This window comes from Coregonus lavaretus (assembly GCF_964263955.1).
Source record: "Coregonus lavaretus genome assembly, chromosome: 22".
Lineage (NCBI taxonomy): Eukaryota > Metazoa > Chordata > Actinopteri > Salmoniformes > Salmonidae > Coregonus > Coregonus lavaretus.
The window spans coordinates 32,158,440-32,230,528 of record NC_140009.1 but is presented as its reverse complement, the minus strand read 5'-3'; the positions used below and the strand labels follow the sequence as shown (position 1 = coordinate 32,230,528).

General features: G+C 42.2%; 1 protein-coding gene across 2 annotated transcripts; it reads right to left on the bottom strand.

The window, feature by feature from the left end:
- Positions 1–54,295: 54,295 nt before the first annotated feature.
- On the bottom strand, positions 54,296–61,854 carry LOC311149989 (zinc finger protein 217-like). Of its 2 annotated transcripts, XM_084187221.1 has the most exons (6): positions 61,661–61,854; positions 58,928–60,370; positions 58,623–58,748; positions 56,945–58,396; positions 56,642–56,753; positions 54,296–56,539 (listed from the first exon to the last, which is right to left on the bottom strand). In XM_084187221.1, the coding sequence occupies exons 2-5, from the start codon at positions 60,228–60,230 to the stop codon at positions 56,653–56,655; spliced, it is 2,982 nt and encodes a 993-aa protein (XP_084043347.1). In that variant the 5' UTR covers positions 60,231–60,370; positions 61,661–61,854; the 3' UTR covers positions 54,296–56,539; positions 56,642–56,652. The 2 variants fall into 2 exon arrangements, with proteins under 2 accessions (XP_084043347.1, XP_084043346.1); XM_084187220.1 differs by lacking the exons at positions 56,642–56,753; positions 61,661–61,854 and having other exon boundaries at positions 58,928–60,323.
- Positions 61,855–72,089: the final 10,235 nt, after the last annotated feature.

Genomic DNA, 72,089 nt, shown 5'->3' with positions numbered 1-72,089 from the left:
GGATGCTCTTCAACCTCTCTTCTGTCTATTAGGCCTAGATAAATAAAAGGGAGGATGGGAGGATGAATGCGGGCCCAGGGTTGCCTCTCCACCTCTTGCCCTCCTCTCCTGTCATCTGTTGCCCCACAGCAGGCCAGAGGTTGTTGCCGTTTTGCTCACTTGTAATCCGTCTCACTGTCAGACCAGCGGCTCCTGGGTCACCCTTCACTCACAGTGACATGAATCAGGGTTGACGCCAGCAGATTTAAGCCACTCTGAGTCTGTAAACACAGGCAGAGTTCACACAGCAGGCCTAAAGCCAAAGAACAACCTGCCCTGCACTCCCCGTGCCCTGAAACCCTTTGGCCTCAGGACAGGTACATGACCCACAAGAGCAGGAATACGTTCAGAAAATTTACATTATTGCTTTCAATTTTTTCACAAAACCAAATTCAAATACCATCCAATACCATCGCCACCTGTTATTTGAACACAATAGAAAGTGTAATTGTAATGCCCTGAAAGGTGATATGCATACTAAGCATTATATTCAACATTTACAATATAATAATAGTGTGTGAAACAAAATGAAAATGGTTATTGAATGAATATAGGAATTCATAGAAAATCGGTAAAACATTAGCCGTAAAAGCATTAAAATAAAAATAAAAATTGCAATAGCAGTCGTGTTGTCATTATGCCCAGCATTCAGACATGGACATGATGTGCTTGTGCTCTCTTAAAAAGCCTAGCCAGTCTGCAGACAGGGAAATCAATACAGCGTTTTGTTATCTATCTCTATTTTACAGTTTAAAAGAGAAGGATTATATGTCATAGAATGAGCCTGAGCAGACTGAGGCGGAGATCTATCATTGTAGAGGGTCAGTGGCCTTTCGTGTGTAAATCATGTGTCACATGGCCTGCCAAGTTCATTCTCCGGCCACGGAATACATTTAGGACTCGGGACGTGAGCTTCCATTTCTCTCATTTGATTGAGTGCTTCCTGCAGTTGGTGGTGTTATAAGTAGAGTTGTTCTTATTTTTTAACGTTTCATTATTTGTTGTGGTGTAACAATCCTTATGAAATCAAACAAGAAGAAGTAGTAGGTGTATGAGCTAAAAACGTCATTGTTTTTTAATTGTATTTTAATAATCATGCCTCTCTAAGTGGAGTAACTGTCAGAACTGTTTACGTTTTTAATGTGACAAAGGTTTGACAGCAGGGCAAGAAAAGCAAATGACACAACTGTAGTATGGAAAAAAAATGTATGCACTCACTAACTGTAAGTCGCTCTGGATAAGAGCGTCTGCTAAATGACTAAAATGTAAAATGTAAACTGTAGCAAACGTAAGAGTTTGAATGTCTCCCATCAGAGTTCTCTGTCCTATACACGTCAATGCATTGAGGGCTACCATGGGACCTTCAGAACCCAAAACACAGATGAAGCTGAAACAGTGAATGATCCGACTTTATTTTCAGGCCCTTCAGCCTTATGGAGTTTGAGACCATTTACCACATGGAACATAATCCTGACCACACCAACCAGTGGAGAAAAAGTTCATAGGACAGTAGGCACATAGAATATGGAATTGTCACATAGTTGCATGGTGTAATACATTTTCTCAGAATGGTTCATGAAGTCCCTTACATAATTGGGTGGTATAAGTAAACTTGTACCATGGTGGAAAAAATATTTATGAAAACAAGTACAAACCAATCATCATACAGATATAGGATCTTAATTTGATCACTCTTTTGTTGCTGAGAATAAGCGTCGTGATTTACATAAATTCACTGAAAACCCACACTAACACACGGTTATATTAATAGTATTGTACTTTTTATGTCGCCTACTTTTGTCCAACAACCGATCAAACAACATTATGGACAAAACATTAAAATCCTGTTGCTGCAGGATTATTTTGCTGTGACAATATACATGTAGGTGAAATTAAGATCTGTAAGAGATGATAAAATAAAAATGTTGTTGTGGCTTTGAGTGACACTGGTCACACCATATTCCAACATCTTCTTATGTCATCATATGAGGTTAAATGTTATTTGAGTTTTCAATCATGCTCTTCAGGACAAATAACACAGCACTTGTGAACATTTCAGCTCTCCTCAGGCAGTGCATACAGGTACTGTATATTTCTGATCTCCATCATGGCTACATAGCCTGACCTGCAGGTAGTCACTCATTCAAGACATCTATATTACATCTGCGGGATGCAGTCCTCCAAAGATAATAATTTATTTGCTTAACTTTCGGCACAAAGAATCATCTTATGTCATGAAAGAATGTGAACACTGAAATTGTCAGACAGCTCCCACTCTGAGCTCTCATCATCCCTCTCCTAAGCATTTCTATTTAGTGTGCTGGCAAGTACTTTCATTTTGTTTTAATGACATTTCTCAAGTTGACTGATCTGTAAGCTGTTCCGGTCCAAGTTTTTCTTTTCTTTCATTCGACCTTTCATGCATTCTCTGTATGACTGTGTGGTGATTTTCAACCATTACATTGTTTGGAATATTCCACACTTCTTTCATTTAAAGCAACAATGCATCATCATACAGACATCAACAACAACATAATTTAAATGTGACTGCCCCATAACATCTTAAAAAATACTTACCTATAACATCCCCATAATGTCCCTATAATGTTCCCAGAACATTACCAGAACATCCCCATAATTTCCTCATAACAATCAACATAACCATTCCATAACGGTCCCATAGCATCGCTATAACATCCCCATAATCTATCCATAACATCACCATAATATTCCCATAACATCATCATAACATCCCCATAATGTTCCCACAATGTCCACATAATGTTCACACAACTTACCCATAATGTCCCCATAACATCACTATAACATCACCATAATGTTCTCATAACAACACCATAACATCCCCATAATGTTCCCACAACATCCATATAATGATTCCACAACGTACCCATTATGTTCCCATAACATCACCATAATATTCCCATAACATACCAATAATATTCCCATAACATCACCATAACATCCCCATAATGTTCCCACAACATCCTCATAATGTTCCCATAACATCACCACAACATCTGTATAACAACCCCAAAACGTCCCAATAATGTTCCCATAACATCACCATAACGTCCCTGTGATGTTCCCATAACATCACCATAACGTTCACATAATATCCCCATAACATTCACATAATGTTCCCATAATGTCCCCATACCGTAACATCACCATTATGTTCCCATAATACTCCCAGAACATCCCCATAACATTGCCATAATATCGCCATAACAAACACATTTCCAAAGCTGCTCAGAAAAAACATTGAAAGGAAAAAACAAAGCATGACAACCCAACCTCCTTGGCATTATCATGAGCTCATACTAACAAACATGATACCACTGCATGTATGGAATAACCACTCATAAATTATTAGGCTACCGTATACCACATGTTACTTACTGAAATATTGAAATCAGTTAAATTGACCCAAAATACTAATGAAACAACTCAAAATCAAGGAGATGTTACATCCAGTGTCATTGCATTATGTTCACGAATGTTTCAACAAAGAATCAAACCAATAGACAATATCTGCAAGAAAACAGAGAAGGCTTTTTACAGGCTGCCACATCATAATGAGGAAAAAAGCCAGAGCATTTGAAAGCCTAAAGGCTTAAATTAATACAAAAAGTCTAATCAGACTAGCAATCCCGATGTTAATGAAGGTGTCACACACTGCACAAAGAAAGTTGTGCCTGGCAATCTTCCATTTTTCGGCTGCCTACACCAGTGACATTTCATCTCACATTCAAAGAGCGCCTAGGCCCTTAATGAAATGCATAATTAACATATTCTAATTGTGCTGAGCACAGTGATGGTTTTGACAGAGCTCACTTTCCATGTCTAATTCAATGCTAATTTAATCTGTTCTTTTCCCGCAGACATGACCTTTCTTGATTGAGTTTCACCACAAATAATTTTTTGATGGATTGATTTATCAACCTCTTGGAATGCAACAAAAGCGCAGAAAAAAAAGAAGGTGAAGACGATGGAGACAACCAGACATGAAATCAGGTGACAGGAGAGAAGAAAAAAACACGTGAATTGAATAAAGTCAGGCAACCTCAAACAGTGTCCATCGGTTTATATATTACGTTATAAAACCATTTCTCTGTGGCATATTTTCCTTCATCTTTGAATTCTGGCACACTTGCTGAACATTGCTTAAGCCATTTAGCTGGCTTACCTTTAACACAAGGATTAGTGGAAATCTTAAAGCTTCACTTTACAAGAAAAAGGAAGACCAACTCTATTCATGAATCTCCTTAATCTGACTATTTACTAAAGGTTGATGCTGAACAGGCAGCTCAGAGCACTTCATCCCTCTCAGGTAAATAGACATCCCCTCCTTGAGACTGAAAGAGGGGTTTGAAAGGTATGTCAATGTCTTGCAATCCACCACCTCCATCTTTATTGGGCGGAATACACTTAGATATTCAGTGAAAATGTGAAAGTCTCAGAAAGTATTACAACATGTTTTCTCTCATGTCAGAATATTGTGAATAATTTAAGTAAATATACATATTTTTCAGACTACAGGACACAATGCAATACATTTTAAGAACCTTTGGATAAGTGTGAGATTTCATACAACAATAATTGCCAAATGTATACGCTGTTCCAAGGTACTTCAAATGGCTGTTCTAATCATAGTCTAAGTAAAAATGTTGGAATTGAAATTGGGGGAGGAAAACTAGGAATCAGAGGAAATGTGCAGCTGTCTGTCTGTCAGTCAGTCAGTCAGTAGCAGGGATGGGAGGATTATGCAGGGCTCAGAGCAGTAATTGAACATCGTCGGGCCCGCCCTCATTTACATCTTTCCCTTCTCCTGCGTCTTTGATTGGCAGCTGTACATGAAATGCCACATCAGTTGAAAGTATGTTGTGAGCTGGCACTAACAATCCCGTGGCTCCGGGGAGACCTGCCATATTGTAATTTGGTTATCAGGCATGAAGGAAATAATTCTAAGTGCAAGGAAATGTGAGGCAGAATAAATGCTTCATTGCTGCAAGTTGCCCAGGGTGACAGTTCTTATTTAATGTACAAGAGCATCCTGTTGCCTGCAGGATTTGGGGAAGAGAAGGGAAAGGAAGGGAATTGGTAGGTACTGTAGAGGTGGTGGGGAATTCTTTAAAGAATTTCAGTTTTGCCACAGGGATAGGTACAGTAGGGATGGAAACCTATTCCTACATCGACACAAAACATATTCATATTACATTTTTTATATTCATATACAAACAATAATATTCCAAATGCAAATGTCAAAATGTTTATCCCAAATTCGGTGCAAATGGAATATACAGCTATACAGTTTTTTCATATTTTTTTACAATCCATATTATAAGGTCATGCACAGGACTGCAAACCCAGACAAATGGGGTAAGACCCTATATGAATAGAATTGGTGCACTTCCATGTGTTCTCTTGCATCATTCGGTTGACATGTTGTGAAAATGGGAACTGATCGCAGCCACGTCTCTTAAGTGGCTTGGGCCTTATTTGTTTTGATGCACTATTTTTGCATTGGGGGAGTCTTTTCTCTTGAGATGGAGCTGTCAGGTTGCAAAAAGAAGCCCCTGATGCTGGCAGCAGCCCCCGGGCAAAACGAAAACAAGTAAGTGGCATAGATAAATCATGCCAACCAACGTCGTCCTGATGAATCAAATCAGACCAGAACGTCTCCGGGAACACTGAGTTTAATGGAAGTCCCAATGGCAGCTGTGGGATGATGCGTCTATAATGAATCTACTCTATAGTATTGTTCAGTTATTGTATATTCTCATGTTGTAATATAACAGATAGATAGATAGATAGATAGATAGATAGATAGATAGATAGATAGATAGATAGATAGATAGATAGATAGATAGATAGATAGATAGATAGATAGATAGATAGATAGATAGATAGATAGATAGATAGATAGATAGATAGATAGATAGATAGATAGATAGATAGATAGATAGATAGATAGATAGATAGATAGATAGATAGACAGACATACAGATATATTGATGGATAGACAGACAGACAGACAGACAGACAGACAGACAGACAGACAGACAGACAGACAGACAGACAGACAGACAGACAGACAGACAGACAGACAGACAGACAGACAGACAGACAGACAGACAGACAGACAGACAGACAGATTGATACAGTTGAAGTCGGAAGTTTACATACACCTTAGCCAAATACATTTAAACCCAGTTTTTCACAATTCCCAGTGGGTCAGAAGTTTACATGCACTCAATTAGTATTTGGTAGCGTTGCCTTTAAATTGTTTAACTTGGGTCAAACATTTCGGATAGCCTTCCACAAGCTTCCCACAATAAGTTGGGTGAATTTTGGCCCATTCCACCTGACAGAGCTGGTGTAACTGAGTCAGGTTTGTAGGCCTCCTTGCTCGCACACGCTTTTTCAGTTCTGCCCACAAATGTTCTATAGGATTGAGGTCAGGGCTTTGTGATGGCCACTCCAATACCTTGACTTTGTTGTCCTTAAGCCATTTTGCCACAACTTTGGAAGTATGCTTGGTGTCATTGTCCATTTGGAAGACCCATTTGCGACCAAGCTTTAACTTCCTGAATGATGTCTTGAGATGTTGCTTCAATATATCCACATAATTTTCCTTCCTCATGATGCCATCTATTTTGTGAAGTGCACCAGTCCCTCCTGCAGCAAAGCACCCCCACAGCATGATGCTGCCACCCCTGTGCTTCATGGTTGGGAATGTGTTCTTCGGCTTGCAAGCAACCCCCTTTTTCCTCCAAACATAACGATGATCATTATGACCAAACTGTTCTATTTTTGTTTCATCAGACCAGAGGACATTTCTCAAAAAGGTACGATCTTTGTCCCCATGTGCAGTTGCAAACCGTAGTCTGGCTTTTTTATGGCGGTTTTGGAGCAGTGGCTTCTTCCTTGCTGAGCGGCCTTTCAGGTTATGTCTGAGGTCTTGGCTGATTTCTTTTGATTTTCCCATGATGTCAAGCAAAGAGGCACTGAGTTTGAAGGTAGGCCTTGAAATACATCCACAGGTACACCTCCAATTGATTCAAATGATGTCAATTAGCCTATCAGAAGCTTCTAAAGCCATGACATCATTTTCTGGAATTTTCCTAGCTGTTTAAAGGCACAGTCAACTTAGTGTATGTAAACTTCTGACCCACTGGAATTGTGATACAGTGAATTATAAGTGAAATAATCTGTCTGTAAACAATTGTTGGAAAAATTACTTGTGTCATGCACAAAGTAGATGTCCTAACCAACTTGCCAAAACTATAGCTTGTTAACAAGAAAGTGGTTGAAAAACAAGTTTTAATGACTCCATCCTAAGTGTATGTAAACTTCCGACTTCAACTGTATAGTGCCTTCAGAAAGTATTCACACCCCTTGACTTGTTCCACATTTTGTTGGTTTACAGCCTGAATTTAAAATGGATTAAATTGAGATTTTGTGTCACTGGCCTACACACAATAACCCATAATGTCAAAGTGGAGTTGTGTTTTTAGAAATCTTTACAAATTAATAACAAATGAAAAGCTGAATTGTCTTGAGTCAATAAGTACTCAACCCCTTTGTTATGGCAAGCCTAAATAAGTTCAAGAGTAAAAATGTGCTTAACAAGTCACATAATAAGTTGCATGGGGGACAGAAAATGTGTGTGTGGGGGGGGGATTTTTGATTGACTACCTCATCTCTGTGCCCCATACATACAATTATCTGTAAGGTCCCTCAGTCGCACAGTGAATTTCAAACGCAGATTCAACCAGAAAAATCGTGGATGTTTTCCAATGAAGGGCACCTATTGGTAGATTGGTAAAAATTAAAAAAAGCAGACATTGAATATCCCTTTGAGCATGGTGAAGTTATTAATTACACTTTGGATGATGTGTTATTACACCCAGTCACTACAAAGATACATGCGTCCTTCCTAACTCAGTTCCCGGAGAGGAAGGAAACCACTCAGGGATTTCACCATTATGCCAATGGTGACTTTAAAACAGTTACAGAGTTTAATGGCTGTGATAGGAGAAAACTGAGGATGGATCAACAACATTGTAGTTACTCCACAATACTAACCTAAATGACAGAGTGAAAAGAAGGAAGCCTGTACAGAATCAAATATTTTTGGCAAAGAATGAACTTCATGTCCTAAATGCAAAGAATTATGTTTGGGGCCAATCCAACACAACACATCACTGAGTACCACTTTTCATATTTTCAAGCATGGTTGTGGCTGCATCAAGTTGTGGGTATGCTTGTCATCGGCAAGGACGAGGGAGTTTTTTTAGGATATAAAGAAACGGAATAGAGCTAAGCACAGGCAAAATAGTAGAGGAAAACCTGGTTCAGTCTGCTTTCCATCAGACACTGGGAGATTAATTCACCTTTCAGCAGGACAATAACCTAAAACACAAGGCCAAATCTACACTGGAGTTGCTTACCAAGAAGACAGTGAATGTTCCTGAGTGGCCGAGTTACAGTTTTGACTTAAATCTCCTCAACAATTTAATAGTTTGACAAATTTACTTGATATTTAACAACGTTTTGCTTGTTTGTGAATGGGCCGGAATGAGGAAAACAATCGTAACAAATTGGATGTGCCCTTGTTCCAAGGCCGTCATAAGGTGAATATTTAAGCAATAAGGTCAGAGTAGGTGTGGTATATGGCCAATATACCAAGGCTAAGGGTTGTTCTTATTCACAATGCAACACGGAGTGCCCGGATACAGCCATTAGTCTTGGTATATTGGCCATATACCACAAACCTCCAAAGTGCCTTATTGCTATTATAAACTGGTTACCAACGTCATACCCATGGTATACTGATATACCACGGCTTTCAGCCAATCAGCATTCAAGGCTCAAACAAACCAGTTTATAAAAAGGCTTAGACTACTGTTTTCAGAATGTTCTCCCATGCAATAAGAATAAATGCAGTATGATTCAATGAAATACAACCACACATGGAATGCAATTTGACTAGAATGTATTAATCTGTCAGTCACACAACACAATCACAATGTACAAAAATAAACCCTGGTTATAGAGTGCACTCTTATAAACTCTGTCACTGACACTGTTGGCGCGCGTTGGAGCTCAATGAAGACGAATGATTCTACAAAATGTATGGAAACCCAATGTTACTCAAAGTACTGAAGCAAACCCCCCGAAACAATAATTCCAAGGCTGATGCCTATCTATAGGGAACAGTAGTTATATTCATAACTGTAAGTTCCCTTTCAGTCAGTCACTCTGTATAACATACTATGGGGACATATAATCACGCCCCAAGCTGGCTCACAGGGTACTAAACAAGGAGGCCCACGGCAGCCCAAGCACACACAGGTTCCACTGGCTCCAAAAAGGGGTTACAGATGTCAGAGCCCCATATAGGGAACCAGAACCTGCTGCAACTTGGCTATGCGCATTGACACGCTGCCACTGCAGCCCGAGTCCATAGAACCCATTGTTCCAAGAACAATACGTACCTATAATCTTCGTAAATTATATTATCGGTAGGAATGATGGAGTTATGTCGCACATGCAGCTAACAAAAACATATGGAAATGTCTGCTCTACCCAAAATTACAACCAAATAATTGCAGCATTACCGCAAAAATGGAAGAGGAAAGTGGAAGGAGGAAAAAGTAAGGAACTTGTCTGTCGGCCTTGCATTAAAGAACATAATTGGTTGAAGAAAATTGTGATAAATAAAAAAGTTTACCAGTTTCATCTAAGGACCAAAAGATTGACAGCCGTCCCATATAGATTGCAAAATAGTTGGGAAGAGATTTTTTACGTACCGATTCCATGGCACAGTGTTTATGAACTGATACGCAAAACGACGCCGGATTCAAAGCATAGAATTTTTCAATTTAAATTATTATACAAAATTCTTGCTACCAACAGAATGTTTTTTGTATGGGGGATACAATCTTCCCAGCTCTGCAGATTTTGCTGTGAAGAGAAAGAATCATTAGATCATTTGTTTTGGTTCTGTCCATTTGTAGCTTGTTTCTGGACACATGTCCAGGAATGGCTGAAGGATTGCAATATTTGCATGGAGCTGACCCTGCAGATAGCACTATTGGGTGATCTGAAAAGTCATAGTCAATCGATCAATAATATAATAATACTTTTAGCAAAGATGTTTATTTTCAGTTCACAAACTGTAGAAACAATGAGAATAGAAAGGTTCATAACTTTTGTAAAACATCACAGTACAGATGAAAAATATATGGCAAATAGAAATCCAATATGGATGGTGTTAAGAGATAGATGGGAGGTTTGAAGGATGGGACTAATAACAACAACTAATAACAACAAGATAACTAGTGTAAGACATGCTGTGTCTATAATAAGTATATCGTTTATATATTGTGAGCTTTTGTGAAAGAGCACAGTTAGAAAGATATGGCATATAGAAGCATACCAGATGGAGATCATGAAAATGATCGGAGGAAGTTCAGGAGTAAAAACAAACAAAATATAATTAGTGACTGTGTCCATAAAATGTATATAGTATGTATAAGCATGAAGTAGAGGCCTAAGCATTGTTGTTCACTAGTTTACTCCAATTAGGGAGGGGATGGTGGGGTTGGAAAGTAATGAAGGGAAATATATATATTTTTAAAGGATATGTATGTATGTATATATGTATGTATGTGTATATATATGTGTATGTATGTGAAAAAAGAAAGAAAAAAAACCATATGGGGGATTGGAAGTGATGCAGACAATTACATTGATGGATGTTACAATCTATCTGCAATATTAAAGCTGATCTAACCCCTAAAAAAAAAAAAAAAAAAAAAAGGACAATACGTACCTTGCGAGCATGAAATGTTAGAACTCATACAAGGATCCGTAAGTCCAAAACAACAGAACACCTGTCGTGGCTTGGTAAAGTGCACACCCGCGCTGCATAGCCTCGACCAGAGTCGATGAACCACGGCAGCCCAAGGTGCAAACCCAAAGGAAAGCTGCAGTAACCTGGGAACTGTGTACTTGCACGCTGCCACAGCAGCCCAAGGCTCAAACCCACAGGAAACTGTGGTAACCCAGATAGATGCACAACCTGTGCGCTGACTAACACCCACTCCCGGACCCAGCCATAAGAACACTATGAGCCACACTGGGAGCAGTTACATCCAAGTGATACAACCTCACAAAGGTATGTGGGGAATCCCAACTCGCTGCAACACAGACATCACCAATTGTCATGCCCCTGAAAAATGCCCAAGACGCATTTTTAGTGGAGTGATTACGTACACTGCTAGCCAACCCTTGTCCTTTGCTGTCATATGCCCGGGAGATAGCCTCCACAATCCAATAAGAAAGTGCCCTACCCAGAGCTGGATTACCGAAAAAGTCAAAATGCTGGTCACAAATGCGGATGTCCTTGGTCCTATCCATATACGTGCGTAAAGGGCACACCGGACACAGGCCATGCAACCTCCGTTGTTCACTGGAAGCAGGTGATAAAGGGAACAGCTCGAAAGCTAGGGACCTGTAAGACATAGGCATAAACTTCGGAGCAAAAGCTGCATTAGGACGTAACATCAATTTGGAATCGCCAGGCACAAACTACAAACAGGTACTGTTAATGCATGGAGATCCCCAATACGCTTGGCTGATGCCAAGGTCATGAGCAGGACAGTCTTGTAGAATAGGACCTTCAGGTGTACAGACTCCCATGTTTCAAATGGAGGCTCACACAGAGCATCCAGGACCAAAGCCAGGTCCCAGGTTGGTGCCATAGGCTTGGACCACTGAGGGTTGCAGTCTGCACTCCGTAGAGATAGGAACCCCCTGGAAAGTAGGTCCGCACACACATTGAGAGATCCAGGAATATACATCGCCCTAAGCGACAGGAATTTCACCCTGCTCTATACGAGCAGATAACAAGCCAGGTTTGGGAGAGAGGGGCAGCGTCCCCCCCTGCCTGTTGATGTACGCAACCGCCGTCCTGTTGTCGGACCTTACCAACACATGCTGGCCCTCCAACATTGGAAGGAAATGCCTCAGCTCTAGCAAAACAGTCAGTAGCTCTAGGTAATTGATATGTAGCGCCCTTTGCGCTGTTGACCAAATCCCTCTTTCCGAGTAGCCCACACACAGCGGTCCCCATCCCAGTAAGAATGCATCTGTTGTGATCACCCTGCGGGACACTACCCATCCCATGAGAACCCCCTGCAACAGCAGTCGATGGTCCCTCCAAGGAGTCAATGGCCTTAGGCATGACAGGGATACCTTGAGCAACCGATGGCAGTTGCGAAATACATCCAGACTCGTAGCAATCACTCAGCGCTGAAACAGAGGCATCAACAGAGGTTCCAGAGGCACCACAGCCATCATAGAGGTCATCAGACCCATTAACCACAGGTACAAGCGAAAAGGCACCGAGTGCCCGAGCTGAAACCGTGCCTGACAGAGCCGAAAGGCGACCCTCCTCTGTTGTGACAAAAACGCATGATTCAGAACCGAGTCCAGAACGAGACCCAGAAACTGAATGCATTGAGCCGGAGTCAAACAACTTTTCTTGAGATTCACTATGAACCCAAGAAACTGAATATGGGAAACTAGCGTGGCAGTGTGGCGCTCCACCTGTTCCCTTGACTTCGCTACGACCAGCCAATCGTCCAGATAGGCCAAAACTCTGATCCCCTGGCATCGCACCGGTGCCAAAGCCGCCTCCACCACCATATAAAATTTCCAGGGTAATAGGGAGAGCCCGAAAGGCAGGACCAGAAACTTGTAGGCACCCTCGAAATGAAACCCCAGACACATTCTGTGGGGAGGATGTGTAGCCACATGAAAATATGCATCCTTCAGATCTATGGAAATGAACCAAACGCTGTGACGCACCAACTGCAATAGCCTTGTGAGCATTTTGATCTTGCAAACCTTGAGGTGCTTGTTTAAAACAAGTCCAGGATGGGATGCAACGTTCCATCACTGTTGGGAACTAAGAAGTACCAGCTGTACCAACCGCTCTGTACTTCTGACACAGGGACCACCCGAATATCTCTCAAGACAGGCGCTAGGACCTCTGGGACCATTGACATAATGACGCCACGAAAAGGAGGAAGATGCACAGCGAACTGCAGACCGTACTCCCTTATCATCGTCCTCATCAACCATGGTGAAACTGTGCATGCCCGCCACTGGACGGAGCACGCTGCCAGTCTCCCATACATTATCTCCTGAAGGGGCAGAGTGCCAACCCTGAGGACTGAGATAAATCTAATTTTTTTGTCATGCTTGCTTTCATATCCACCACTCTTGACAACTGTGTGTCTGAATGTGGGGAAGGAACTGTGTTTATTATGCCTACACCTGGATGATACCGCACTCTCGATACACCTGAACACAGAGGAATCTTGGGTAGAAATAATGTGCTTCTGCCCAGAAGTACCAAGACGGTCAAAAACAGACCTCGAAGCGGCCGTCTGGCCTGGGGCAACCCGCCTCTGGCCTGGACCCTTTCCTTAATGCCTGAGGAACTGCCGAGTCACCCAGCAAATGATTTTCGGGAGAAAAGGACCTGTAGAGCTGCGTCCTGTTTTTGTTTCTCCTTGAAACGGGCCTGTAATGACTCCATAGCGAAGTCAAACAACCTTTTTGGCAAAACTGGCTCATCTAAATACATCCGCCTGTCCCTCTCAGGATTCCAGGACAACTTCAACCAGAGGTGGCGCTGACCCTCTATACTTTTCCCCACAGCCAGAATAGTACAGCGGGACGGACACAGCACAAAATCAGCCGTAGCGTGGATTTCGTTGAGGAGCTCTGAAACCGTCTTACCCATCACCCGTCTTATTCAGCTCCTGCAGCCAATCAATATGCTACATCTGCAGTATCGTGACCACTTCAACGTCCCGGCCGCCACACCCTCAGCCTGGTACACTCTGTCAAATCAAATGTATTTGTCACAAGTGCCAAATACAACGAGTCTAGACTTTACCGTGAAATGCTTACTTACGAGCCCTTTCCCAACAATGCAGTTAAAAAGTAAGAAAATTAACAACTACAGTAGATAGAAAGAAAATAGTAACATAATAACATAACGATAACGGGGCTATATATAGGCTATATACAAGGAGTACCGGTACTGAGTTGGTGTACTGGGGTACGAGGTAGTTGGGGTGATTGATTGAGGTAATATGTACAGTACCAGTCAAAAGTTTGGACACACCTACTCATTCAAGGGTTTTTATTTATTTTTACTATTTTCTACATTGTAGAATAATAGTGAAGACATCAAAACTATGAAATAACATATAAAAATAAAGAAAAACACTTGAATGAGTAGGTGTGTCCAAACCTTTTACTGGTGGTGTACATGTAGGTTTGGTTAGGTGATTGATTGATTGAAGTACTATGTACATGTAGGTAACGGGTGAAAAGAAGAAGTCCAGATAACCGTTTAATTAAATGTTCAGCAGTCTTGTGACTTTGGGGTAGAAGCTGTTCAGGAGCCTTTTTCCAGCTGATCTACGAGAACCGGCACTAGGTTAGCCCCCTTGTTAGCCTCTGGAGCTAAGTAACTCGGCAACTTTCCATCCATCGGTTGTGTGCAAACGAGCCCCGCCTCCTCCATTCCCTTTACATTCATGAACTCGCCATAACCTGGTAGCACCAGCCTGGCTGAATGAGGGCAATCCCAGGTCGCCTTTAGTTCATCTGCAAAATCTTTAAACAGGGGTAAGCGACGCTTCACCGCTGAAGGTACAGTAGGTAAATAACTTCCCCCAAACCTGGAGGAACTCCGCTGCGGCGAAGAAGACAGCCAATCCAACCCCAGGTGATCTGCTGCCCTACGACACAGCTCCATCAAAGGCACATTAAACACCAATGGTTCAGTCTCCCCCGCCAAAGCCAAAGCTTCCTGAGCGTGTTTCCAGCCCAGGAAAATAGGACAGCACTCGTATCTTTAAATTTCATTGTGAAACCACATGGCCTAGGGCACGGTCAGAGGTTCAAACTTGGCTGGTTAGCCTTTTTTAACTTACTCTTACCACTGGCCATCTTACTCAAGCGAGGAAGCATTGGCTACACAAGCAGAGCAGAAAGTAGTGGATTTTTAGCAAACACAAATCCTACCCAAGCAAGGAAGCATTAGCTACACAAGCAGAGCAGAAAGTAGTTTGCTTTTAGCAAACACAAAAACCGATAGCAAGATCCAAAATTCACAACATTTAGGGGGACGAGTACTCTCTCCCCACTAATAGACACCTAAGTCTTCGTGTGCTTGAATAGTTTGTAAATTCTGTGACACGTTCTTCCTTCAGGCAAGCAGTGTCACACCCTGGTGCTGGGACTCATTATTGTTGATCCAGGGTGTGTGCAGTCTGTGTTTATGTTCTATGTTGGGTGTCTAGGTTGTTGTTTTCTAGGTTGGTTCAATGACTCCCAATCGGAGGTAACGAGTGTCAGCTGTTCGGCTCGTTATCTCTGATTGGGAGCCATATTTATTTCTGTATGTTTTCCTGTGGGGTTTGTGGGTTTTTGTTTCTTGGTTACATGTTCCGTATGTCAGTGATTTGTAACTTGAGAACTTCACGTATCGTCTTTTGTTTTGTTTTCGTGAGTACGTTTATTAATAAATTATGTTCACTCGCAACGCTGCGCTTTGGTCCGCTTCCTCATTGGTAGACGATCGTGACAGAAAAACCCACCACAAGAGGACCAAGCGGCGTAACAAGCGGCAACAGGACCTACCTACGCAGGATTTATGGGAGCCTCCTAAGGACTTTTGGACATGGGAGGAGATACGGGCTGGAAAGGGTCCTTGGGCACAACCGGAGGAGTACCACCGCCCTCGTGAAGAGCTGGAGGCAGCTGCAGCCGAGAGGAGGTGGTATGAGGAGGCAGCGCGGAGTCGAGGCTGGAAGCCCGTGGTTACTCCCCAAAAATTTCTTGGGGGGGGGCTAAAAGGGAGTGTGGCGAAGTCAGGTAGGAGACCTGCGCCTACTCCCTGGACTGACCGTGGAGAGCGGGAGTACGGGCAGACACCATGTTACGCAGTAGAGCGCATGGTGTCTCCTGTACGCAGGCATAGCCCGGTGCGGTACATTCCAGCTCCTCGTATCGGCCGGGCTAGATTGAGTGTTGAGCCGGATGTCATGAGGCCGGCCCCACGCAGCAGGCCACCAGTGCGTCTCCTCGGGCCGGCTTACATGGCACCAGCCCTACGTATGGTTTCCCCGGTTCGCCTACATAGCCCGGTGCGGGTTATTCCTCCTTCCCGTACTGGTCGGGCGACGGGGAGTATACAACCAGGTAGGGTTGGGCAGGCTCAGTGCTCAAGGGAGCCAGTACGCCTGCACGGTCCGGTATTTCCGGCGCCACCTCCCCGCTCCAGCCCAGTACCACCAGTGCCTACACCACGCACCGAGCCTCCTGTGTGTTCCCAGAGTCCTGTGCGTCCTGTTGCTGCTCCCCGCACTAGCCCTGAGATGCGTGTCCTCAGCCCGGGACCACCAGTTCCGGCACCACGCACTAGGACTTATGTGCGTCCCCAGGGTCCTGCATGCCCTGTTGCTGCTCCCCGCACTAGCCCTGAGATGCGTGTCCTCAGCCCGGGACCACCAGTTCCGGCACCACGCACTAGGACTTATGTGCGTCCCCAGGGTCCTGCATGCCCTGTTGCTTCTCCCCGCACTAGCCCTGAGATGCGTGTCCTCAGCCCGGTACCTCCAGTTCCGGCACCACGCATCAGGCCTACGGTGCGCCTCAGACGGCCAGAGTCTGCCGTCTGCCCAACGGCGCCTGAACTGCCCGTCTGCCCAACGGCGCCTGAACTGCCCGTCTGCCCAACGGCGCCTGAACTGCCCGTCTGCCCAACGGCGTCTGAACTGCCCGTCTGCCCAACGGCGCCTGAACTGCCTGTCTGCCCAACGCCGTCTGAACTGTCCGTCTGCCAAGCGCTGCATAAGCCGCCCGTCTGCCATGAGCCTTCAGAGCCGTCCGCCAGACCGGAGCCGCGAGAGCCTTCCGCCAGACAGGATCAGCCAGAGCCTTCCGCCAGACAGGATCAGCCAGAGCCTTCCGCCAGACAGGATCAGCCAGAGCCGTCCAGCCGGGATCCGCCAGAGCCGTCCAGCCGGGATCCGCCAGAGCCGTCCAGCCGGGATCCGCCAGAGCCGTCCAGCCGGGATCCGCCAGAGCCGTCCAGCCGGGATCCGCCAGAGCCGTCCAGCCGGGATCCGCCAGAGCCGACCAGCCAGGATTCGCCATTCTGCCTGGTACTGCCCCTTAGTCCGGTACTGCCCCTTAGTCCGGTACTGCCCCTTAGTCCGGTGCTGCCCCTTAGTCCGGTGCTGCCTCTTAGTCAGGTGCTGCCCCTTAAACCGGTGGGGGTCATTTGGAGGAGGCTACATAAGCGGGAAGTGACTATGGTGGGGTGGTGGTCTAGGCCGGAGCCAGAACCGCCACCGAGGAGGTATGCCCGCCCAGCCCTCCCCTGTTTGGGGGTTTTGAGGCGCGGTCGCAGTCCGCGCCTTTAGGGGGGGGTACTGTCACACCCTGGTGCTGGGACTCATTATTGTTGATCCAGGGTGTGTGCAGTCTGTGTTTATGTTCTATGTTGGGTGTCTAGGTTGTTGTTTTCTAGGTTGGTTCAATGACTCCCAATCGGAGGTAACGAGTGTCAGCTGTTCGGCTCGTTATCTCTGATTGGGAGCCATATTTATTTCTGTATGTTTTCCTGTGGGGTTTGTGGGTTTTTGTTTCTTGGTTACATGTTCCGTATGTCAGTGATTTGTAACTTGAGAACTTCACGTATCGTCTTTTGTTTTGTTTTCGTGAGTACGTTTATTAATAAATTATGTTCACTCGCAACGCTGCGCTTTGGTCCGCTTCCTCATTGGTAGACGATCGTGACAAGCAGAAGAGCGAAGAATTTAGGAAATTAATGTGAGCCATGAGTATTATAGCCAGGAAGGCGGGGCTTCAGAAGGCGGGCTCGGCATCCATTGGCTCATTGGGCGTGATTTTAGTTTTCTTCACGCGAATATGATTGGTCGTTGACTCTCCATAGTATGTTATACTGAATGACCGACTGAAAGGGAACTTAACAAGGCTTCTAAGCCTGGTTCACACTGCAGGCCTTATTGCTCAAATCAGTTAATTTTTTTATTTTGGAATACTGATCAAATCGGATTTGTGTGTGTTCAGACAGCAGTGATTTGCTGACATGCCTACACTAGTTGTCATAGTAACAACGGGTGTGTGTGCAGTGGTGTAGGCTGATTGGTGGTGGTGCTTGTGCTGCTTATCACTCAGAAGTTATGTAGCAAGCTAAGATGACAACAATGCCTGCAATGAACGTTTCCCAGTTGCTTTGAATGTTCAAAATCATAGTGTAAGAACACCTTTAAAGCCTCAAAGGATAAGATAATCCAATTTTTAAAACAAGTATCGTTTGGCTGGCACAGCAGTCAACTAGCTAGCTAGGTAGCTGTTTAGCTTTCTAGCACATTCACTAATCTCTTTGTAAACAATTAACAAGTTAGTTAGCTACCATCTTCTTGTCAAACTGTCAACAGAGTAGCTAGCAAGCAACATGATATGCCAAATAAGTCTAAAAACCACTTCAGGGCAAATAAATCAGATTTGACCGTTCAGACACAAGTCGCATGGCCAGGAATCCGATTTGTGGCTTGAAATATCCTTTTCCTTGTGCTTTTCGGCTGTTTAGACTGCAGGGAAAAGAACAGATTCTAATTGGATATGCAAAAAAATATGATTTGACTCTCTTCAAACTTCCAATCTCAACAAGGCTTAATTGGCTAAACCAAACCAGGTTATGCCAGTTCACATGAACACAAAGGTCAAACTAACTAACTGCAGGGTAAATTAAAGAATTCAACCCACGGTGCCTCTTTAATGATTCAAATGTTGTTTCTTTGAAGTTTGCACATGAAAGCAACACAAGTGTTTGATGCAATGGAATTACAAAATAGGCTCAACAGCAAAAGCTGTAGAAACTTAGTGTTTCTAATACATGCTTTTAACAGGGTAGATAGATAGATAGATAGAAAGGTAGGTTTTAAACAATACACCAAGGTGTATTGAGGCCCACAAAGATGTTCTGTCAAGAAGCGTTTGTTACCGGTCTTGTTAGGTTGCAGGTACATTTATGGTCTGTATCTCTTTGAACATCCAAAACACATCTTCCTTTTCCAGATTTCTGACTTTCTTATGGTCTGATGGATCATTAGGCTCACCAAGAGAGCACTATTAGAGGCTGACAGACAGACAGAAAGACTGAAACTGACAGACGGGTCAGTCAAAAGGCTCACAGTAACCTTAGTATCTCTACATGTCTGGGATAACTAACTGCTGAAGAGTGGTGGAGCAGTTGTGGTGGTGTGGTATTTATCTGCTACCTGATCAAACAGCCCTGTATTTGAACTGACAAACCCAGGGCATCATTAGTACTACACATTGAGGTGGTACAGTATCTCACAGAGGGGGAGTAGACAGTAGTTGTATGGCTTCAAGGTGTTGATGCTCCGGGTTATGTCTTGTCTGGTCACTCAGTTGGTCTGCTGGTTGATCCCCCTCTGAAGGTCAGACAGAAGCAGGGAGCCCCATAATCATCTCCAGTCTGACTGTTACAGTCAGCTCACAGGGTGGTCTGTCCAGAGCGTCAGAGATTCAAAGGCTTCATTCAGATTACTGTACATGACGTCCCAATGAAGCACAATGCCGACCTCACAGAATGTCTGGGTTACTCTCATAATCTCGGTTCTATATATGTAACATCAAAATATCTCTGGCTTCTTCTGGGGTGCATCTTAGGCCCCAACCATTACCACACTTCTGGCCCTCTCTGTTGACCATTTTAACAGAAAGCCTTTAGCTCACAAATCAAAAGACATCAACATAAATTAATGCACCTGCGGACCAGTTGTCAGTCATTAAAGGTCAACTGCCCCTTAGAACCAACTTCTGTGGTTTTAAACGGCCTATGTGGCATCGATATGAGTAAGAAACATTCATTCTAGTGTCAAAATTGATTGCAAAGTGTCAATAGGATAATATTGTTCATACAGTCAGTCTCGTCCAAAACGGAGTTTTGTAAGTGAGTTCGTCACAATTTACTGAAGGGTTGGGTATGGATTACGATCATGCCCACTTGCCCAGTGTCCACTAACCCAAGAGAAGCAGCTGTGCTGATAGCGCTCTATCAGCTGCGCACACTCTTTCCAATCATAGCAGCCAGAACCTCCAGACAGTGAGACAGACCTGCCCATTACGCAGCTCAGCAGACTTGTTTACAGAAGACAACACATTGCTAATGATATGTTGAAATAACCCTAGGCCCTAATTCCTTTATGGAGTGACCACTTGCTGATGTGTTTGATGGTGTAAATACTTGAGTCTGACACTTTTTGGTGCAAAATGAGAATTTAGAAGATCAGAGCGCACTTGTATGCAACTCGACTGCCAGACAGACAAACACTCTGGTAATAGATAGTAAGAAAGTTGTAAAAGACTAAATGTCACTGAAGCACACACGTCGCCACTCACCAGTAACTTGATAAGCTGATTGTGGCCTGGCTGCTCAATGTGCCTGCTAGCTACTACTTGCTAGCTTCATTGACAAACACATAGTTGGAACTTAGCTAGCTAGCAAGTGATTTTGGGCACTGATAAACAGTGTGTAACTTGGGCTTTATTTACAATAGTTTGACAGCTTGCAGACACTGGCATACTGGACACCGCCTCAGCCCCCACAAGGCAAGGGGGCCCACGAACTCTGGGGGTCCATGCGCCTCTCTGACATTAATGTCTATTTTTATTTATTTTAATAAATAATTTGGACAGTAATCCTCCAAAAAGTAATTCATAAACCTTTTAAATGTCTATATGTACTAGGAAGCTAAGTATTTGTTTATTGGGCTTCAAGAATGTGACTGATCAAAGTGCCTCAGGCCTTGAATAATAAATCATTGAACTGATTGAAAGTAAGGGGATATCTGCAAACAAATGCCGTGGTCAAGGCTATGAAAGTGCCAGTGCAATGAGTGGAGCTTACTCAGGTGTTCAAAAGCGCAAATCAGACCGAGAGCCTACCGCTTCTTAGGTAGTTCTTTATGAGTTTTAGTTTAGAAAACTTTCTGCAGAAGCGACAGTTACAGGAATGGTTAAAAACAGCTTGATTGCCATTGCAACATCAGGGAAACTGGGCAGAAGAGAGTGGTGCTTCAAATACAGCAGTTCTGTAACATCTTTAATTGAGCATTCTCCTTAATTGCCAGCCTCAACACGTTACGGGAAGAGATTAACTGAATAGGAAGCTCTAGGACAGGTCGTCTGTACACTTGACAGATGCAAACAGTTCTTAAGGGCCCCAAAAAAAACGTTTAGCAATTTTGTTCATACTGGTGAACCGTCGTTTAAGTTGTGTGGTTGCAATATCAACAGTCACTTATCTCTGGCATATCTTGGCAGGCATACGTTTAAATTGTGTGCAGCGCAATGGACATACAATGCACAATGGCTCAGAAAAGACTGTTTGGGTTGTCAATACTCAGTACAGAAAACAGTCGGGCCCGCAACCTGGACCTACAGGCCGTGGTGAAAACGTGCACAAAAAAGTGCAAGGCGACGCAGTCGCATACTGTAGCTACTATAGGCCTCTACATCCAAAAAAAGAGAGATTGGCATTAATAGACTGGCTTTACGCACAACAACTTTCTATTCAAGCTGGGAGAGAGTGCAAGGATGGCTCATGTCATGCAGGTTCAGGTAGCCTTTACAGGACAGATGTATATTCAAAATATATATAATTGGTTGCTGGTTAGTATGATGTTGTATCAAACATTTATATTACAAACTGCAATATTTGAATTTCCAACTTTAATTACTGAACAAGTAATTACATTATTGCCGCCAGCCAGCAATCTAAATGGACACGCTGCTCACCGTGTAAAGCTTCGTGAAATGTTAGGCTTAACATGAGAAAATGAAGACCAAATAGGCCTACCAATAAACATTTATCCATTAGCTAAAGCAAAGCTGTAGGCTTCATGCCCTGGCACCACAGAAAGCCTTTCATCGATTCGATAGGCAGCAGCATAGACACGTCGCAACTTCGGCACCATGGATAGTGAACAGTAGTCTATACTTTGTGAGTGGCTGTCTGGCTGACGCATTCTATGTTTTTTTATTTCTCAGTCCTGAGCGGCAGTTAGTTTTTCAATAGTTTTTCATGCACATTTTTTTTCTTCAGAAATACTTCACCAAACACCTTAGCTAGATGTAAAATTGCCCGACTAAGACCTCCTCAGCAAAAACGTCTAAATTAATTACAGATTTCTTGATGTATTTTAATTCTGACTATTTTAAGGAAGTTACTATTTTGAGGACGTGGCTGTTATTGCTACAGTGACTCAGGGGGGACAAACAACAGTACCTGCCAGGGTACAATATGCGAACATAACACACCCACATCAAACCACACCCCCAAGACAACTCTCATTTGGCTTCAGTCATGGCCTCTAGCATTTCTTAATGAGCAATCTTCAAAACGAGGCCAAATCAGGAAGTGCAGTCACCCTTTAAGGTGTCAGGTTAGGTTTGGAGATATAAAGAGTGAGGTGAAGTTAGGATTTGTAGGGGTTATGTTTAGTTTCTCAGAGTTATGTGCATTATTTGACATCTCTTACTCATACTCTTGGCTTGTCTTTATGCCTCCCTTTGGCATTGCCAGACTAAGTTATGTCGATTGCCTGTAAAGATGAGATATCTTGGAAGCACTCACACAGGCCCGGGAGATTTTGCCTGTAAACTATCATTAGCAAAGAGAGAAGGATAGTTTTTAAGATATTAGATCTAGTTGACATTCTAGTTCTAACCCTCTAACTTCTACTGACAAACCAAACCATCTAAAATCATGTTTAATTATGGTCAGATTTATTCTACTCTTTTGAATAAATATTTTATTCTAAACAATGAATTATAGATTCTAAAACATAAAACAAATGAGGGTGAAGCTTTTTTAACCCTGAAGGTTGTGACCTATGAACTATGAGCTTGGTATTTAACCCTGTGTTTTGATTTCGAGATTATTATTTTTCTTAATAACTTCCCATTCCATCCTTTCCAATATATTTTCCATGAAATTATAGTATCAGTATGGAGATTGCTAACAAAACAAATGTTCTTCACCATGTCATTGCTTGATTTGATTGGACAATCTACATCATACATTATCCAAAACAACAGCCCCAAATCATAACAATGTATTGGCTTTTGTCCCATCTCTTATGATGTTATGGACTTCAAAAAGATAGTCCTGACTGACTCTTGACGCTACCGTGGCAGGGCAGAATTTCACATTTAGCTTTGACATCTTTGACAATTGGGGAGAAAGGCAACCTTCACAACTTTGAAGCACATATAAAACTTAAGATCAATTGTATTTTGATTTTAAGGTGCAGTGCAGCGGGAAGTCACCATACTCAAACCCAAGACTAAATCAACATTTCAAAGTCTTTACGGCGACGGATCACAGAGGAGTGGATTGGCAAGACTTCATTTACATGGTTTAGAAATAGGCAGCTTGCTGGTCCACCTTGAAAATAAAGGAGAGACTTTATCAGATAGATACCCTTCCCTTTACAAGACTGAAGAATAACCTTTCTTCTTACACTCAGAAGCTGAAAAATAAATACTCTTGAACATCAAAGGCAATAATAATTGACAAGTTACAGCTGTGTAAATAGATCAAACCTGAGCGAGACTTCAATCAACAAACCTTACACTGTGATGGAGGGACAGCAGCTGAGTTGAGAGAAGAGTAGACTTTCAGATTTCCTGTTCATCCTACTGTGTCCAAAAAAGAGTGTGAGCTGAGTGAGAGAGGAAAAGTTCGGAATGAGCAAGCAAGATAGAAAGATAGAAAAGAGAGAAACTAAGTTTGAGTGACTCCTTGAACGAGGAAGATCTGTGGACCTGTCAGTTGATTAGTGCTCTTGATTAGCATTTGTAAGAGGCCCCGGCGCTCCATTATTTGCATTCCTATTTAGCCATGATTTAGTGGAGGGCACACCGTGATTAAACTTGTCACTAGGCCTGATTGACAGGGTCAAATCTTCACGTTCCATTCTATTAAAAATAAAAAAGGAAAATAAAACCAACCCTGGATGTGTCAGCTTACTTTTACACACCCATCCATCGAACTTGGTAAAGATTCTCTCCTATTTCCTTTTCAAATTCCTGTCTTCTATCTCTCTCTCTCTCCCTCTCTCGTCCGCTCTCTCTCGCCGACACTCTCTCTCTCCTGCCGTCTTGTCATCTCAGATAGGTCAGGAATTTTTTAATTTTAGGGATAGATTCTGCCTGTCAAGCAAGGCGGGATGGCATGATGGCGTGTAGTTCAGGAGATGAGATGTGAAGGGTGTAAAACAATAAAAAAAGAGACAGAGATGAGCGAGGGAACAAAGAGGAAAGAAGAGCTCACTTTATTGGACAGATTTAATTACTGTGAATAGAGATTAAAGCAGGCGATCCACTGAGGTGTGAAATGAACCCTTGATTACTGATGAAGCTCAGAAGAAGAAAACAACCGTTTGAAAAAAAAGAACTGACCACCTCGTAATGGTAATACTTTTTTGGAGTGTAGGGCCTGGATCACATTTCCCTGAATATCAATGTACCATGATGGTAGTAGGCTAGCAGCATAAATGGCTGGGGATAGGTGACTACATTATTAACCATGCTGGAAATGCTAACCGAAAAGGTCTGAGACATGATCTGAAATTCAGCAGCTTGGTTTCATCAGAGACCACTAACCTTTCTGTTAGACTGGGCTGCCTCCCCAAGGACAGGGGCCTTGAAAATAAAATTAAAAAATGCAGAAATTAGGTGATGCAATCTGCTCATACTGAAATATGTTTATAGGGACTTTACTGAAATCTGTCATGCCAACTGTATTGTATTTGAACTGTATTTTTTACATACAGTAGAACTGAGACCTTTGGGTAAAATTCTAACTGAATTAATGATGTGACATCAAACATGACATTAAAGTCCAGGTAGCAGATAATGGACCCTATCAGATATTTATGTAGTTGGTGCTGTATATTAACTAACTTGAACAATTATTTGTTAGTTTACAATTGTACAATTTATGCTCCCCACATATGTAAGTTGCTCTGGATAAGAGCGTCTGCTAAATGACGTAAATGTAAATGTAAAATAAAAACCACAAAGACTGCCGGAAAGGCCCCAACGCAAGATCATAATTTTGATGACTCACACGGTAAGCCTACTGTAGCCTACCTACATGGTAAACTGATGCACACCAAGTTGTACTTTCCCACAATATTCACAACATATTGACAAAATTACAGCCTGAATTCAAAATTGATTAAATTGATTTTTCTCTCTCACTGATCTACACACAATACCCCATAATGACAAAGTGAACACATGTTTTTAGACATTTGTAGAAATGTATTGATAATGAAATACAGAAATATTGTATTTACATTAATTACAAGTATTCACACCACTGAGTCAATACTTTGGAGAAGCACCTTTGGCAGTGATTACAACTGTGAGTCTTTCTGGGTAAGTCTCTAAGAGCTTTCCACACCTGGATTGTGCAACATTTGCCCATTATTATTTTCAAAATTCTTCAAGCTCTGTCAAATTGGTTGTTGATAATTGCTAGACAACCATTTTCAGGTCTTGCCATAGATTTTCAAGGAGATTTAAGTCAAAACTGTAACTCGGCCACTCAGGAACATTCACTGTCTTCTTGATAAGCAACTCCAGTGTAGATTTGGCCTTGTGTTTTAGGTTATTGTCCTGTTGAAAGGTGAATTAATCTCTCATTGTCTGGTGGAAAGCAGACTGAACCAGGTTTTCTTCTAGGATTTTGCCTGTGCTTAGCTGCATTTAGTAATTTTTTTATCCTGAAAAACTCCCCAGTCCTTAACAATTACAAGCATACCCATAACATGATGCAGCGACCACTATGCTTGAAAATATGGAGAGTGGTACTCAGTAATGTGTTGTATTGGATTTGCTCCAAATATAACACTTTGTGTTCAGGGCAAAAAGTTAATTGCTTTGCCACACTTTTTGCAGTATTACTTTAGTGCTTTGTTGCAAACAGGATGCATGTTTTGAAAAATGTTGATTCTGTATTTTATTTTACTGCTGCTCTTTAATTATTTTTTACTTAACACTTATTTTTCTTAAAACTGCATCGTTGGTTAAGGGCTTGTAAGTAAGCATATCACTGTAAAGCATATCACCTGTTGTATTCGGCGCATGTGGCAAATAAAATAATATTTGATTTGATTTGATTTGACTGGGTGTATTGATACCAGTGGAGGCTCCTCAGAGGAGGAAGGGGTGGACCATCCTCCTCAGTGAATTTCATAAAATTAAAAATGGTGAAACATTTAAAAAGTTAACCTTTATAGAAAAAACTATACAAAATATATTCCCATGCCACCAAAACATTTATTAAAACACTGTATTGCAATCAAGGTCTACAGTAGCCTCAACAGCACTCTGTATGGTAGCACCATGGGGTAGCAGTGGTTGAAAAAGCATCCAATTGTCATACTTGAGTAAAAGTAAAGACTAATGTAAAAGTGAAAGTCACCCAGTAAAACTACTACTTGAAAGTAATTGCTAAAATATGCTTAAGTATGAAAAGTAAAAGTAAAAGTATTAATAATTTCAAATTGCTTATATTTAGCAAACCAGACAGCACCATTTAAAAAAATTAAATCTGCCAGATCAGAAGCAGTAGGGATGACCAGAGATGTTCTCTTGATAAGTGTGTGAATTGGACCATTTCCCTGTCCCGCTAAGCATTGCAAATGTAACGTGTACCTTTGGGTGTCAAGGAAAATGTATGGAGTAAAAAGTACATCATTTTACTTCTAGTGAAGTAAAAGTAAAGTACAGATACCACAAAAAATGACTTAAGTATTTTTACTGAGAGCTAGCTTCCGTCCTCCTTTGGGTACATTGACTTCAATACAAAACCTAGGAGGCTCATGGTTCTCACTCCCTTCCATAGACTTAATCCATTTTAAATTCCGGCTGTAACACAACAAAAATGTGGAAAAGGTCAAGGGGTGTGAATACTTTCTGAAGGCACTGTAAACACACACACAGTTTCGGCCCCAGCCACAGGGTTCATTGACCTCCATTGCAACCAAAACGTATCTTTTCCCATAGGCTTGTACTATCCATAGTATGACAGCACCAGTAGTTAGCGACCAACAGCTGGCAGACATGTTCATTTGGTTACTTTAGCGTTAATCAGTGTTATTTAGATGGAAGACGTGAGCTAAATGCGGTAGCTCTAGAGCTAGCTAACATTAGCATAGAGGTAGTAAGTTAGCTCTTTCACTTACTCGGTGAAGCCCTGATAATGCTCTGTCTCTGCTGGTACTGCTGTATGTTTGTGATACTTGATAAGCCACATTGTTGATATTGACATCATCCACTTTGAAAACGTTTTGCTGAAGCCCTCCTTCCATTGTTGATAGCCATGGATTATTTTTATTTTTTTGTAATTTAGCAGACGCTCTTATCCAGAGCGACTTACAATTAGTGAGTGCATACATAATTTTTTTCAGACCCCCCGTGGGAAGTAGATGCCCAATTCGACAGCCTCATTCTCACAAATGTATCCCACATTTTAGGAAGTGTTTCATTTGCGTGGCCTTAGAGGCATACTGACATTTGCATAGCAAGTGTTGCTGCACCCTGCTACCACACAATGATTGGTCATCTTGATGAATAAAGATGCAATTGCTACCTTGCTCCATACTACTAACCCACTTGTTCTTTTTTTTCTTTTTTTTTACTGACGAGTATATAAAGTGTGAGCATGGATTTTTATTTCCTCACTGCTGACTGCGAGGTGTTGTGGGATTGTTCCCGAAGTTAGAGCTGATTTGGAGAAAACCTCAAACCCAGCTTTTAGAACAATATTATAGTATTATACAAATGTATTTAAGGGTTTGTTGGGAATGCTTTCTTGGGGTGCTCTAAGTTACGATTATATGCATTTCTGGCTTTGAGAAATAGCTGCTACATGCCCTTTAATGCTACTGCACCAATCTGAACACTATCCAACACATATATCAAACGCAATAACTTAATCTTCACTAAATAAAATGTTTGACATGAAATGTGTAATATCCACTGTTTCAGTACTGTTATCAAATCAAATCAAATCAAAAGAAAAATGTCACATGCGCCGAATACAACAGGTAGACCTTACCGTGTAATGCATACTTACAAGCCCTTAACCAACCATGCAGTTTTAAGAAAAATAAGAGTTAAAGTTAAAAATGTACAAAAAATAAAAGAGCAACAATAAAATAACAATAACGAGGCTATATACAGGGTGTACCTGTACCGTGTCAATGTGCGGGGGTACAGGTTAGTTGAGGTCATTGAGGTAATCCACTCTAGTCTACTGTACCTCCCTGTGTATCTAACATCATGTCTATTCATCTCACTATAGACACACATTATCAAGCAGTCATCCATAAACGGAACAGGATATCTCTTCGTTTAGACCTGATGTTCACAACTCAGATTCCGAAAGTGTCCCGCCTCAATGAGATGGGCTGTATCCCAAATGCACCCTATTCCCTATATAGTGCAATACTTTTGGTCAAAAGTAGTGTACTATATAGGGAATAGGGTGCCATTTGGGATGCTGCCAGGGTGGAGATGTTCATGTAATTAGCAGTAATTAATGAAGAGAGTGAGGACTCGTTTGTAATTTAAATTATCTTAAAAATGATCCCATTAGCTCTTGTCGTACTCATGTACACAAAAAAAAGTTCAATTATTTTTTGGGTCGTATTATTTTAAATCATATTATTGTCAAGTGGCTTTATTCCACTAGATTTGAGGTCTTCAAAATTCAGATTTTTTAAAATATTGTTTGTTATTGAGGGGCGGCTGCAACGCATGAACCCATAGTCTCCCCCTTTCTAGCATATGGTAGCACAATACACAACACAATTGTGATAAAAGTCTGGGGACCTAAATTCAGGTTTTAATGAAGGTTTAATGGAAGGTCAGTGAAATCTCTCAGAGACATTTACGCAGTATTCATATCACATTCCACAATATATATAGAATATTAGACAGGTAAGGGCCTTATATCCTCCTACCTATGGGGTCATGACCAGGACAGGATGCATACAATAAAATATGTACTGTGTCTCTCCTAATGCACAGTCACACATCTCATTCCTGCTTCTCCTGGAAGGACAGACAAGGGAGGAGGAGGGCAGATAGAGAGAAGAAATAAAGTGGCATAATGAATCTAAAAGGCATAATTCATTCAGATCAAACGCACTCAGGAGTGAGTCATGCTCCAGTGAACCTCTGACCACTGACAGGGCTGCCTGGCTACAGCAGGGGAAGAGAAGGGAAGTGAGGGGGTGGAGGGGAGATGATGAGCTAGCACGCATAAATTATCATTATTCTCAGTGTATATACCTACGATGGTGCAAATGGCTGTCCTCCGTCCTCTCAATGGCAGCCAAGTCAATGAAGCTTTATTTCTCTAACAAACCACCTTTGAAATCCCCGCAAGGTTGGTTTTACTGTAGATGAAAAGCTTTGGATGGATGTGTAAACCTAAAAGAGATGGGGTTGGTTGGACATAAGAAATGAGGACAATGGTGGTATAGTAGGAAAACAGTAAAACCACGACAGACAGATACAGTAGACAGCCATGATGAGTGTTGGGTGAGAGGGAAAGGCTAGATAATCAATTAAAGCTGGCAGTAATTGGGAGAGTGTAAAGCCCATAATGCTGTAATGAAAGTCATCCATTGTGCACATTCTCTCTCTCTCTCTCTCTCTCTCTCTCTCTCTCTCTCTCTCTCTCTCTCTCTCTCTCTCTCTCTCTCTCTCTCTCTCTCTCTCTCTCTCTCTCTCTCTCTCTCTCTGCTGGCCGATGAACCATCCCCCATATCATCCTTTGGATCTCAGGTGCTTAGCCATGCAGATCTGGCTGACAGCCCAGTACATCTCTGTCTGCCTAATTGGATAGTATAGAGTTGTTTATGGATATTGCAGACATTTAGGACTCGGTTGGGGGCTGCTCAAAAATCATTAGCAAAGGGCCCCTGTAACTGGACTGTCAGCCTCACTCCACAAACGTCAAAAGCCCCTTGATAAAAAAATAAAAAATGTTTATCTCTGTCAAGACACTCCGAAAGGGGGATTTTAAAATGTAGCAGTATACTTGCTGAACATTCAAACATGTTATGGTGTGAGTAGCTGAAATACCAGCAGCTTGTTCTAACACTCTCACCGGTGGTATTTGATGTGCTTGCAAGGTGGTATAGAGCTAATTAGCAACCAGTCCATCTGTAGGAATGTTATTGAATGTTATTGTTTACACATAACACTTCAAATAGGAAGTATGACATGTAATTTATGATGTAAATTGTTGTATTTGGTGATGAACATGACTGATAGGCCTCGTACATGCGCTTAGGGTTTTGGGTAAGATACTGTATAAATAGCATTGAGGTTAGCATGCTCCTCTGGTAGTCTCTCTGTTTCTGTAAACATAACCACAACAGCTTTCTATTAGGTTAGTAGCAACAACAACTAATAATGTGTGGTGCTATTTTGAAAGGACAAAATGTTTCTCTTTTAATTTTTTTGTATCAATTACAAATATCATTACAGGTATTTAATATATTTAGTCCGTTTTATTGACTGATTGTGATTGTTTTACTGATCGAAACTAACTAGAGCCGTTACATCAGACTCTCAATGGACACAAAATAAGATTGGAACATCTTTATTGTTGTGGTCCAATCCAGGGATGGGAAATTGACGGCCCCCCTTTTATAGGCCAGCGGATAAATCCCCCCAAAATAAAAACGTTTTTTTTTTTACTCAGTCAGGGTCTCAACTTACTGTTGAGAGTTAGAATCGTAGAATACTAAATGGACTCATATCCCGTATAAAGGGACTCATATCCTGTATTTTTTAGATAATCATGTCCCTTGATAACCCGTCACTCAATACAATCCGATCTGAGTGGGAAGGGGAACTTGGTGGAGAGATCTTTGATGAAGTCTGGAATGGTACCTTACTGAGGGTCAATGGAAGCTCCTCTTGTGCCCGGCTCAGCCTTATACAGTTTAAGGTACTTCACCGTATCCATTTCAGTAAGGCCAGATTGTCCAATTTCTACCCAAATATTGATGGTACATGTGACAGGTGTAAAGGCTCCTTGGCGGACTTGACCCACATGTTCTGGTCCTGTCCCTGTCTGGCAGATTATTAGTCCACTATATGTAAAACCCTTTCTGAAGCATTTGATATAAAGTTGCAGCCTAGTGCAGAAATTGCTATTTTTGGAGTACCAAACAACAATCCTTCTCTGACCAATGGACAGCTGGATGCCATTGCCTTTGCCTCCCTGTTAGCCAGCAGAATGATTTTATTGGATTGGAAATCTATCAATCCTCCCTTAGCCTTTCTTTGGCTCAAAGATCTGATGCTGTTCCTAAAATTTGAAAAAATTAAGTATACCATTCGAGGGTCAACCAACTCATTCTATTCCATCTGGGACCCGATGATATCCTATTTTGAACAGCTCCAAACACTTCCTCCAGATTAGTACCCTTGAGATTACTAATATAGGCCTATAAGATCACCTAATCACCTGAAATTGTTAGGCTATTACATTTTTGCTTGTATTGAAGTAACATTGTTGTATACTTTTTTTTTTCTTTTTTTTCTGACATGTAACTCAATCACTTTCCCTTTCTTTTTAAATGTGTTGGGGGAGGTCGAAGGGGGACAAAAAGGGGGAAAATGTACAATGTCTTTAAATGTTATCTTTCATTAATTGTGAATAAAAATATTATATAAAAAGGAAATAAAAAAAAGAAATAAAAAAATAATCGTAGGTGCAATTTCGAAATGTGGTTGGGCATCAGCAGTTTCTCTTGTTATGTGAGTCATTGACAGTCACTCAATTAGCCCATGTAAGTAAAAACATTTTAGATTGCTAAATTAGTCTAGCGGCCAGCAATCAAAACTTGTAGTAATCATGTTTGAATTACTGTCTGTGGAACCCCCATTAAAAACAGCACACATTTCTCTTGCAATATTGCAGGAAATTAGCTGTAAAACTTCAAAATGTTCTCTCCGCCCCATGGCAAAAGGAGCATTATTGCATAAAAGGATTTATAAAATTGCTACATTTTCTCTCTGCCCATGGCAAAATGTGTATAATTGCAGCAAACCTGCTTTAAAACTGCAACATTTTCTCTATGCCCCATAGCATAATGTGTGTCATGACTTCTTCCGAAGCTGCCTCCTCTCCTTGTTCGGGCAGGCTTCGGCGGTCGTCGTCATCGGCCTTCTAGCCACTGCCACTCCTCAACTCATCATTCCATTATTTTTTTTATTATTATTATACACACCTGGTTCATATCCCCTCATCAGTACCTGTATAAGTGTTTCCTCTGTTTCCTCTGCCCCCTTCTCTTTGTGTGTAATTGTTTATAGTGGAGAGTAGTGAAGCTCGGTGAAGCTCCTTGTATTGGGGGGGAGTAGTACTGGCTTTTCCAACTACTATCGGAGGTTTATCCGGAGCTTTGGCAAGGTCACTGCTTCCATCACATCACTGTTGACGGGTGGGCCGTCCTGGCTCTGCTGGTCTGCTGAGGCTGACAGGGCCTTCAGTAACCTGAGGGTCCTGTTCACCTCAGCCCCGGTACTGGCCCATCGCAATCCATCACTACCGTTCGTAGGTACAGTGAGGGAAAAAAGTATTTGATCCCCTGCTGATTTTGTACGTTTGCCCACTGACAAAGACATGATCAGTCTATAATTTTTATGGTAGGTTTATTTGAACAGTGAGAGACAGAATAACAACAAATAAATCCAGAAAAACGCATGTCAAAAATGTTAGAAATTGATTTGCATTTTAATGAGGGAAATAAGTATTTGACCCCCTCTCAATCAGAAAGATTTCTGGCTCCCAGGTGTCCTTTATACAGGTAACGAGCTGAGATTAGGAGCACACTCTTAAAGGGAGTGCTCCTAATCTCAGCTTGTTACAAAAGACACCTGTCCACAGAAGCAATCAATCAATCAGATTCCAAACTCTCCACCATGGCCAAGACCAAAGAGCTCTCCAAGGATGTCAGGGACAATATTGTAGACCTACACAAGGCTGGAATGGGTTACAAGACCATCGCCAAGCAGCTTGGTGAGAAGGTGACAACAGTTGGTGCGATTGTTCGCAATTGGAAGAAACACAAAAGAACTGTCAATCTCCCTCGGCCTGGGGCTCCATGCAAGATCTCACCTCGTGGAGTTGCAATGATCATGAGAACGGTGAGGAATCAGCCCAGAACTACACGGGAGGATCTTGTCCAATGATTCCAAGGCAGCTGGGACCATAGTCACCAAGAAAACAATTGGTAACACACTACGCCGTGAAGGACTGAAATCCTGCAGCGCCCGCATGGTCCCCCTGCTCAAGAAAGCATATATACAGGCCCGTCTGAAGTTTGCCAATGAACATCTGAATGATTGTGTTTTTCTGCTAAGGGGACAGGACAACTTCACTGCATCAAAGGGACGATGGACGGGGCCATGTACCGTCAAATCTTGGGTGAGAACCTCCTTCCTTCAGCCAGGGCATTGAAAATGGGTCGTGGATGGGTATTCCAGCATGACAATGATCCAAAACACACGGCCAAGGCAACAAAGGAGTGGCTCAAGAAGAAGCACATTAAGGTCCTGGAGTGGCCTAGCCAGTCTCCAGACCTTAATCCCATAGAAAATCTGTGGAGGGAGCTGAAGGTTAGAGTTGCCAAACGTCAGCCTCGAAACCTTAATGACTTGGAGAAGATCTGCAAAGAGGAGTGGGACAAAATCCCTCCTGAGATGTGTGCAAACCTGGTGGCCAACTACAAGAAACGTCTGACCTCTGTGATTGCCACCAAGTACTAAGTCATGTTTTGCAGAGGGGTCAAATACTTATTTCCCTCATTAAAATGCAAATGTGTTGTTGTTATTCTGTCTCTCACTGTTAATAAATAAACCTACCATTAAAATTATAGACTGATCATGTCTTTGTCAGTGGGCAAATGTACAAAATCAGCAGGGGATCACATACTTTTTTCCCTCACTGTAGGGATAGGCGCTGTCCTATCTCAGCGCTCATGAACGCCACCCAAGCTCCGCCCCTGTGCCTTCTTCTCCAAGACGCTCATCCCGGCGGAGCAGAACTACGACGTTGGTGATCAGGAGCTGTTGGCTGTTGTCCGAGCCCTGACCGTGTGGAGGCACTGGCTCGAGGGTGCGAAACACCCTTTCCTCGTCTGGACAGACCACCTTAACCTGGAGTACATCCGGGCGGCAAGGTGTACCCTATTCTTCACACGGTTTGATTTCACCCTATCTTACATCCCGGGTACGAAGAACGTGAAGGCAGACGCACTGTCACGGCTGTACGACCCAGAGGAGAGGCCAATAGGCAACACCCCCATACTCCCGGCCTCCTGCATTGTGGCGCTGGTAGTATGGGCGATGGACGCGGACATAGAGCGGGCGTTACGCACAGAGCCATCTTCACCTCAGTGTCCAGCTGGGCTGCAGTATGTGCCTGCTCTTGTCCGTGACCGTCTGATCTATTGGGCACACACGTCCCCCTCTTTGGTAACCCAGGTATCTGTCGTACAGTGCGCTGCCTGACCGGAAAGTACTGGTGGCCTACCTTGGCTAAGGATGTGAGGGTGTATGTCTCCTCCTGCTCGGTGTGTCCCAGAGTAAGGCACCTAGGCACCTCCCAGCGGGTAAGTTACAGCCCTTACTAGTTCCACAACGGCCATGGTCCCACTTGAGTATTGACTTCCTTACTGATCTTCCCCTCTCTCAAGGTCACACCACCATCCTGGTCGTTGTGGAACGTTTCTTCCCAAAGCCTGCCGCCTCCTTCCTCTGCACGGTCTCCCCACGGCCCTGCAGACTGCGGAGGCCCTTTTTACACACGTCTTCCGGCACTACGGGGTGCCAGAGGACATAGTGTCTGACCGGGGTCCCCAGTTCACATCCAGGGTCTGGAAGGCATTCATGGAATGTATGGGGGTCTCGGTCAGCCTGACCTCTGGTTTTCACCCTGAGTCTAATGGGCAGGTAGAACGGGTGAATCAGGATGTGGGTAGGTTGCTGCGGTCCTACTGCCAGGACCGGCCAGGGGAGTGGTCGGTGTTCTTGCCATGGGCCAAATATGCCCAGAACTCTCTCCGCCACTTCTCCACTAACCTAACGCCATTTCAATGTGTTTTAGGTTATCAGCCAGTTCTGGCACCATGGCATCAGAGCCAGACCGAGGCTCCTGCGGTGGATGACTGGTTTCGGCGTGTGGAGGAGACGTGGAATGCTGCTCACGTCCACCTCCAACGTGCTGTGCGTCGCCAGAAGGCCAACGCTGACCGCCTCCGCAGTGAGGCCCCGGTCTTTGTACCGGGTGATCGGGTCTGGCTCTCGACCCGAAATCTGCCCCTCCACCTGCCCTGCCAGAAGCTGAGCCCACGGTTTGTGGGGCCGTTCAAAGTCCTGAGGAGAATAAACGATGTTACCTATAGGTTACTACTCCCTCCAGATTACCGTATTAGCCCCTCGTTTCATGCGTCTCTCCTTAGGCCGGTGGTGGCTGTTCTGCTCCAGGAGTCTGAGGTGCGGGAGGTCCCTCCACCCCCTCTGGACATCGAGGGGGTTCCATCCTGGATTCGAGGCGTCGGGTGGGGGGCCTTCAGTACCTCGTGGATTGGGAGGGGTACGGTCCGGAGTAGCAGTGCTGGGTCCCGGTGAGGGATATCCTCGATCCCTCCCTGTTGTGGGATTTCCACCGTCACCATCCGGCTCGCCCTGATCCACGTCCTCCTGGCCGTCCCCAAGGCTGGTGTCAAGGGAGGGGTACTGTCACGGCTTCCTCCAAAGCTGCCTCCTCTCCTTGTTTGGGCAGGCTTCGGCGGTCGTCGTCACCGGCCTTCTAGCCACTGTCGCTCCTCATCTCATCATTCCATTTGTTTTGTCTTGTTTATTTCACACACCTGGTTTATATCCCCTCATCAGTACCTGTATAAGTGTTCCCTCTGCCCCCTTGTCTTTGTGTGTGATTGTTTATTGTGGAGAGTAGTGAAGCTCGGTGGAGCTCCTTGTATTTTGTATCGCCGGGATATTTTCCCGTGTGCCTTGTATTTTCCAGTGCACCTGTTTTGCGCACTGGAGTGTTTTGACGCGTTCCAGCGTAACTCTGTGGTTGCGGAATAAAGCCTCCTTCAACATCACCTCATCACAATGTGTAGAATTGCAGGAAATTAACTCTAAAAATGACGTAGACCCGTGAGCCACTGCAGCCCCTCATGAGAAGTTCCGGGTTTTTGTGTCCCCCACCCCAATCAAAGTTGCCCATCCCTGGTCCAATCAATGGCCGCCGCTTAGACCAGTGTCTTTTGTCTGCTCAGTGCGGATGGTGCACATTCCCCTGCCCACCCCTCCATCCCCCCCTCCACACACACCCATTACAGAAATGTTTCTTCCCATCAGTGCCTTTACTTATCACTTCCTGGGTGACATTGAACTTCCTGTGCCCCGGCCGCCAAGACACATCTTTGAACTCGCACAATTTCTCTTCATCCCCCACTAACAATTTAGTAATGAAGTATTGATTTTCAGATTCTCCCCCCTTCTCTTATGGATGATATTAGATCGTGTTTGATAAACTGTGCCTGGCCCACTAATCTGCACTGTCCCTTTTCCCCCAGTGTCTGTAAAACAAAGTGCCGCTGGGGAGATAATGACTAGGGAACATCGATGAACTCATTTCATCAATTTGTAACACTTGACAATGAAAAAGGGCAGATGTTTTTCAAGCAGCAATGTGAAAGTTTATTGCTCAGGGTACGGACGGTCCTTATTGGAAGCCAGCAGACATCTTGAGCTAGCGTTCAGCTAGTAATTTATGGGCCCCCGTGTACCAGTTACTTTTAAAGGAAATGTTTGGATACTGAGAGGATATTAGTGTTGCACCTGGGTTGTCTTATTTCCAGGGCCACCGAGGATTCATGTGTCATGTCAAGAAATAAAAAAACAGAGGCTGAGATGTCGGCCATTTGCAAAGCAGGAAAATGCTGTTCTGTACATTAATCACGTGGGGGATGTTGCATGCTAGTCATAAGTGAGGGCTATGTGGACTGTGAATTCCAATGTTTTTAAGCCAAATGTGCTCTCATATCCGAGCTATAGGGTGCTATTACACCAGCAAATAATATTTTTTCCAGATATATTACTAAGATTTTCACATTTTAAATTAGCCCATTCTGTGTTGCCATAATACATTACATATCTACCCCCCCTCCGTTTACCACATACGTTTCTTAAGTCTTCACTCTTTATCTTTAACTGTAGGGTAGTCCGCAAATCAGGATTTCACAATGCAGACACCTGTCGTTAGTCTGTACCCAAGGCAACACCTTCACTTGCCCTATCCGATATGATGTCCTCAAATTCTCAGCATCACTGTGTATTGCTTCTTTTACCTTAATAATGCATGCTATTGTGTTGTGCCTACTATCACTATTATCCAGAGCAAAGTCTAATAGTTTATTTCCCTGTCTTGTTCATCCGATGTAGACCAGAAGACCTGAAGGAACATAGAAGCCCATTTAGACCCTGAAATTCCCAGTTCAGCCCACAATAATCTGATTTCTCTGCACCCAAGACATTTACATGTATAGTGCTTATCAACTGGATTACTGGCAGGTAGGAAACATAACCCAATTTGAGGTTACTTGTTTCTCTGTGTGTAGTATTCAGTGTCATATCGCATTAGATGAGGGAGGGTATTGCTTGGTGAAATAGGTGTAACTGGCACTCTTTTTGTTTTTTTCCTACTACAGCTCTATCCACCTTAACCATGCGGTTGTGAATTACTGTGGTACACTCAGACCACAGAGGAAGATAAGAAAACAAAATCACTGATAGACCCTCAATTGCAAATTGCACAATAACTTATATATCTCCACATCCACAAATACGGTAATTCAACCCATGACCCATGGTGAGATGAATGTATACTGTATGATACATAGTATATGTGATGTACTTCATTGTTCTAAAGCATAGCATGTTGAAGAGCTCAACAACACATCCCACTTCTAGAAATAACAACACGTTTTTTCGGCCTTTTCTAGCATGCACTGGAAGTGACAGATTTGAGATGAGGCCGCTGGAGTGGTGACAGGGCTGGGAGGGCTCTTATGTGGTTACACTCTTTCCTCTTCTCTCATCCCAGGATGGACAGTTAAGGTGCCATTTTCTCCTCCATCCCTTCCTTCCTGACTGCACTCAAACCCTCTCTCTCTCTCTCTCTCTCTCTCTCTCTCCTCTCTCTCTCTCTCTCTCTCTCTCTCCGCCTCTCACCGCCACATCCAGAGCCATTATGCAGCAGGACCTCGATATATAGAGGACCTCATGTTACATATGACCCCCGTCCATGTAGCCACATCACCAGAGAGGTCAATCTCACACAAACAAGAGCAGCTCTCCCCTCCGAGGTGATTATTGATAAAGAATGACACGGCAATGCGGACACAGGGGAAATACACTCTGGGGGCCAATCACTTCTCCTTTTCTGCTGCCTTCTCAGAGTGGAAACCAGTCTAATGTATAAATATAGGAGGGGATTACTATTCCCTTACCTTGTGGACTGGAGCCCTGTCAAGCAAATGGAAGGTCGGGGGGGAGCCATCAGGAATGCAGGAGGCCCTGTCTGTTTGTGAAGAGGAAATACCTCTGCCTTCATAGTAATAGTAAACACACAGGCTCCCTAATATTATTGAAGGGAAACAATCATATTTTGCTCCTTCACTGAAATGTCCCATGACATTGAGGCCACATGCAGTGCTACGATGATGAATGCATCACGGGAACGATAATGTGGTTCCATTGCACTTTTCCCGTTCTGACCAAGGACCATGTATCAACCCCTATCAATCCTAAGATGTTGAGACACTAGGCAGTATCTATTACTTTCACATATCTTGAAAAAATGTATATACCACATCAGGAAACACCAATGACGAGCTAAAAGCAGCTTATATACAACACTGTATAAATGCTAGATCGAATCTACTGCATGTTTTAGGCCACATATTGTATAGCAGTGCGTGTGTCCTGTTGGTGAATGCTATGAGGTGGTAAATTGTGATGCTGAGACTTTGTTCTTCATGTAAATGTGTTTTTGTAAAAATGTCTGTGTAAATTGTTAAAAGTAGTCCTTGTGGATAGAGTTGTATGGTTTGCTTAACTTTGCAATCATTGGTTTTGGTTTGACATACATTTTAAAGAGAAAGATCTGTCTCAGTTTTGCTCTGTTATCGTGGAATTGCCCTTAACAGATAGCAGTTATTTAAGAAGTGCCATGTCCTACCAATCACCACCCCCTTCTAAAGGGGCTCCAATGGCACCTGAGGGGGAATCTAATGGCTGCCATCCCAGAAAGCCTGCCGCACTGACGCTTCCTAGCCATCTGCTCTCCATATGAGCAAAAAACAGGCAATTGTCTCAGAAAAGCCACCTCAATCACAGTATCATTGAATGGATATTAAATGTATTAAGCATAATTATGTCAATGTATTGGATTCTGCAGTATAGAAATACTTTTTTTTTGGCTCAAAACATGAGAGATAATGATCGACATACAGCATAGAACACATTTGGTTCCATTCTCCCGTGTGGCGCAGCAGTCTAAGGCACTGCATCGCAGTGCTTGAGGCGTCAATACAGCCCCGGGTTTGATCCCAGGCTGTGTCACAGCTGTCAATGACCGGGAGACCCATGAAGAGGCGCACAATTGTCCCAGCGTCGTCCGGGTTAGGGGAGGGTTTGGCCAGCTGGGATTTCCTTGTCCCAGCGTGCTCTAGCGACTCCTTGTGGCGGCCAGGGCGCATTCGGCCGCCAGTTGGACGGTGTTTCCTCCGACACATTGGTGTGGCTGTCTTCTGGGTTAAGTGAGCAGTGTGTCAAGAAGCAGTGTGGCTTGGCAGGGTTGTTTTTCAGAGGATCCATGGCTCTCGACCTTCGCCTCTCCCAAGTCCGTAAGGGAGTTGCAGCGATGGGACAAGATTGTAACTACCAATTGGATATCAAGAAAAAGGGGTAAAAAAATAACACACTTGGTTCCTGTCTGTAGGGTTTGGATATCATAGCTCTGTCATAGGCATGGACAGCCATGGATCTGGCATCTGATGACAAATGAAAAAAAGGCACAACAGTGGGCCCCTGTCAGCAGTACACTTCCTGTAAATAACCCCTCCATGCCTTTTGCTTTATCATGGCTCTGCAAATTACCCCAGGCCTTCGGAGCCGACAAGAAATAGCATTATTTTATATCACTGAGGGGAAAAAAACTTCACAGATAAAAAGAAAGAGGATTGAGAGAGAGAGAGAGAGAGAGAGAGAGAGAGAGAGAGAGAGAGAGAGAGAGAGAAGAAGAGAGGTGGGGGGGGTAGAAAGAGAGCGAGAAAATAAAAAGGGAGATGGGCTAAAAAAGGTCCTTCAGGGAACAGGGTGTAAATGAAGTTCCAGGAATGACACAGGCGCGCAATGAGGCGTGGATGGAAAATATACGCTGCACATCATCGGATAGAGATGCCAGTGGAAATGGCTTCATTGAAGTGTCAGCCCTCATCCATCAATCAATCATCCGCAAGAAACAATAACGCCGCGGCTATGGGGCGGCTTTTATGGGGCTTACTCATGGGTATCGGAAACAGCACTTAAGTGTAGTTCTGACACAGGCAGAGAGAGAGAAAAACAGAGGTGAGGTGCAAGGCTTATTTCACATGCAGGTAGAATACATATTGAAAAGAGTGGTGGGGGGGGGGGATAAGTTGACAGTCAGTGCACCCCTGGCAAAAAGAAAGGCTTGGAACATAGAGAGAAATTATTATATCCCAAAAAGCTAAGGTTCTACTCTTTGTCTATCCTGTTTTGTTATATAGAGTATATAGCCTTCCTGTAGATCTGGGGTTACATTGTATATACACAGTGAATCAAAATAGGCTATACTATAAGTGCAAGATATACATTGTCTGTGTCTTGCTCTCAAGTAATTCAAGTTTCAGGTTTCATGTTTTAATGTCACGTGTACACGTACAGTGAAATGCCTTTCTTGCAAGCTCTAAATCCAACAATGCAGTAACCAATAACAATGTAATACTAAAAATAACAGGTAGAACAAAAACACACAATAAATAAAAATAAGAAATAAGAAGAACACGAGAAAGTAAGCTATATACAGGGTCAGTTCCAATACCATATTTACAATGTGCAGGGATACTGGAGTGATAGAGGTAGATATGTATAGGGGTAAGGTGACTAGGCATCAGGATATATGATAAACAGAGTAGCAGCAGCGTATATGATGAGTGTGTGTGTGTGTGTGTGTGTGTGTGTGTGTGTGTGTAGAGTCAGTATAAATGTGTGTACATGTTATGTGAGTGTGAGCGAATTGAGTGTGTGTGTGTTACAGGTGGGGGTCGCAGTTCCGGAGCGATCCACTAGGTGTCATCCTCCGACAACCTTAGGCACCTCCTCACTCACAGTCTGGACTAATCAGTATCCTATTGGTGCCACCTGTCTCTACCTGTTCACCTGTGTATTTATGCCCTCACTTCCCTGTGTTCCCTTGCTCAGTTTTCTCTGTTAGTTTCTCTATGTCCAGCAGTACTACTCAGTGTCTGTTCGGAGATCTATGTACAGGTACTTGAGAAGTGTTCTCCCTGTTTTGTTATTTGTTTCAGTTGTAGGTAGTATTTCATATTTTGGCTGTCAGACTGTTTTTGGAGACTTATTTGCTCCACCTTTCTTTTATCGTGATAAGTCCGTTATTTTGTATTCTGGCTTCGGGACCACCAGTAAAGATCCTTGTTTCACCATCTCTGCCTACTGCCTACTGCCTACTGTGTATCCTGCACAGCACCTGGCTCACACCTCACACCAACCCTTACGTGTGTGTGTTTGTGTGTGTGTGTGTGTGTGTGTGTGTGTGTGTGTGTGTGTGTGTTGGAGTGTCAGTGTGCGTGAGTGTTTAGAGTCCTGTGAGTGTTGCATAGAGACGGTGCACATTTTTTTATAAAATACTAGGGTCCTCAGATAGGCCGTGTAGCCATTTTGTTAGCTATTTAGCAGTCTTATGGCTTGGAGAAAGAAGCTGTTCAGGAGCCTGTTGGTGTCAGACTTGATGCACTGGTACCACTTGCTGTGCGGAAGCAGAGAGAACAGTCTATTGCTTGGGTGGCTGGAGCCTTTAACGATTTTCCGTGCCTTCCTTTCACACCGTCTGATATGGAGGTCCTGGATGGCAGGGTGCTCGGCCTCAGTGATGTACTGGGCTGTCCGCACCACCCTCTCTAGCGCCATGCGATCGAGGGCGGTGCTGTTGCCATACCAAGCAGTGATGCAGCCAGTCAAGATGCTCTCAATGGTGCAGCTGTTACACTTTTTGAGGATTTGAGGGCCCATGCCAAACCTTTTCAACCTCCTGATAAGAGCGTCTGCTAAATTAATAAAATGTAAAATGTAAAATGATGTTGATGAGGGCGTGTTTGCTCCCCCGTTTCCTGTAGTCCAGCTACTTGGTCTTACTGACATTGAAGGAGAGATTATTGTCCTGGCACCACACAGCCAGGTCACTGACCTCCTCCCTGTAGGCTGTCTCATCGTTGCAAACTTGATGATGGTGTTGGAGTCATGTGTGGTCACGCAGTCATGGGTGAACAGGGTGTACAGGATGGGACTAAGCACACACCCCTGTGGGGCCCCCGTGTTGAGGGTCAGCGTGGCGGAGGTGATGTTGCCTACCCTCACCACCTGGGGTCGGCCCATCAGGAAGTCCAGGATCCAGTTGCAGAGGGAGGTGTTCAGTCTCAGGGTCCTAAGCTTGGTGACAAGCTTGGAGGGAACAATTGTGTTGAACGCTGAGCTGTAGTCAATGAACAGCATTTTCACATAGGTATTCCTCTTATTTGGGTGGGTGAGGGCAGTGTGGAGTGCAATTGAGATTGAAAACTCATCCTAGTTTTTACCCAATTACTTAAAGAAAGTAAGTAAATCAAATAAACCAAACCACCAAAGAAATACAAAGCAAATTATCCTCACCTAAATATCCTGCAAAGTTCACTGCATGGTTCAACAAAGATCATATAATGGAAAGAAATAAGCAACATTTGTTTATGCTCCATCAGTCGCTTTTGCTGTAACGTGCGTCTTTTGATTTCCCCAAACTGGGTCTCTTGATGGCTTCTCTGCAACATGAAACATGACACATCATCCATTATTCTGTACGTGTGCCTTGCTATCTACGCCCGCTCCATATGGCCCCTGTTCTCTCCAGACACCCAAATCCCTTTCCTGGGGCCATGGGCTGTTTTTGTGGGAACCATTACATTGTTCCTCTTCCTCTGAGGGACAGGGTGACGATGATGAGCAATCACAGACAGCAGCAGATTTTCTGCCTCATATTCAACAATTGACCATGTGTCTGCTCTGTTGGCCCAATTGTTAATTCATGTAATTTAACAATCTGGAGGGGACAATTATGAGTGACGACAGTAGTGGAAATAAAGAGAAAACAGCACTTACACAACTAACGTGCGGTTTACTTTTTGAGTAAGATATAAGGAGAAAACTACGGTACTGTAGGACAAAGAGACTGATAATACTACAACAGTAATGCATAATGTACTAAGGGAGCGCCTTCAGCTTTACTGTATTTGTCTTTATCTGCCATTCTACTTTGGTTCAGAAGAATTTGGCCTATATAGTATGAAACTGAGAGAGTATTTTTCTCCAGCAAGACTATTTTCCTTCCAAAACTGAACCAAACCCCCCAAAAAGTATGTAATTTTACAGAAAATGAACTGTATAATTTTACAGTAATTTCATTTTTTCTGAATAATGAACAAATTCTCGTAAATTACAGTAATCACCTCTTATTTAAAAATGTTCCTGTTACATAATGGTTTATGTCAATGATAACAAATTATGAAAATTTGCTTTTTGGGGGGGGGGGGGGGGGGGGGGGGGGGTCATTGTAATTTTGAATATGGAAATGTACTTTTATGTGTAAATCAGAGACAAAAGACATTAAGTTCACTGTAAATAAAATGTATTCATTACTGGATATTTACAGTTTTCAACAGTAATTCTATAGAAATATACAATCAAAATACACTGTCTGATTAAAGTAGCTGTTTTAAGATGTAAATTAATCAAAACATAACATAAAAATTCATTTTAAATAGCCAATTTTAGGGGTAAATGACTGTATATTTACAGTTTTCAACAGTATTTCTATAGAAATACAAAATCTAAATACAGTAATTTCTGATTAAAATAGTTTCTTTAAGATTTACATGAACTGAAACATATTCTAGAAATACATTCTAAATAGCCCATGTTAGGGGTAAATTACTGTATATTTACAGTTGAACAGTAATTCTATGAAAACAAACAGTCAAAATACAGTAATATCTGATTAAAGTAGGTGTTTTGAGTTGTAAATCAACATGCCAATTTTGTAAAAATTCATTCAAAATAGCCACATTTTGAGGTAAATCGATGTACTTTATACATAGCGCATTCGGGAAGTATTCAGACCCTTTGTCTTTTTCCACATTTTGTTACGTTACAGCCTTATTCTAACATTTATTAAATCGATTTTTTCCCTCATCAATCTACACACAATACCCCATAATGACAAAGCAAATACAGATTTTTTGACATTTTTGCTAATCTATTAAAAATACAAAATGGAAATATCACATTTACATAAGTATTCAGACCCTTTACTCAGTACTTTGTTGAAGCACCTTTGGCAGCGATTACAGCATCGAGTCTTCTTGGGTATGACACTACAAGCTTGGCACACCTGTATTTGGGGAGTTTCTCCCAATATTCCCTGCAGATCCTCTCAAGCTCTGTCAGGTTGGATGGGGAGCGTCACTGCACAGCTATTTTCAGGTCTCTCCAGAGATGTTCGATCAGGTTCAAGTCCGGCCACTCAAGGACATTCAGAGACTTGTCCCGAAGCCACTCCTGCATTGTCTTGGCTGTGTGCTTAGGGTCGTTGTCCTGTTGGAAGGTGAACCTTTGCCCCAGTCTGAAGTCCTGAGCGCTATGGAGCAGGTTTTCATCAATGATCTCTCTGTACTTTGCTCCGTTAATCTTTGCCTCGATCCTGACTAGTCTCCCAGTCCCTGCCACTGAAAATCATCCCCACAGCACAGTGGCGATTTTAGCAGGTAAATCTTGGTGGGGCAAACATACAGAAAATTGGGGGGATGCATGCCAGCAAAGCCACTACACAACACAACACTAAACAATACATTAATTGCACTATAATGGTGTCAAACTGTGCCCACAAACTGTTAGGGCCTACATAAAGCTGTCCCAACAGCAGAGTCCCAACAGCAGTCCCAACACCTTACCACTGCTACACCTGGCTATCAGTGGAGCCTTGTCTAGCAGTGAAACAGTTCATTCTGCTTCATTTACTACCTTTTAAAAATACAGCTGATATGGCTGACTTGTTTAAACAAATGTGGTTTCCACTGACAATCGAGATGTACAAACTATGGCATAAGGGGACGACAAGTGTATAAGAGGCAATCCGTAATTTAGATTAAGACATTAATGAGCGAGCTAGGACGTAGTCAATATAACTATTTGTTCAGCACTTTTGAAATGTACAGCGACAGAATTCAGAACTTGTACACCAAGTCAGAACCGTAGGATAAACAAAGGGGGCATATAAACATGATGATGACAGCTAGCTAAGATTTTGAAAGTATGATGTTGACATGATCAGTCCAATCAAAGCTACTGTAGATATAACATGATTTGACGTCATTTTATCTGTGGCCAATGACTTTGAGCCTTCTTGGATTGGCAGTTCTAATGTAACTCTATGGCAGCACCCAAGGGGCTTGAATTTTCAAGCTCTACCATTAGATTTGGCAGTGACTAGTGTCCCCATGAGTGACAGAACACTGAGCCAATCACGGCGCAACTAGAGAACATTACCAACCCTTACACTCCGTATTTACCAACCCTTACAACCCCCCTCCTCCGCACACTCCACTGGCTTCCAGTTGAAGCTCGCATCCGTTACAAGACCATGGTGCTTGCCTATGGAGCAGTGAGGGGAACGGCACCTCCGTACCTTCAGGCTCTGATCAGTCCCTACACCCAAACGAGGGCATTGCGTTCATCCACCTCTGGCCTGCTGGCTCCCCTTCCTCTGCGGAAGCATAGTTCCCGCTCAGCCCAGTCAAAACTGTTCGCTGCTCTGGCACCCCAATGGTGGAACAAGCTCCCTCACGACGCCAGGACAGCGGAGTCACACCACCTTCCGGAGACATTTGAAACCCCACCTCTTTAAGGAATACCTGGGATAGGATAAAGTAATCCTTCTACCCCCCCCCCCAAAAAAAAAATAGCGTCTGCTAAATGACGTAAATATGCCCTTGAGCAAGGCACTTAACCCTAATTGCTCCTGTAAGTCGCTCTGGATAAGAGCGTCTGCTAAATGACTCAAATGTAAATGTAAATGTATTTTCCCCTGGCTGCCCCACCACCACAGAAAGCACTGAGCTAGGCTGAAACACCTGCATTTTGGAGCTGCCTTACTCAAGAAAGCAAAAAAGAGACCATGTTTGTGTGCAGCTTTATTAACTCAATATATATATATCTTTTTTTTTACATTGTTTGCAAACTGATGTGCCAAAATAACATGCAAAACAGCCCCACCTGCCCTGAATGACGGGTCGCCACTGCCACAGCATAATGCTGCCACCACCATGCTTTACCGTAGGGATGGTGCCAGGTTTCCTCCAGACGTGACACTTGGCATTCAGGCCAAAGAGTTCAATCTTGGTTTCATCAGACCAGGAAATCTTGTTTTTCATGGTCTGAGAGTCCTTTAGGTGCCTTTTGGCAAACTCCAAGTGGGCTGTTATGTGCCTTTTATTGAGGAGTGGCTTCTCTCTGGCCACTCTACCATAAAGGCCTGATTGGTGGAGTGCTGCAGAGATGGTTGTCCTTCTGGAAGGTTCTCCCATCTCCACAGAGGAACTCTAGAGCTCTGTCAGAGTTACCATCGGGTTCTTGGTCACCTCCCTGACCAAGGCCCTTCTCCCCCGATTGCTCAGTTTGGCTGGGCGGCCAGCTCTAGGATGAGTCTTGGTGGTTCCAAACTTCTTCCATTTAAGAATGATGGAGGCCACTGTGTTCTTGGGGACCTTCAATGTTGCAGAGATTTTTTGGTACCCTTCCCCAGATCTGTGCCTCGACACATTCCTGTTTCGAAGCTCTACGGACAATTTCTTCAACCTCATGGCTTGTTGTTTGCTCTGACATGCACTGTCAACTGTGGGACCTTATATAGACAGGTGTGTGCCTTTCCAAGTCATGTCAAATCAATTAAATTACCACAGGTGGACTCCAATCAAGTTGTAGAAACATCTCAAGGATGATCAATGGAAACAGGATGCACCTGAGCTCAACTTCAAGTCTCATAGGAAAGGGTCTGAATACTTATGTAAATAAGGTATTTCTGTTTTTTATTTTTAATAAATTAGCAACCATTTCTAAAACCTGTTTTTGCTTCATCATTATGCGGTATTGTGTATAGAATACTGAGAAAAAATAAATATTTCATCCATTTTAGAATAAGGCTGTAACGTAACAAAATGTGGAAAACATCAACGGGTCTGAATACTTTTCGAAGGCACTGTATACAGTATTAAACAGCAATTTCATAGGATTGCCTTATCAAAATACTGACATTTTCAATTAAAGTTGGGGGTTTCAGATGTAAATTAACTAGCCAATATATATATATTTAATTAAATAGTAATTTAATCAGACGTTTAAATAACGTTTAGCTAAATGTTTAAACATTAAATAACGTTAAAAGTACTGCAGTTTATTAAAAAAATTTTATTATTTTACATAGAATTGAAATGGTTACTTTCCATTATTTTAAAGACAATCTGTCATTTTAAACAGATCATATCTATTAATTCATGGCTTTTTTCTGTTATTTAACAAACCAATATTTCCCTCTCCTTCTGTAGAAAAAAAAGGGATAATATACTGGCAGTTTCATATATGGTTCATGAGGAGAAGATGATTTTGAGCATTAACGTTGCATTTGCAAAGAATTAGTTAATAGTTTCCTTGTTTTTTGAGATATAAATACCAAATTCAGTGTGGTTCATCTTAGGGACGTCCATGATAGCGACAAGTTTCAAGTTGATAAGCCACTGTGGAGTGGACACATAAAATCTGATTTTGGATTTGTCAATAAATCTTTGGACCAATCCCTTATATTTTCTCAAACTAAATTAAGACATGTACCACTTTCCGAATTTGGTGTCATTTGTGCCTATAGTTCATGAGAAGATTTCTGAAGTATTTCTTGCATATTTTTGCATATTAGCGTATGTGCTAATATGCATCTAACCCTCATATGTGGCCATCTTTGAAAGCATCAATGTTATTTTCTTAAACTAGGGACTATTGTGACCAAATTCGATGTAACATGAGATGTAGCATGGGCCTACATACTGAATTTGGTGTTATTTTAACACCAACTTTGGACGCTTATGGTTCATGAGAATACGTTTTTCCAAGGTTTTGCAAAATTTCCAAGATGGAAGAAAATCTATCCTGACGGACCTTATGGGTCCTTGAGGCAAATTTGTTCAGCATGAGGAAAGACACCTACATACAAAGTCTAGGTCAAACGGGGCGGCGGATATGAGGGTTTAAGTGAGACTGCTTATAACAGCGCCACCTATAGGCCAATCGGTGCCATTTATTTTGGACCAAGTTACTACTGGCCTCTCATTGCCTCTAGTTTCTGTATGCCAAATTAGAAAAAAGTTACCAATCTATGCTTGAGTTATTTGACCATGTCAAGGATTTATATGTTTTGAAGAATAACAATAGGTTTCACAACTTTGCTGTCATCCCTATCTAGGCTTTTTGTACAGATGAATGTCAACGTACAGTAGACATGAAAGAACATTGGGTATTGAAATATACACTAAACTGGCCACTGACTGAAATGCCTTCTCAGGAAAGCAAACACGATGATATCACCATCAAAAATATAACAGAAGTTGACATAAAAGAGGCATCAAAACCTTCAAAATGGGCTTACTACGTGCAGTAGCCGATTCATTGCTAGGGAATCCTTAATGCTTTCTATATGGATGAATATAATAATAACATGAAAATGGAATTGATGTGACTAAACAGCACTCAATGGCTCAATGTGTATTTTGAAGCAATGCACATTTGTCTTGTCAATGAAATCTTGCTGCTTTCTAATAATAGCTTATAGAACAACAAAATGTTGCAATGCAACCCTCTTATTGCAGATACAGCTTTGAGATGTGTAGTTGTACCACCTTCATAATAGTACTTGGTACAACAGTTAGCTATGCACCAGATCCCTTTATCAGCAAAAGAAAGCGCTCCTGTGAATACGACTGAGCCCCAGTGGATATTGGTCTAATAATCTCAGGGGAACTGTAGCCTTCAGTCTCAGTTATCAGACCCTGTTAGATTAGAGAAAGGAGTGCAGTAATATCTAAACTGCATCATGTTGTGTTGTTGTCTTAGGTCTCTCTTTATGTAGTGTTGTGGTGTCTCACTTGTCGTGATGTGTGTTTTGTCCAATTTTATTTTATTTTTCCCCCGTCCCCAGAGGAGGCCTTTTGATTCTTGGTAGGCCGTCATTGTAAATAAGAATTTGTTCTTAATTTACTTGCCAAGTTAAATAAAGGTAAAAAAAAAATTTTTTATAAAAATGAGAACAGGCCATGGCCATATATACTCTATTCGGAAAGTATTCAGACCCCTTGACGTTTTCCACATTTTGTTACGTTACAGCCTTATTCTAAAATTGATTAAAAATATTTTTTCCCTCATCAATCTACACACAATACCCCATAATGACAAAGCGAAAACTGTTTTTTAGAAATGTTTGTAGATTTATAAAAAATAAAAAAATTAAAGTACCTCACTTACATAAGTATTCAGACCCTTTGCTATGAGACTCGAAATTGAGCTCAGGTGCATTTTGTTTGCATTGATCATCCTGGAGATGTTTCTACAACTTGATTAGAGTCCACCTGTGGTAAATTCAATTGATTGGACATGATTTGGAAAGGAACACACAAGTCTATATAAGGTCCCACAGTTGACAGTGCATGTCAGAGCAAAAACCAAGCCATGAGGTCAAAGGAATTGTCTACAGAGCTCCGAGACAGAATTGTGTCGAGGCACAGATCTGGGGAAGGGTACCAAAAAATGTCTGCAGCATTGAAGGTCCCCAAGAACACAGTGGCCTCCATCATTCTTAAATGGAAGAAGTTTGGAACCACCAAGACTCTTCCTAGAGCTGGCCGCCCGGCCAAACTGAGCAATCGGGGGAGAAGGGCCTTGGTCAGAGAGGTGACCAAGAACCCGATGGTCACTTTGACAGAGCTCCAGAGTTCCTCTGTGGAGATGGGAGAACCTTCCAGAAGGACAACTATCTCTGCAGTACTCCACCAATCAGGCCTTTATGGTAGAGTGGCCAGACGGAAGTCACTCCTCAGTAAAATGCACAAGAGTCCGCCAAAAGGCACCTAAAGGACTCTCAGATCATGAGAAACAAGATTCTCTGATCTGATGAAACCAAGATTGAACACTTTGGCCTGAATGCCAAGCGTCACATCTGGAGGAAACCTGACACCCTCCCTACGGTGAAGCATGGTGGTGGCAGCATCATGCTGTGGGGTTGTTTTTCAGTGGAAGGGACTGGGAGACTAGTCAGGATCAAGGGAAAGATGAACGGAGCAAAGTACAGAGAGATCCTTGATGAAATCCTGCTCCAGAGCGCTCAGGACATCAGACTGGGGCAAAGGTTCACCTTCCAACAGGACACCAACCCTAAGCACACAGCCAAGACAACGCAGGAGTGGCTTCGGGACAAGTCTCTGAATGTCCTTGAGTGGCCCAGCCAAAGCCCGGACTTGAACCCGATCAAACATCTCTGGAGAGACCTGGGAGAAAAAAAATTGCTGCCAAAGGTGCTTCAACAAAGTACTGAGTAAAGGCTGTGAATACTTATGTAAATGTAATTTTTCTGTTATTTGTTATAAATTTGCAAGATTTTCAAAAAACCTGTTTTTGCTTTGTCATTATGGGGTATTGTGTGTAGATTGATGGGGGGGACAATATTTAGGAACACCTTCCTAATATTGAGTTGCACAGCCCCCCTTTTGCCCTCAGAACAGCCTCAATTCATCGGGGAATGGACTCTACAAGGTGTCGAAAGCATTCCACAGGGATGTTGGCCCATGTTGACTCCAATGCTTCCCACAGTTGTCAAATTGGCTGCATTTCCTTTGGGTGGTGGACCATTCCTGATATACACGGGAAACTGTTGAGCGTGGAAAAACCCAGCAGCGTTGCAGTTCTTGCCACAAACCGGTGTGCTTGTTACCTACTACCATACCCCATTCAAAGACACTTAAATATTTTGTCTTGCCCATTCACCATCTGAATGGCACACAAACACAATACATGTCTCAATTGTCTCAAGGCTTAAAACTCCTTCTTTAACCTGACTGCTCCCCTTCATCTACACCGATTTAAGTGGATTTAACAAGTGACATCAATAAGGGATCATAGCTTTCACCTGGATTCACCTGGTCAGTCTGTCATGGAAAGAGCAGGTGTTCTTAATGTTTTGTATACTCACTGTATATGCTATTTCAACTGTTGACAACCTACACAAGCTCACAGAAGGTGATCTGATGGGATATTTTTGCTATAATTGTGAATGTTGAAATCATGCACTGAAATGAAACTACTTTTAAAAATCATTAAAAATTAGCAAGCTCCTGGACCTCCTCTGAACTATGTGGAAACAAAACGTATGGGCCGCAAAAAAAAGCACTGGGAAAAATAGAGTAGTAGGTCTATATATTTGCTTGTTATGGTGACTTAAAAAAAAAACATAAAACCCTTGAGCAAGTTTTGTAAAGCAGAAAAACTTTACAAGAGCATTAGCGTGGAGTTGGAGGATTCGGAGCAACAGGAAGCGTGTCATCAGATGAAGTCCGCTTCTGTCCTCTTCCTCTCTGCTTTGCCACGCATCTGCACCAAGTTCTCCACAGTGTGGGGGATCTGAGGGTGATGCTAAGTGAAATGCTCATTTTGCGTTTATGATTACCAAGGCCCATGGGCGATATGCACTAATGTGAGCTAATGCAATAGATTACACAGCACTGGCCCTGGGGAACAGACAGCAAACAGATGTGGTGTACTCAAAAATAAGAACAAATATCAACGTTTAAAGTGTTCAATGTGCTGGAGACTGTCCCTTGTAATTTAGCATTGACAGAAACCACAATTATGATATGCTTTGTCAGTATCATCCTTTTTGCTCAGGATTCTGATGCAGGCCAGGAACAGTCAACAATAGTGTGCTCAGTGCATTCAGAAAGTATTCAGACCCCATTACTTTTTCTACATTTTGTCACGTTACATTCTAAAATTGATGAAATTGAATTTTTTCCTCATCAATCTACACACAATACCCCATAATGACAAAGCAAAAACATGTTAGAAATGTTTGCAAATTTATAAACAATAAAAAACGGAAATATTACATTTACATAACTATTCAGACCCTTTACGCAGTACTTTGTTGAAGCACCTTTGGCAGCGATTACAGCCTCAAGTCTTCTTGGGTATGACGCTACAAGCTTGGCACACCTGTATTTGGGGAGTTTCTCCCATTATTTTCTGCAGATCCTCTCAAGCTCTGTCAGGTTGGGTGGGAAGCGTCGCTGCACAGCTATTTTCAGGTCTCTCCAGAGATGTTCGATTGGGTTCAAGTCTGGGCTCTGGCTGGGCCACTCAAGTACATTCAGAGACTTGTCCCGAAGCCACTCCTGCGTGGTCTTGGCTGTGTGCTTAGGGCCGTTGTCCTGCTGGAGCAGGTTTTCATCAAGGATCGCTCTGTACTTTGCTCTGTTCATATTTCCCTCGATCCGGACTAGAATCCCAGTCCCTGCTGCTGAAAAACATCCCCACAGCATGTTGCTGCCACCACCATGCTTCACTGTAGGGATGGTGCCAGGTTTCCTCCAGACGTGACGCTTGGCATTCAGGCCAAAGAGTTCAATCTTGGTTTCATCAGACCAGAGAATCTTGTTTCTCAGGGTCTGAGAGTCTTTAGGTGCCTTTTGACAAACTCCAAGCGGGCTGTCATGTGCCTTTTACTGAGGTGTGGCTTCCGTCTTGAACTCTGGAGCTCTGTCAGAGTGACCATCGGGTTCTTGGTCACTTCTCTGACCAAGGCCCTTCTCTCCCGATTGCTCAGTTTGGCCAGGCGGCCAGCTCTAGGAAGAGTCTTGGTGGTTCCAAACTTCTTCCATTTAAGAATGATGGAGGCCACTGTGTTCTTGGGGACCTTCAATGCTGCAGACATTTTTTGGCACCCTTCCCCAGATCTGTGCCTTGACACAATCATGTCTCGGAGCTCTACGGACAATTCCTTCGACCTCATGGCTTGGTTTTTGCTCTGACATGCACTGTCAACTGTGGGACCTTATATAGACAGGTGTGTGCCTTTCCAAATCATGTCCAATCAATGGAATTTATCACATGGACTCCAATCAAGTTGTAGAAACATCCCAAGGATGATCAATGGAAACAGGATGCACCTGAGCTCAATTTCAAGTCTCATAGCAAAGGGTCTGAATACTTATGTAAATAACTTATTTCTGTTTTTAAAACATTTGCAAAAATGTCTAAAAACCAGTTTTCACTTCGTCATTATGGGGTACTCAGTGTAGATTGATGAGGATTTTTTTTTATTTAAATCAATTTTAGAATAAGGCTGTAACGTAACAAAATGTGGAAAAAGTCAAGGGGTCTGAATACTTTCCGAATGCACTGTACCTCAATCTGACGGATACAACCCATTGATTATAAGCAAATGTACAACCGTATTACCATAGGAATACACCACCAATCTACACAGATGTGGACACAGTTACGTTTAGTGATTGACAAAAATGTGTCCTTCATGTCCCTTTTATTACAAAATGCCACCCTGCATCAACATCAAATGCTATTATCATTATCAACAATATAAACCTGACAACACAGAGACAAATCAAAGATCTGCAGCTAAGCATTCCTGCACCAGTCTACCAGAATGTGTCGCCACAGAACCACCACCTGCCTGTGTGTTGCTAGACTCTTTAAGTTTGTATACACTGCCCTCTGGTGTTCACCTACAGTTAATACATTTTCCATACATTGAATGAACCAAAGTACAGGCTTGTGGACTAAGATGTAACTGAAAATATGGTAAATACTTTACACAATTTCTTTATTGTGCAAAGATTAAACAAATACACTATTCTCATTGAAACAATTACAAAAATGGAATACATTTTCAAAAATGTCAAATGATTTGTAAATAAATGTGACATTTTACCAAAATGTTTCATTTCTGCAAAGACCGAAGGTCTGAGTGTGAATTGGGTCCCTCTACTCTCGTTTACAACAACTGCAACAATTGCCTTTGATCTAAGTCAAAAGACCACGAAAACAAATGAGATCACAACATTGAAAAGTACAAACTGAAAAACAAAAAAATGCATGTATTGACATGGCCACAATTTATTAGGCTTCCGTACGCCAAACGTGGAAATCATATCAAGTACTGTATAGGCAGACATAGCATCTGTATAGGCAGACATAGCATCGTTGCATGAGTAACTTCAACCAAACAGGTCAAGTCCAGAATCGGTCACAAGAATTACCGAATACCTAAACCAAATTTAAATGTTAATAACATAACTTAACACCATGCTAATAATGACAGCAGGACAGGGGAAATCAGTACATTTCAGCACCTTGTCTATTTCCAGTGATCAGAGATGAAAACAAAATCAGACTTGAAAACTATTTTAGATTGACAAGTTGTTTCAAAGGTTACATAAACAGGAAGGTGGTAGGCCTTTAGTAAGACTTGAAAACCTACCTGTAGACATTTTCAAAGTAAACAAAAAACGATTATAACACTACTCGTCTATGCCCCAAATGTAATTGACTATTATATTGTAATGGTCGTACAAACGTTAAACGATATTTAACTTTTTACATGTAGAAAACAAAAACAAATTAACAGAAATAAATAAAACACCCAAAAATTTATACCAGCAAAAATATGAAATAACAGAAGTCTGATGTATCCACATTGCTTGAAAATATCAGAACGCTTTCTACATAATGTGCATTAATTTGTAATAGTTAATGCAAAAATGAAGTTGAAGCGTATCAGAGCCCAAATCAAATTGAGGTCTGAAACCTGAGACTGTTTTTTCTTCAGAGTGTACAATGTTTTGAGCTATTCCTTCAGTGAGCCTTCCACTCTCCCTGACTTACATACAGTATCAAGACGTAGTAAAACAGAGCTTCAGAGAAACCAGCTACAAAGCAGGCAGCCAAGTTAACAAAACCTGATGCAAAAGACTCAATAACAATCTCAAGATCCTGCATAGCATGAGCATACTACACAAAAAGTAGAATCCCTCAGGAATTCTGTTGATATTTGGTCCATGTTTTACCACTGTTTAAGAATAGTGGGTTTTGAGGAATCTATAGACGGAACAGAACCAGCAGCCTTTTCTACATACATTTAACAGAATATCTGGTAGCAGGAATCCCTCGCTTCAGGCTCTGATCATAATGTTTATCCAGGGAAACTACTACTGAGAGGCACATCAGATATTTTACTCTCAACTCTCCAAAATGCATTGGCTCAATAGTAGAAATGATAGCTACAGCAGCATCATATCGTCACAAAAATAACTGACTACTTGAGCGTCAACAGTCCCTAAACTGACTTTGAGGTAACATACATCAACATACAGATTGTTACTATAGCTTGTTTTGTAAACCAAGACGTCAAGCTGTATGTCAGATAAAACCCTACCCAACATCAGTGCTTTGACAAATACATAGCCCTTTGATTGCTGACTTATACAATCAGACAGAGCAGCATATTAACAAACAAAAAGGTAATTTATCCTCCGAACACTTAAAATAAATGTTTTATCTAGTGCAACCAATACCAATATGATATTCAAACAGTCATTCTTCAATACATACAAACTGTAAACTCGGTTGGTATTGGATCGATGTGTATCTACAGATCACAGTTGGGGTGGGTCATCTATGGGTTAAGCCTTTCCTCCAGCTAAGCTCTCAAAAGAAGATGGTGGCAGCATGAAGTTCTCAGCGTACTTCAAACCTATGGAAGGCGATAAAATATATTATATTATCCGAACACAAAACTTAAAGACAGGCATAGTTACTTACGTGGCCGGTGAAGTCAACCAAAATAATAGCCTACCATTAGAACAGCTAAGTACTTTTGTCAGAGGGCCCACTGTGTTCACTACTGATGGGGCTGGAATAGGCTCTCCTCTGTAGCATACTAGCTGGGTAGAGTGATTGCCTACTCCCTAGGAAAAGGAGAAGGACAATCTTAGGAGTAGCCCCAAAGTAATGTTTGATATAAATCGTAATAGTGACAATATTTGATATAGCTTTTCAACTCTAAGATGGAACCCCATGACATTTGCAACTACACTAACATGAAAATGGTATGAATGAATTTCACATTTATAGAAAATATAAATATTTTAGCTCATACCTCTTGGGTTGGTCAGCGCTCCATGACTGGGGTTAGCCACGGTGGGGTGGTAGAGGGAGGCCAGGTCACTGGGGGTGTAGGAGCGGAGGATGTTGATCATATTCCAGTCCGTCTCCATACTGCTGCTGGTTGCAGAGGCTGGAGGGTTGGACGCTTTGCCCGGGGCATAGGCCTGAGGCCTGCTGTTAGAGAGAGCGGTTCCTTGTGACGACAAGGAGTTTTTCACTTGGGGTCTCCCGGAGTTCAGCAGTCTGTTGTACTCGGTCCTAAAGCTAGACGTCTCAACAGTGTCCGTTTCCCTTCCGGGAAGCACTGAGTACCTCGGTCTCTTGCTGGTGGGTTCACCACCGAAGTCCATCGGGGGCAGACTACCGAACCGGCTGGAGAGGCACAGTTTAGCAGTGTTGGAGGGCCATACCACGCCGTTCCAGTTTCTGCCTGGGCCGCTGCTTACGCTCTGTCCGCTCAGCCCTCTGCTGTCCGAGGGGCTCTGCCTCGGTCTGTCCACTACAGACCAGTTATCTTTTCTACCGCTGGTGTTGGATTGTTCAGCTGGATCTGTAAACCTGGACTGGCCCTGACTGGTGCGATGCTCCATCATCATCCTGTACCGCTGAGTGTCCAGGGCCATCTCCCTCTGTGGTGGTTCGCTGGTCTGGGACCGTTTAGGCCCATGAGGAGAGTCGGTAGGGTGGGTCTTCCCTGCAGATTTTCCAGGAGGCTGGGGGGTTGGGGATTTGGTCCGCCGAGGGTGTCTTCTGTCAATAGGAGGCAGCGGGGGGACATCTTTTCCCTCTAGGGCAGGGGGGCAGCCAGTGTAACGCTTCTGTTTAAGACTTCTGTTCTTCTTGGTTGTGTCCGACTTCTCCTTGTGAACCAGCTTCTTGTGCATGAGCAGGACCTCTGGGTACAGAGTGCTAAAGGCACAGGACGAACAGACATTTGAAAACAATGCGTTCCTTGGTATTAGGGTGGCGGAGATGGAGAATGACACTTTTAAGGACAAATTTAATGGAGCCTCAATGCCCTTGTCTATCTCCTTTCCTTCCATCTTCAGGTTAACAGGTACAGGGCGTTTTATGTGTGCTTCATCAGCAAAAGAGGAGTTAGCATCCGTAGTAATCAATTTCCCATTCTCAGCATTCACTTGAGCAAGTGGGCTGGCAAGCTTGCCACCAATGCTATTAAATCTATCCTCTGGTTTTACATTGGCACGAGGTTTGGTTGCTAGTCTGACATTGGGAGTCTGCCATAGTTTGGACCTGTTGGGGACCTGTTTGTCTTGTCTGTTTCTGGGGAATTCTTTCAAAATGGGAGTTGGCACGGATACCACAGGCTTATTAGGGATGTCAGTGTAAGGTTTGTCCTTGTGACGTCTATCCAAGTGATATCTCAGTGAGGTTTTCTGGGCTGCAGCATAGTCACAGTATATACATTTGTATGGTTTTTCACCTGAAAAGACAAACATGTAATTACATAAGCATAATATGGACCAAACAGCAAATAGTCTTCAGATTGATCAAATGCTGAAATCATTACATACAGCACAAGTAAGCCAATCCAACTTCATGTTAAACCTTAAAGACAAATATAGGCTATTCATCTCAACTCGCATTTCCCAATTGTGCAGCCTATTTCTTAATCATAATCAGGCTTCCCGGTATTACATAAGGTTTACCTGTATGCGTCCTGAGGTGAATGTTGAGGTAATAGCTGGAACGGAATGTCTTGCCACAGTAACTACATTCCCTGGAGGACGCAAGATGTTTCACCTTCATTCGATCAAAGCCATCTTCACTTTTATCTGTAGAGGAAGCAAAAACAGGAGATTAGTCATGTGAAGAAATCAAATAGCCTACTTACAAAAACTTGTGTGAAGCAAGTGCATTTGCACAGTCTGCAAATGAACAGCAGAGGAAGCCATTGTAAACAAATCGACATTTAAATAAATCCACCTTTGCTTAACATTAAGTTGATGCATACCTGAATAGAAGGCATATCCCTGTGCTCCCACCTCCGACCCGTCTTCAGACCCCTCCTCTCTGGGGGACCCTGCTCTGGAGAGCTTGCCATCAATGGAGGTGGTGGGGCTCTCCCCCTCGCCCCTCTCCCTCTTGTGCACCCTGGAGTGGAGAACAAGCTGGTGGTACGTCCTGAACGTCCTCCCACAGTCCTCACAGTGCGTCGGCTTATCATTTCGACTTGACTTCTGATCAGGCTCTGGTGATTGAATCTCTTCTGTAGTCTGTCTGGATTTCAGATCTCTACTGAAGTTTTCTTTAACACGCTTGTTGTCGCCTCCTTGGCCTTCTGACCAGATATTTGTCAGTTCTTCTTTATCTGAGCCAGAGTCCTCATTGTCAGAGCTGTTGTCTTGGCTTAGGCCTATGTCTTTAGCCACACTTGGACCAACTGCTACCTTTCCCTTCGTGGCAAGTTGCCAGGCCTGGTAAGTGTTGTACGGGTCTAGTTGAGCAATCCATCTGGAGGATCTCTCTGGTGTCATACTACTTTTCTCAGATAGGGGGCGAAGGTTGAGGCCCTGTAAAAAACCTTCTTGACTGAGGGGATATTCCAGTCCATCATTTTCTCTGTCTTCATCAGCCTCTGATTCTTTACGATGTACTTTACTGTGTTCCACCAAACTGTCTTTATCGGGGAAAAAGAATCCACAGGTAAAGCACATTTTGTAAGGCGTGATTACAGCCTCTGGGACTTGGTCTTGGATGACTTCATTGATAATAATTGGACCGTCCAGGTTCTGCTGGGCCTTTGTCTTATGGAACCTGATATGGTTCCTGAGAAACCAGGGTTCCTTGAACCGCCGGCCACAAAGGTTACAGTGAAAAGTGAAACAGTCCTTGTGTGTCCGCATGTGGCTCTCCAGCTCGTTGGCGTCCTCTGTGGCCCGATCACACACAACGCAGCTAAACACCTCCACCTCCTTTACAGATGGCAAACTGGGTTTGGACCTGGCCCTCTCACCTGGGATCAAGTACTCGGCCTCCACACGCAAAACGGCTGGTTCGAACAGTGTTGTGGGGTGCTGGGTCAGGACGTGTGGGCCCAGGTCATCTTGGTGTGTGAAGGTCTGGTCACAAAACATGCAGTCAAGGGCTTCCAGCAGGCTTTCCTCAGGCTGAGGCTCAGCCTTGTCAGTGATGTTACTGTGAGGGGTCATGCTGGAGCCAGCCCCTGGCATGCTAGCACCACTACTAATGTTTAGACTGTCTTGTCCAAGTCCATCTGGACTTTCCACATATGGCAACAATGGGTGAGTTGGCATTTCCTCCTAAAAAGTTGTGCAATTGATCTATATACTTGAGTATTCTATTAGTAAGGAGTTACTGGATGACGTTCCTGAATATCATTGTGGAATATTATCAGTGAATCATTCAGGGGAGTTAGGTCTTAATAAATAGATTCCTGTAGAAGAAACATGGAAGAAATAGATGATATCATCATGGCAAGGTGAATTGGCCTAAGACTTCTAAAAGGCACCAAGATGACTCAAATAAAACAGAAGTTCTCATATTGAAACTAGATATGAGACTATAAACTTCCTAGCATGATAAACTAGTGTGAAGAATACATAATTTTACTGCAGGTGGCTACATATTTAACACATCATTCAACAGTTTGCTATTATTGCATGACTGGCAAAGCCTTGGCTTGGTTATATATTTTTAGCAGTTTGATAAAATGTGGAATAACTGGACAAACTAGTTGATACATGACTACATAGTTAAAATGATGATATTGCATAAACAGTTTGATAGTATCTACAAACAGCAGGTAAATTACTGGTAATTCAATGTCCTATTTTGGTTTCCACTTCTGAGTAAATGTATTCTGACCTAGCAGAATATGTTCATTCTTTGTTCAACAAGCCAGTGTTGGCAATCAGTTAAAGTTGTAGACCGTTTCATAAGGAAGTTACAAGTGCCATCCTCCATGATGAGAAAATAAACTCATCCTAAAATATTTGGCTTCTCTGTGTGACCCATCCCAGTCAACCACCTATTTTTTTTTAAATAAGATACAGTTCTGCTAGTCATAGTTATTCAAACCGGTCTCCAATTTGTTCTCGAGCGATTATTGTTCTCCAACGAATGCAACGTGATAAAACAAAAACAAATGATGCACTGGTCGCGTTAATCCAACGGTTATGAATCTGTAATGCATGCCAAATTAGATGGCTAATATGTGAAATCTTAACGTTAGCTATAGCTATTCATATATCACAACCAAAAAGATAAATCTTGCATATCATGGCTTTTCTATTGGTGATACATTTGGATATACCTTGCTATAATTGAATAATACAGACACTAACGTTAACGTTATCACTTTTGTAACTCGTTTTGCTAGCTAGGCGGCTAGCTACATCCTGCTTACTAGCACTAGCTAGTTAAACTAACGTTTGCTAACCACTGTGATACTCAGATGATCTGAAGCATTGGGACAGCGGTTTCCTATCAAACATTGCAAAGTTCTGCCAGTTAGCTAGCTGGCTAACGTTAGCTAGCTAAACACGCTAGTTCCTAATTTAGCAGGAGCAAAGACATCGCTAACAATTTCTGGACTCAAACATAGCTAATAAAACAGTCATCCAAATGAACCATAATTTGAGTTCACCTTCAGAAATACTTAGCTAGCAATCAATACTGGTACACTGATGTTTGTTTCAGATAAAACTGTAACACGAAAACTCACCAATATCTACCAATTCAAGCTTTCCATGTAAACTTTCGATTAATCGAAAATAGTTATCTAGCTAGTTGTGAAATAAACTGCGTGTTATGCCCTATCGCCAAACTAGTTCAAGAATAGTAGCTACTATAGTTCACCTTGCTACAATTGTTTGTCGGTCATATTGTTCTTTTTCAATGCTTGCATCCTCACTGTGCAGCTGTTGAATTCTGAAGCGCGCTCTTAACGAATCCGGGAGCGATGTAGCGCGTGCACTTCACAGCCCGAGAAGCTAGACAGGGACAGTCACGTGGGCGAAACTTTTTATGAAGTAAATTATTCTAATCTAAAGAATAAACAATGGTTTAATATGCTATTTCTCAAGGTCTCCGCTGTCATGTGGGACGCACAAAGGGGACGCACAACGTGAGACGCACAAAAATGTATCTCTTACGAAAGCAAGGTTACAGAACGTCTGTAGATATAAGGCCTGTCCTACAAAAGACAATAACAAATGTAATCATTGCAATGACGTTTGTGTCATGGGATGATTAGTCAGCTATTGATTTGGTCTGAGAGTTAAGAGGATAGCCCTAGATAAGATAATGAATTGGCTAGTGTGACTATTCTGTATAAGACTAAGGTATGGGCTAGTACAAATGTGTTTGTATCCTACATTATTTCAATTTGAGACAGCCACAGTTAGTTAGCAACTAGGCCTAAATAAAATAGCAATGTTTTAGCAACTCTTTGTGATAAGCAAAATTCTCAACGCCATGTTGACTACCTTTTACATGTCTCTCACTCCACTTCCCATTGCAACAGAACAGAGCACCATTTGGGGAGGGGGGATGGGGACCTAAAACTCAGCTACATGTGGGATGATGTGCTATGTAGGAGCAGGTCATTGTGCTTTTCAAGAATTGAATGATAGCCCTATAGCTTTGCCTTTAAAAAACAAAACAAATTATCACTGAAAAGGTAATTTGACTATTCAACCTTTTGCCTTTTTCTTATTTGTGACATTAGTTTGAATGTTTAGCTCAAAGGAATAAGTGGTTTATAATTAAGCAATAAGGCCAGAGGGGGTTTGGTAAATGGCCAAAATACCACGGCTAAGGGCTGTTCTTATGCATGACGCAATATGGAGTGCCTGGAAACAGCCCTTATCAGTGGTATATTGGCCATATGCCACAAACCCCCCGAGGTGCCTTATTGCTATTATAAACTGGCTACCACAAATCCCAGAGGTGCGTTATTGCTATTATAAACTGGTTACCAACATAAATATAACAGTAAACAAGTATTTTTGCATCACACCCGTGGTATATTGTCTGATATACCACAGCTTTCAACCAATCAGCCTCCAGGACCCAAACTAACCAGTTTATAATCCATAACACACCATAGCCTACAATACAACAAATAAATACACCTACGGGATCTACCGAATGGAAAATGAAATTAATATCCATTCAAGCTATAAAAAGTTGATGGATAAATGTATTTACTCATAGAGAGTGTAAAGTCAAGACCAATACTTTATTCTTTCTTAGTACAGCTGATCACATTTCCTCTTCTTTTCGTCAGAGTACTTGCATGTCAAAGCAACGGCTTCACCCCTCCCCCACCCCAGCTCCTCTGACAGCTGGCAGTAGCATAGATCTCATTGTATTTCTCCTCTCAATCATTATGCCATTGACTACTCCGAAAAATCTATTCACAATTTGCTTTTTCACATAAATGATGTACTAATCCTACTTTACCTCATGAATAGGTCAACTTGCCCTTGTGGATTTTGTGAGGGCTCAAGAAAGTCAGGAAAGCTAACTAATAACAATCACACTGTCTTTGGATGTTGGATGTTAAGTCCACCCCACCCCACCCCTCCTCCTTCTACTAGCATAGATAAACAACACTTGAGTGATTACGGTTCTATGTTACAGTTTTGTTAGTTTCAGATACTTTGACTTGATGATTAATGAACAAAGAGATCTAGATCTTTTTACTTGCATTCCTGGTTAGAAACAAATATTACATCAAATAATTATATAGAATAGAACAATTATATGAATTATAGGATCTCTATGTTTTACATTGGCTTGATACTGTCCACAAAATAGACATTGGGATTAAAATGTTCAATGAAGAAAGCATTCATCACACCCTCCTAAACCATTTGAAATGCCTTTTTTTCTATTCTGAATGGTTTAAGGAATACATCACAGTGCAGTAATCATTGGGAGAGAAACCCATCCCCAGCTGTCGAGGGTGATGAAGAACAGTGAACAAATCCACATCGACCGCTGTCAGCAGGCATTTGCCAAAACATCTCCAGCAACTGGCTGGAACATTGCCATGGATCTCCACCCAGCCTGTATAATGAACACAGAAAGAACACAGAACACAAGTTGGGTGATAGTGTGGAGAACCACCACAGCCAATTGGGACATGTCCAACTCCCGCTGTGATCTACAGAGCAGGTTAAGAACATGTCCTTAGGAAGTGTACTCTGAGTGACAACATTTTGATGTCTCAAAAGTCCACCAGGCTTGTGTCAGAAACGTGAATGTAGGCTACATAACACAGCTATGTCAGAATGAAAAACTATTCAGAAAAAACATTCACAGAGCAGTCATTTATTTCTGCCACTGTTGATACATGAATAGTGTGTGTTAACAGCCAAATAGATTTGAAACGTCTCATTTCTATATTCAAATTAAGTTTTTGATCATAGTTTCATGTGATCATTGCTTTATCTATTTGACCTATGCAAATGTCTTGAACTGAACATATGGCCAAGGAGGGAATTCTATTCTATCCTTCACCAACAGGTTGCTTATTGTTGAATGAAGTAGCAATACTGTACCTTTTTTACTTTAATTGTATGAAACAACATTAGGGAGTTGCTTGCTCTTTTTAGCCTTTTTTATATCCTTGCTTAATCCTGAGTTCCTGTCATACAAATAAGTCTAGAATGTTAATCAAAGGCACCACATGTCACGTGACACGCACTGTGTCCTCCCGCTCATTTCCATTGTTCCCTAGCCACAAAGGCTTTGTGAAAAGCTAGCAATCTGGAATGGCAGTATTATGTCTGAGAATCATTTAACGGTCTCAACATGAAATAGCATTTGGTCCTGGTGCAAAACTTGTTGCTTACAGGTTGTATTGTCCAATGATCCTAACAAAAAAAATATACCAAGCATAAAAAGTTGCTCTCTTTAGTCAATAATTTAGGGGACAATAGAGCACACTGTCTGCCTCTGGCTTGAGTTGCAAAAAGACACAAAATAGCATATGCCAACATCCTATTGGCAAAATGAAAGAAATAATAGACATGATTGTTTTTATTTACAGACATTTAGAATAGAATAGAATATAATAGAATAGAATAGAATAACCTCCATTTTCCCAGAGGGAATTTCAATTTATTGTTGGTACAATGTTGGAGCTAATATCAGCCTCTGTTTTACAAAAGAAGAAAACAAAACAAATTGTATTATAGACTTGGTGAGAGTGGTGTGCATATAATCTTTTAGCATATTAGCAAAACAAATAATGATTTTGTATTCAGCTCACAGCACTAATATGTGATGGAGGGATGGGTGCATGGGTGAGTTCCTGCTAACAGACTATGCATGTAGAATTGTTTTTGTCTGCATGTGCCAGGAGCAGCTGACTGCATTGTTCCCTTCCAGACTCAGGGATCAGCTTCCTTTATGATCATACCGATGTCGGATCTTAATTTGATCACCCTGTTGCAGGATAACTTTACTGCAATGCAGGAAATGTAAAACTTGTAGTGTAATTGAGGTTTAAAAAGGCTTCTGAAGTTTGTTATTTTCACTTTGAAATTTCAGACTTGATTTTCCCTTAGCAAAATAGATCAACCCCTACAAAAATCTCCATTAATTATAATCCACTTAATAATTCACATTTCTTGTTGTTGCAGGATTATTGTCCTGCTTTAGCAAACTGGCTCAAATTAAGATTCTACGTCTGTAGTGCTGCTCCATCTGAAAGACACTGATAATACTGTATATAATCCCTCTGTTAACCCAGATGGTCATGATCAGTTCTCTATAGCTGTTTTCATCATAAATTGTAAGGCTATCAGAAGGATAATTATTTTTACAACATAAGGTACGAGAGTTGTAGTTTGATATTCTAAACTGGTCAAGATTAGTTAAATTAGTCATCTGCTTGATAGAGAATAGTTTTATTGTGTTGACTGCCCTCTTGTGGCAGAAATGTTAATCCATTAATGGATTGGCTGCTCGGAAATACAATTATTATTTCCTGTATTGCTGTAAAGACCCCAAACACATTATGAATGCCATGTATGTTATCGTCATGGGAATACAGACCTTGGATTGATCACTTTAGATCTTCAAAGCCAGAAAGAAAACGTAATATGGTATATGTCAAAGAGAATGCATCCCATAGATTAACACTATTAAATATTGGGAGAGTTATTACACATCATGAGCTATAACGTCAACAACACTCTAAACAATGTGGTTAGCCATGTCCTCCCAGTTCCCTCAAACCAGGAAGATCAGTGACTCAACTCAAAAGACTGTGACAATAACACACCCTCCGGTGCCACACCTCCATAGAGCAACTCTGTGTATCTACATCTGAATACTATACATCCACATTATGCTCAATAATATATAATAAATAATATATGCCATTTAGCACACTTATCCAAAGCGACTTACAGTCATACGTGCATGCATGCACATACAATCATGCAATGGCCTGCTGATATATACTCTTGACAATGCAGTATATTAGTACTTAGTTTAACATCGTCTGGTGGTTGGAAATTGCCATTAACCTGCTATTAGGAGGCCTGGGAATAAGTTGAGTCTTCCTTGGTCCTTGTAATGTGATCCCCCATGCCTCCCTGTGGACATGCTGCTGCAGAGCAGAGCAGTGCAGCGCTGCACGGCCATGACACACATTAGTGTTGACAGTAGGCCTCCCCAGTTCCCATAGGCCTCCCAGGCAGCCCACTGTTCCCTTGGCTTGGCCCTCCTACCCCCTCTGGATCCTCTGGGCTGTGTGCTGCATTCATTCACACACTCACACGTATTGTCCTGTGATGAACTGAAGCAGCATGTTCATAGATCAGCTCCTCTGAGGAATATTTACAGGAATTATTTTGGTTAAATCTTCCTATTCCACACTATTTCATAGTTAGGTGTTTACCACCATCAGCCTTCCTGCTTACTGTAGAAGCACCTCAACATTGACGGAGTGTAAGAGCATTACAGTACAGTGGAATAATGATTCACTACACTCTCTGACAAAAGGGTAGAACCATTTTTGGTTCCTCGTAGAACTCTTTCGGGTTCCATGTAGAAGCCTCTGTGGAAAGGGTTTTACATGGAACTCAAAAGGGTTCTACCTCGAACCAGAAAGGGTTCTCCGAATGGTTCTCCTATGGGGATAGCCTAATAAGCCTTTTAGGTTCTAGATAGCACCTTTTTTCTAAGAGTATATTAATAAATGAGTATGAGTGAGCAAAACTGTTCCATATCTGACATTATACATATTCAAGAGTGTGTACAGTATGTACTGCCACAAAGGTGGAGTCACAGTAAGTTCAGACAGTTTATGCATGATCAAAAAGTCTCCCACTTTTCATAGCTGACTGTGTAGTTTGAAGTCATTAGTCAAAGCACATTTAGAAAATAGTTTCTGTATTTCTCCTGGTCCATCATGTGCTACCATTTACTACATCTCTTCTGAAAATAATACGAATTAACTCAGTTCTCTCAGACACATTAGTATGATATGGTTACTGCCAAAGCAAAATGTGATATTTCCGCAGGGAAAAGGACAGACAATGGGAACAAATAAAATGTCTAGTGTAGTACTACCCTACGTCTCTCTCTCTCTCTCTCTCTCTCTCTCTCTCTCTCTCTCTCTCTCTCTCTCTCTCTCTCTCTCTCTCTCTCTCTCTCTCTCTCTCTCTCTCCTCCATCTCTCTCTCTCTCTACTTTATGGCAATGATGCACAATTTGAAGCGATTACAGGGGGCAATGCAAGAACATTGCTTCAGATAACAAAGGAGCAGTGTGAGTTGTGCCTTCAGGGACGGCAACTCATCACTTAATGGTGGATGATCTCAGACACAGCTATCTAAAACACATTTCTCCACAGACAGACGACTCCATGATGGGGCACTTTAAAAAGATTAGGGAGTCACTTCTCTATCACAGGCAGCTGCTAATATCAGCTGCAAATATAATTTGCCTGTGAGGATTTTTCATACACACTCTCTCAGGCTCTCATATAACAAGAATACCTGACCAATGCCATAACAATCAAAGCCGTTGCTTGGGTGATTAGCAAGGGTGTTGTTCAGTGTTTTCAAGTTGTATGTATTCAATGAGGTGTGGCCTTAAAACATACTGTAAGACAGCTTGGCTTCCTACTTCAGTCATGCAAGATAAACTTGTTGGGTCATGTCTTTTTCAGTTATTGCAACACTTGGAAAATCCTGTTTGATGATAACATGAAATCAATATATTAGAGGGTCATTTAAGTTAACCCTAAATATTTGGATTCCAATTTTGGCCTAAATTGAGACATAGAAAACAAGGAAATAAATACTATATACATGTATTCTCTTTAAACAGTTACAGAAAAAGTGCTTTAATAAAACAAATATAATGTTATGGTATCATATATTTGTGAAGGGTTGGCACAGGAAATAATCTATTTGCAGATTCTATATATAATCAATAAATGCAGAAATAAACAGACATGATCCCAAAAATGATAACAGTGTTCATACAGGCACACATACAGTATGTAAAACAGTGCAATCAAATGAAAACTTACCGCCATTCTTAGGAAAACTCATAGGAAAATGTTAATCAGCTTTGATTCCTGACTATGCAATGTTAGCTCTATAGACTACCAGATGATATGTGCAGCCCAACAAACGTAACGATTGTGATGTCCCCCTGTGTATGATTATAATCATAAATTGTATATTTATATATTATATATATTATATAATATATATAATATATTGTATATATTATATTTATCATAAATGATATATTTGCATCCATGTACAGTTCCTGCAAAGTTAAAAAGGACATTGTAAAGTGCACATGTTTAGCCTTAATGAAAACATAATCAAAATGTCACCAACTCCTCCATTACATGTTGAGTATATTCCAATATTATCTCTCTATTCCAAGCTGAGCTTTATGCATCTATTCTACAAACCATCCTAGGAACTTATCTGAAACCATTGTATGTACTCCACATGTTATTTCAGACTAGTTATGTTTTTACACAAAGTGAAAGAAATCAAGCAAAATGTTTTATATTGCGTTAGATCATTAGATACATTAATCTGTCAAAGCCAGGTTAAATACTCTATAATTTACAAAGAAAGAGGTCAAGTTTAACAGCACAGGCTATAGAAAATGGATGTTGCTCCCAGTACAAGTCACTAACCACACGTTTTTCTACCTATCAAGCCTTTCAACCAAAACATATATTTGACCTCCTTGACAAAGAACAACTCTCTGAAATCCTCCACAAAGACTAGACCAGACCAGTCTACAGCCTCTGTCCCTCAAAGAACCTCGCTCTTACCACCATCCCTTCAATAGTGCGATCAGATGACCAAACATTATGTATCTAACAAATAAAAAGTTCATTTCCAAATGATTTTGGGGGGGCAAATAAGGGGTGTTTCCTTTTTATTTGGTCTTCTCTGGTTCTGTTTGTACTCCTGCGTCTGACTGGCGTTTCCCCTGCAAGGAAAGGAACGTTTTTTTTAACTTATCAATGTAACGTTAGAACTTTATATGAGAACTTACATTTGCTTTCCACACATTACTTTTCCATAAGCGATATCTCTCAACAACATGTCATTGTAAAGAATGGCTCACAGTCATAGTAAGTTGCTGAGGCCGTCTAGTGGTGGCACATTTGATTAAGAGCAGAATTGCCAATTCAGCCTACCAGGTTTTTGAAGAACAAGTGGATGGAGTTCCTCTTCTCCAGCCTCTTAGGGAGGACGGGGGAATTCTCCCCACCCTCTGAGGGTCCTGATGCTGGCTTGCTGTCCACAGCAGGGATCTCTGGGGCCTTTGGTTCTTCCTTGGCTACACTTGGGCCAGCTGCGGCTTCTGCAGCTAGGGCTGGGGCTGGGGCTGGGGCTTCCTTTTTGGGTTTAGAAGCCTGATTGAATTACGACAAATAATCAAAAGATACATTTCAGAGTGTAATTTGTATCATGTAAATGTTCATCGTAAAGCTATGTCTGGATCCAAAGCTGTATTATGACGTTGCCTCCTTTCTCTCACCAGGTAAAGCTGAGCCCACACATTAATACATTGACTAGCACAATACAAGAGCACAATTGATGCAATGAAATAATGACTAGACTAATGGGAATATTGTTCTGGCTGGTAAAGATATGATTTATGGAAATTATAAATGGAAAAACTATCACTAGTCTAACCAGCTGTTTTTGGATCATGTGTATGCAACAGATATCAATTGATGTACCAAATAATGTACATTATTTGCACAGGATATTTCAATATGGTAGTACCAGCATAAGCTGAACTTAGTGAGATCACTCTTGTTAATTTCACACTGGCTGTCAGGTATGGTCATTTACCCCTTTGAAAGGTTTCTTGAGGAGTCGGACTCCACTTGTTGAAGCCGTCTGGACTTTTGAAGCCATTTGGTTTAGGAGGTCCTCAAATTCACACCATTCCGTTATTGTTTATCACATTTGCACATTTTCCTGTCTTTCCAAAATAACATGCATGTGTAGTTCCCGTTGAGAACCAAAGTGGGATGTAAGTAAAATATCTGCCTTACCTTGGGCTTGAAAAGAGAAAAGGAGGATTTGGCTGCAGCCGGTTTCTTCTCCTCTTCCGGTGCAGGTGCCGGTGGTGGTTTTGGTTTGGCAGAGGCCTCCAGAGTAGCCGTCTTTGAGGCATCTATCTTCTTTATCAAAACAGCAGAAGAGAAAAACGTAGTTATGAGCCCTTCTCAGGATTAAGGTGGGTATAAAGGCAAAAAATATATATCCGCCACCTGGAAGAACCAGAAAAGAACCCACCAAACAGATAAGAAAGACATGAGGGGGATGAAAAGCTTTAATCTGGAAACAAAACTGGTACTGTAAAAGAGATGTGATGTACTTTGCCCCTTAGGGCCACCCTATTGATGAGACGAATGAGACCAATTATAACTGATAGCGTGAATACCCAATTCGACCATGCAACCCGACAGAAAGAGAAAAAGACAGCACAGGGTGGATGGAGTATGCCAAGAGAGTTCTCCACTTCTACCTGTACTTCAGCAACTGGCTGTGGAGAGCAGAAGGATGTTTATCTGAACTATCTAGCCTTTTTTACTGTATGGGCAACATGGCAAGGCATAGGTAGGTGTGAAGAAGCACAGTTCACCACACAATTAAAGACACAAAGAAGCATTCGCGCACAAAGAAGCATTCGCACACACACAGTCGGAATGGAAAACTGAGTCAAATTTAGTTTCTGTATGAAATAAGGAAATCAGTATTTGGTCTGCTGTTATATACGTTGTTTCTTTGGGCTCAAATGACTGAATTAGATTTTGTTGGATTTCTGATGTTGTGGGACGCTATTATGCTATTAATGCTCACAGATGATGAATGAATGGATTCAGACCTAAGCCCATTCTCCACAAGCCATGCCACAGTCCAACTGATTGCGGCGCTATCTCAAGTGTGTTGATTCCACATTGAGAAAAACATCAGCAATGAAACTCCATGAAATGTCACAATATGTTACTGGAAGTATGGAGATAGATCTACATTTACATAAATGCTCTGAGGGACTGCTCTGTTTGGTCTCTGTATTGATGGTCTGCACAAGAGAAAAGGCATCAGTCTGTATGATGTAGCTAGTAGATAGTGTACCCACAAGATGCAATGATTTTAATACAGTTATATGAAATGATTGATGTCACAATGAGCTTAACTCTGTTAGTTTCAAAATCGCTGAATGTTGTATTGTCATTTACCGCTGCAGGAGGCTTGGCAGGGGCACTGGCTCCACTTGTTGAATTAACCTTGATTTTAGACTTGAGGCCTGGCAATGCCTCAAATTCACATCAAACTGTTACAATCTGACACAGACATTTATACATTATATTATTCTCTTTTACAGAATGTTATACATTTGTGCCTTATAGTGCAGGTATTGGCTTACCTTTTTGCTGAAAAGTTTGCTAAACGGGCTGTCAGATTTTGGCTTGGCTGCCTCTGGTTCTTTGGCAGCATCCTTTGGTTCTTCTTTTGGTGTGTTTGCCACAGGTTGGGCAGCTAGTTCTGCTTTGACCTCCATCTTAGGTGGTGCCGGGGCTGGAGGTGGGGGTGGTGGGATTGACATTCCTCCTTTGGCTGCTGCTG

What these genes read in the sequence shown, in the direction of transcription:
- LOC311149989 (XM_084187221.1), bottom strand. Translation starts at nt 60,230, where the DNA reads ATGCCAACTCACCCATTGTTGCCATATGTGGAAAGTCCAGATGGACTT. An exon ending in TCACCTCAGGACGCATACAG is followed by an intron (nt 58,397 to 58,622) that starts GTAAACCTTATG and finishes TTGTCTTTTCAG; the next exon opens with GTGAAAAACCATACAAATGT. An exon ending in AGCGCTGACCAACCCAAGAG is followed by an intron (nt 56,754 to 56,944) that starts GTATGAGCTAAA and finishes TCCTTTTCCTAG; the next exon opens with GGAGTAGGCAATCACTCTAC.